The 71,329-nt window shown below is 36.2% G+C and overlaps 5 protein-coding genes across 12 annotated transcripts in view; 2 read left to right on the top strand and 3 right to left on the bottom strand.

Moving 5' to 3' along the window:
• Window positions 1-23,663: 23,663 nt before the first annotated feature.
• On the top strand, window positions 23,664-31,525 carry LOC114416834. Of its 8 annotated transcripts, none has more exons than XR_003667599.1 (14): window positions 23,664-23,823; window positions 24,043-24,218; window positions 24,300-24,394; window positions 24,603-24,821; window positions 25,212-25,286; window positions 25,803-25,881; window positions 26,664-26,815; window positions 27,578-27,757; window positions 28,394-28,524; window positions 28,770-28,839; window positions 29,008-29,077; window positions 29,375-29,764; window positions 30,977-31,033; window positions 31,239-31,525. XR_003667599.1 is itself a non-coding variant. In XM_028381861.1 (7 exons), exons 3-6 carry the CDS (start codon window positions 24,639-24,641, stop codon window positions 25,853-25,855), a joined length of 354 nt encoding a protein of 117 aa, XP_028237662.1. In that variant the 5' UTR covers window positions 23,664-23,823; window positions 24,043-24,218; window positions 24,292-24,638; the 3' UTR covers window positions 25,856-25,881; window positions 26,664-26,961. The 8 variants fall into 8 exon arrangements, 1 of the variants encoding a protein (XP_028237662.1); XR_003667598.1 differs by having other exon boundaries at window positions 24,292-24,335; XR_003667596.1 differs by having other exon boundaries at window positions 24,292-24,394.
• A 12,936-nt stretch (window positions 31,526-44,461) lies between these two features.
• LOC114416146 (LRR receptor-like serine/threonine-protein kinase ERECTA) lies at window positions 44,462-45,484 on the bottom strand. The gene has a single exon (XM_028381015.1). The coding sequence runs from the start codon at window positions 45,482-45,484 to the stop codon at window positions 44,462-44,464; it is 1,023 nt and encodes a 340-aa protein (XP_028236816.1).
• Window positions 44,763-51,116, bottom strand: LOC114416145 (lon protease homolog, mitochondrial-like). The gene is made up of 12 exons (XM_028381014.1): window positions 51,105-51,116; window positions 49,603-49,701; window positions 49,322-49,387; window positions 49,155-49,241; window positions 48,146-48,185; window positions 47,606-47,777; window positions 47,169-47,293; window positions 46,865-46,916; window positions 46,336-46,501; window positions 46,129-46,233; window positions 45,804-45,917; window positions 44,763-45,581 (listed from the first exon to the last, which is right to left on the bottom strand). The coding sequence occupies exons 1-12, from the start codon at window positions 51,114-51,116 to the stop codon at window positions 45,516-45,518; spliced, it is 1,104 nt and encodes a 367-aa protein (XP_028236815.1). The 3' UTR covers window positions 44,763-45,515.
• A 1,706-nt stretch (window positions 51,117-52,822) lies between these two features.
• Window positions 52,823-57,317, top strand: LOC114416833 (myosin-8). The gene is made up of 11 exons (XM_028381860.1): window positions 52,823-52,941; window positions 53,210-53,422; window positions 53,568-53,707; window positions 53,869-53,983; window positions 54,070-54,114; window positions 54,202-54,285; window positions 54,368-54,544; window positions 55,652-55,807; window positions 55,896-56,084; window positions 56,525-56,659; window positions 57,190-57,317. The coding sequence occupies exons 3-11, from the start codon at window positions 53,700-53,702 to the stop codon at window positions 57,247-57,249; spliced, it is 969 nt and encodes a 322-aa protein (XP_028237661.1). The 5' UTR covers window positions 52,823-52,941; window positions 53,210-53,422; window positions 53,568-53,699; the 3' UTR covers window positions 57,250-57,317.
• A 6,297-nt stretch (window positions 57,318-63,614) lies between these two features.
• Window positions 63,615-71,329, bottom strand: part of LOC114416143 — a 9,216-nt gene continuing 1,501 nt past the window's right edge. The window contains exons 3-13 of the mRNA XM_028381012.1: window positions 71,168-71,242; window positions 70,738-70,853; window positions 70,441-70,555; window positions 69,706-69,834; window positions 69,472-69,519; window positions 69,268-69,304; window positions 68,823-69,106; window positions 68,575-68,721; window positions 67,908-68,312; window positions 66,798-67,806; window positions 63,615-65,494 (exon numbers count right to left, since the gene is read on the bottom strand). Coding sequence (XP_028236813.1) covers window positions 67,696-67,806; window positions 67,908-68,312; window positions 68,575-68,721; window positions 68,823-69,106; window positions 69,268-69,304; window positions 69,472-69,519; window positions 69,706-69,834; window positions 70,441-70,555; window positions 70,738-70,853; window positions 71,168-71,242 — 1,467 coding nt within the window. The 3' untranslated portion in view covers window positions 63,615-65,494; window positions 66,798-67,695. The remainder of the gene's footprint in view (window positions 65,495-66,797; window positions 67,807-67,907; window positions 68,313-68,574; window positions 68,722-68,822; window positions 69,107-69,267; window positions 69,305-69,471; window positions 69,520-69,705; window positions 69,835-70,440; window positions 70,556-70,737; window positions 70,854-71,167; window positions 71,243-71,329) is intronic.

Raw genomic sequence — 71,329 nt, 5'->3', positions numbered from 1 at the left:
TCGATTTCGGGAACTTACCGGTTGAAGACCGAAGAACGACGAAGAACGAACGACGAACAACGAAGAACAGTTGAAAATCTTCGCGAAATCACCCACGGAAACGTCACGGAAGCATTACGGAAGCGCCTCGCTTGGATTTTCTTCACGGAAACAATTTTTCTTACTAACTTTAAGTGAATCTCAGATATCAGGAGGGTTGAGCATTTTTGTTCTTCCCTCATCCCCCTATTTATAGGAAAATGGGGGAAGAGCTAGCCACCCAGCTCGCCCAGGCGAGCTAGGTTGCTTCCTCCAGAAGCAACCGCCTTCTGGAGGAACATCCTGGAAGGCCCAAGTGGGCCTAGTTTCTATTTGCACCCCCATTTTTTCTAAATACACCCCCTTTCCTTTTTTTGCTGATTCTTTTTCCATAACGTTACGGAAACTTACGAATTTTGTAACGGTACTTGTTTTCTTTCCGTAATGTTACGGAACCTTACGGATTAAGTAATCATCCCTTTTTTGCCTTCCGGAATGTTACAGAACTTTACGAATTGCATAATCATCCCTTTTTTGCCTTCTGGAATGTTACAGAACTTTATGGATTTTGCATTTACATTTCCTTTTGACTTCCGACATGTCACGGAAATTCACGGGTTGTGCAACAATGGTTTCTTTTGACTTCCTACATGCCACGGAACTTCACGAATTGCCCAACAATGGGTGCCAAGTACCTCGAAGTGGTCAAACGACGGTCGCATCCCAACAATGGATGGTCCCCGGACGAAATTAGGGTATGACACCAAGAAAAAGAAAGAGAAAAAGAAATAGAAATAGAAAATGAGAAAAATGAAAATGAAAAAAATAAGGTTGCAGAGAAGAGTAGAAGTGGAAAGGCTGTGGAAGAGAGGTGTGGAAGTACCATATCATGTGGTGCCATCCAAGAAAGAAAAAGATCGTCATTTGGCAACATTTTTGGATATTTTCAGGAAACTGGAAATAACCATTGTAGAAGCGAGCTTCATGATGAATCAAGATTGATTCAAAGAGTTTTGATGATAACAAAGATGATGACAAAAAGCTCAAAAGTCAAGAACACTTCATGATAACAAAGATGATAATCTCAAGAATCAAAGAATGAGTTCAAGATTGAATCAAGAATCAAGTTTCAAGATTCAAGTTCCAAGAATCAAGATCAATATTCAAGACTGGAGATTTAAGAATCAAGAGAAGACTCAATCAAGATAAGTATTAAAAAGTTTTTTCAAAAACTGAGTAGCACATGAATTTTTCTCAAAAACCTTTTACCAAAGAGTTTTTACTCTCTGGTAATCGATTACCAGATTGTTGTAATCGATTACCAGTAGCAAAATGAATTTACAACGTTCCAATTGATTTCAAAATGTTGTAATTGATTACAATGATTTGGTAATCGATTACCAGTGTGTTTAAATGTTGGAATTCAAATTTAATTGGGAAGAGTCACATCCTTTCACAAAAAAGCTTTGTGTAATCGATTACACTGATTTGGTAATTGATTACCAGTGATGGGTTTTGAATAAAAATCAAAAGATGTAACTCTTCCAATGGTTTTCAAGTTTTTCTAAAGGTTATAACTCTTCTAATGATTTTCTTGACCAGACATGAAGAGTCTATAAAAGCAAGGCTTTGATTTGCATTTCAATGTAACTTTTTCAATTCATTCTTTAGACAACAAACTTTTGCCAATTGATTTCTGAGTCTCTTTGAACTTCTTCTTCTTCTTCCTTTGTCAAAAGCTTTCTAACATTTTCTGGTTTTCCAAACCTTGAAAACTGTGCTATTAATCTTTTTCATTCCCTTCTCCCTTTGCCAAAAAGAATTCGCCAAGGACTAACCACGTGAATTCTTTTTGTGTCTCTCTTCTCTTTTTTCCAAAAGAATGAAGGACTAACCACCTGAATTCTTTTGTGTCTCCCTTCTTCCTTGTCAAAGAATTCAAAACGACATAGTCTGAGAATTCTTTTGATTCTTCCCTTTCCCATATACAAAAGATTTCAAAGGACTAACCGCCTGAGAATTCTTTTGTATCCCCATTCACAAAGTTTCAAAGGTTTAACCGCATGAGAACTTTGTCTTAACACATTGGAAGGTACATCCTTTGTGGTACAAGTAGAGGGTACATCTACTTGGGTTGTTGACTGAGAACAAGAGAGGGTACATCTCTTGTGGATCAGTTCTAATGGAGGGTACATCCACTAGGTTGTTCAAAGAGAACAAGGGAAGGTACATCCCTTGTGGATCTTTGCTTGTAAAGGAATTTTACAAGGTTGAAAAGAAATCTCAAGGACCGCAAGTCACTTGGGGACTGGATGTAGGCACGGGTTGTTGCCGAACCAGTATAAAAACTCTTTTGTGTTTGTCTCCTTCTTCCCTACTCTTTTAATTTCCACTGTGTACTTTAATTCCCGCTTTTACTTTTGGTTAAGTTTCTTTTCTATTCTTCATTTACTTAACAACATAGTAAAAGCCTTAGAAGAGTAAATTTTTAATAAGTAAAGGTTTAGGAATAATTAATTCAACCCCCCTTCTTAATTATTCTGAGGCCACTTGATCCATCAACCATGCCCTTTGGCGAAGCTCTGCAGCAGATGCCACTCTACTCTAAATTTTTGAAAGATATGTTAACATGGAAGCACAGGTACATTCATCAGGAAAACATCATAGTGGAAGGAAATTGTAGTGTTGTAATCCAAAAGATCCTTCCACCTAAGCACAAAGATCCTGGGAGTGTAACCATTCCTTGTTCAATAGGAGAGGGAAAGGCTCTGATTGATCTGGGAGCCAACATTAATTTGATGCCACTTTCCATGTGCAGAAGACTGGGAGAGTTAGAGATTATGCCTACTCGAATGACTTTGCAATTAGCTGACCGCTCCATTACCAGGCCCTATGGAGTGATTGAAGACGTGTTGGTCAGGGTAAAGCATTTTATCTTCCCAGCAGACTTTGTGGTCATGGATATCTCTGAAGATATTGGCATCCTTGTAATCTTGGGAAGGCCATTCATGTTGACTGCAAGTTGCATAGTTGACATCCTTGTAATCTTGGGAAGGCCATTCATGTTGACTGCAAGATGCCACTTTCCATGTGCAGAAGACTTGGAGAGTTAGAGATTATGCCCACTCGAATGACTTTGCAATTAGCTGACCACTCCATTACCAGGCCCTATGGAGTGATTGAAGACGTGTTGGTCAGGGTAAAGCATTTTATCTTCCCAGCAGACTTTGTGGTCATGGATATCTCTGAAGATATTGACATCCTTGTAATCTTGGGAAGGCCATTCATGTTGACTGCAAGTTGCATAGTTGACATGGGGAAGAGAAAGCTAGAGTTAGGTTTTGAAGACTAGAAAATTGATTTCGACTTGTTTGTGGAAGACAAGCTTGCTCCAGAACACAATGTTTTCTTGCAGGTAATGGGAGAAGGTCAAGAGGTTTTGAAGGTGAGAACCAAAACATGAGATTGCCTAGAGAGGTAAAAGCGTTAAGCTAATGACGTTAAAGAAGCGCTTCCTGGGAGGCAACCCAGTTTTAATCTTTGTTGTGTTTGTTTTTCATGCATTTGATCATTTGGAACTTGCTATGTAATCTGTACATAGGAGTATATCAGCCAATCTTTGAATGCGTAACATAAGGGTTTCAATTTCTTGGAAAAAGGACTAAAAAATAACTTAGAAATTTTTTTTGAAAAACAGTCCTTTCGCTAAGCACAAGCCTCGCGCTAAGCGCATCTCTGTTCATGCGCTAAGCCACGAGTCTTGAGCACTTAGCGCCCAACCCTTGCATCTGAGGCTGATTTGGTCCGCTAAGCTGGCCAAGGTTGAGCTAAGCTAACTTCGATTCGATCTGAATTCAGCTAAGCTTAAGCCTGATCACTAAGTGTCAGCTTATCAGTGGCTAAGCGGGACCTATTATCGCCAAGCGCAATTCCTTACGACCATAACCGAGGTCGATAAAGCTAAGCGACAGTCATGGCAGCTAAGCAAGATTCATTGCGGCTATATGAGCGCTAAGCGAGAACCTCTCAGCTAAGCGCATGCTCCTCTGTACTTAAGATGCATCATTTTAGCTAAGCTGGCCAGAGCCAGGCTTAGCGAGAGTTGCAACTTTTCTAATCTGTAGACCTCGCTAAGCGAACTTACTCTCACGCTAAGCCGAGTTTCTGTTCTAAAAAAAAATTTGAATTTGAAACGTTGACTAAGCGCATGTTCGCTAAGCGAGCCTGGTTTAGAAACCAAATGTCTCTCTTGCTGGCTTAGCGCAACGGTCCGCTAAGAGAAAGTATCGAAACTGCTTAAGTGAGTGTAACAGCAGTTACACTCACATTTGCCAGATTACAGAAACCTCTCCTCTGCATTCTCTCTCTCCAAAAATTTTCACATTTTGCAGTTGTACTCTCTTTGTGCATTTTCGACTTTAAAGCATCAATCATACACCGTCCAAGTAAGTTCCTTGATCCTTTTTTCTCTTTTTCTTGTCTTAACTTTAGGGTAGAAGACTTTAACTGTAGCTTTAGATTTTTAGGTTTTTTTATGTTTTGTTAGAATTAGTTTAAGATTAGGGTTATGTAAGCTTGTATACTGAATTGAGTATGGCACACACATTGCATGTCTGATATGCCTTTTAGAGGCTTGAAAAGTGCGAGAAAATGAGCTGTGTTTTCTGGAAAAAGCGATGAACTCGCTAAGCGAGAATGTTGCGCTAAGCGAGTTCATCAATACTCATTGTATATAAGCTTTATTTGAAGAACTCGCTAAGCTCACTGATTGTGCTAAGCGAGTTCATCCTTTGAGGATGAACATTCATCCTCTTGCTGAACTACCTGTGGCTAAGCGAGGCTGAATTGCTAAGCCCAAGTAACTTAACCATTTTTTTTTTGTGATAGCCACACACTAAGCTGAGCATTCTTGAGCCAAGCGCAATTGGTTGCAGCATCCGCTGAGCTAAGCGAGCTTCACTCGCTAAGCTCCAATGACTTAGTGAAATTTTTGCTCAGTTTAGTGCCGCTAAGCGCAGCTTATTCTTGGCTAAGCTCAAATCCATGCGGCTAACCTTAGGCTTAGCAAGCTCCTTGCCAGCTAAGCCAATTTTGAAAACACTGGACCGTAGCAATTTCCGCTAAGCGGCACTCCTGTGTCGCTAAGCCCAGTGTCGTTTTTGTGAAGGCCCGCTAAGCGAATTATGTCTCACTAAGCGGCCAGTGCTGTTTTCAGTTTTATTTTCCAGTTTTTGAAGTTTGAATAATTGTGTCCTGATTAATTGTTTGATTCCTTTGTCTGCAGATGTCTTCCAGGAAAAGAAAGAGTGGCGGTTCAAGGCCCACCACTCAATATGATACAAGAAGATTCCACTCTTTTGAGGCTTGGACCAGATATACTGACAACGTGTAGGGAAGACACATATTAGCTGAGAGGAAAGTGGAAATCTATCACACAGAGCTGGATGAATTCAAGGGCGAGCTGGAGAGGCGTAACTTTCACAAGCACCTCACCAACTTAGCTGATAGTAGCATTGACCTCGCGTTGGTGAAGGATTTATACGCCAACCTTTACAGTCCTAAGGGGCCTTCACCTAAAAAAGTCAGAATTCGGGGCCACTTAATAAGGATTGATGCAGGAAACCTCAATGCCTTTCTAGAAACACCTATGGTGCTTGCTGAGGGTGAATCTTTCCCCGTCTACTCAAGATACTGCAGGATGCCTACTGACACTAGAGAAATTGAGGTTGCATTGTGCATACCCGACCGAGGGTTTATTCTAAATGCCGAAGGTCACCCGGGGAAGATCCTCAGAAAAGACCTAACCACCCTTGCTCAGGTCTGGAGTGTTCTATCCTACTCCAACCTGGCTCCAACCTCTCACATATCGGATCTGACTATGGATCAGGCTAGGTTAATCTTTGGTCTAGTTACTCAACTGGACATGAATGTCGGAGCCCTCATTTCAGGGCAGATTACTTCTATGGCCCAGTCTAACTCCTCAAGACTTGGATTTCCTGCTCTTAGCACAGCTTTATGCAGGACGAGAGGAGTTGCCTCCGACAGTCTTGTCTTTGAACGACTGAGCCCATTCATTAATTTGGCCTACATATGGAAGAATTGTTGGAACCCTGATGATCCAACAATTATTATTAGAGGGGCCAGAAGACCAAGGGCAAGGCCAGTTGAGACTCCTTCTACATCAGCAGCTCCTCATCCAGCTTCTACATTAGCAACTCCTTCTCCAGCTCGTATTGCAGCAGCTCTTTCTACCCCACCTCATGTAGAGTTTCAATGTTTCGAAGCCATGCTTTGAAGCATACATTAGGGGCAGATTATTTTGCTGCAAAGTCTCCAGCTGGTAGCACCTTCTGACTCCATCCCTACAGTAGAACAATTTAATGAATGGGTAGCCTGGCCATGGACTCAGCCTCCTCTTCACAGGGATGACGAGGATCCCGCCGCTCAGGTACCACATCAACCATCGGATGAGTCATCAGAGTCTTCCTCCCCTGAGCCCTTGATCAGGAAGAGGAGGGTAGTTGTAACTCAGGAAGCTACAGCCACTCCTGAAAAGTCCCTGAGGCCACTCTAGAGCCTCCGGCACCAATGGTAGATACCACTTCTCCACAGCAAGCAGCAGATCCTTCAACGCCTGAAGTTTAAACCACCCCAGTCCTATCTCCGAACACCTCTCCTGCAGCTACTCCTATATTGCATTTGACTAACGAGGAGGAGGTTAAGACATAGGACACTCAGGACCAATCACAGGATCTTTAAATTCCTATTGATTTTTGGTTTTGTGCTTTTTGATATATTAGTATAATTATGGTTTTAGTACATTATTTACTTCTTGTTAGTTTTATATATGAATAGTTAGTATGCTTATCCTGAAGCATTTTGAACAGTTTAACTTATTTTAGATGACATGGCAGTAAAACACTTTTATCTTTGTGAAAATGGGTGTATGACTTTGTTTTAAATTGAATGCATGCTTAAGATGAGATTTGTGTTTCCTTTCATGAAATTGTGCAAATGTGTATGTTAGACAAAGAAAGAACAAGAATGTGAACTTGCATTTAGAATTGTTAGTCAGTAGACAGATTGATTGTGAAAGAAAAGCTTGAACCAAAAACCGGTGAGAGTGTGACCTTAAACTGTGAGTGAATGACTAGCTGTGAGTAATAATCTTTGCATGAATCTCTAAATTTTAGAATGAAATGTATAAATGATAACATGATGAAGGCCATGATTGTACATACACAAGCCTTTTGACCAAAAAGCTTACATTGAATGATAATTGCATCCTTTGCTCCCTGTATAGGCCGAATGATTTTGTCATGAATTGAACCCTGAACTTAAATAATTATCTCCTGATACCTTGTTTAGATTCCAGGAGAGCATATGGTTCAATACACAACAAATAAGTTGTATGTTAAAAGAAAAGAAAAAAAATAAGTTATGTTGTTACAATAAGGTCAAAAGCAAATTAAGAAAAGGGAATAGTGAGAAGGCTATTTGTACAAAACAAGAAAAGATCATTGGGATTAGTCTAGGACTTATGCTCTCTTAGAATCTAAACCTTTGAATCCTAGAAAAACCAATGAATTTTTGTAGCCAAGCCTCACTAGAAGCTGAGAAAGTCCTTCTGGTTTTGTTTATACATTTCTGACTTGATGGCATGAAATGAAATGCAAAGATTGGACCTCCTGTTAGTTGTTATCAATGAATAGCTTAAACACTTGTGCTTGAGTGAAACAGTAGCCGTGAGACTGTGGTTTGAGCTACTTTCCTTGATATTTGTCTTATGATTAACTTCATCCAATTGTATAGTTCACATTTTGTTCTCCTCTTTGTCTGGCTGCATATTCTGTGAAAACAAGTGATAGGTACACATTGCTTCATCTTTCTCATCATGCAATCAATAAATTTTGATGCATACACCTTTATACATAAACACTGCATGTTTTACCACTTGAGGACAAGTGAGTTGTTCTCTTTTGCTTGAGGACAAGCAAAACTGTAAATTTGGGAGAGTTGTTAGTCGATGAATACGACTAACTTTTGTGTATAAAACATGTGTATTTTGTATCAAACGTTCCCAATTTATGGTTGTTTTGTAATATTATAAGTACTTTTGTTAAATATAGGTAATAGATAATTTATACTTTTGTTTTGTGTGTTTAATAAATCAATTTCTCTTAATTTCAGGTTAATTAGGCAAATTGGCAAAAGTGTTGTTTTCACCTTTTCGCTAAGCCAATATGCTGGCTTAGCGAGCATTCGCTAAGTGCGACACTCAGTGGCTAAGCGCGAGGAAAAATCCAAAAGAAGATGAGCTGTCAGGTTCACTGAGTGCACCGCTCCAGGTCATCAAGCGCACCGCTTCAGCTGATCCACTAAGCGAGAGAAGCGTGCTAAGCCAAAAATCACTAACGTGCGCTAAGCGCACGAGCACGAACAAGGCCACCTATTTAAGCCTGAAATCAGATTTGCAAAGGGAGTTTGGAGTTTTTCTTAAAGAAGCCTCTACATGCACTCGAATCTGGCCCTGGCTTGAAGCTTTTTCATGTTTAGGAAGTTCTAGAGAGAGAAAGGTCCAAGTTCCAAAGAGTTCTGAGAGATTTTGTTGTGTGAAGATCTGTAAAGATGCGAGTACGAAGCGGAAGCCGTTCTGTGAACTTGAGATGAGTTTATGAGTGAGTGTGAGATCTTAGAGGTGCAAGAGACATCCTCTCCACTTGTGTTTTTGCAGTCTTTCATCTTGTCCTTCTTTTTGTTGTAAAGGAGGTTTCCTGACTATGGAAAGCTAAATCCTCTGTTGGATCTTCCCTGTAGGTACCTGATGTAAGTATATTTTTATCTACGTAATGATGTTTTCTGTGTTCTCCGTGTTATCTGCTTTTTATTCCAGTGTGCTTTTAACTTGATCACATAGATGCATGCTTTGTTAGGGTCATTCAACAGTGGGAACTGGTCTGATTCTAAAGTCCTTGGTAGTACGGGACTAAGTTGTTGTGCTATCACGAGGGATCGGGGTACAAGAACTTAGTTGTGTATGTGTGTCTTAATGCGGTCTTGGTTGAGTTTAGTCTTACAAGAGGGATCTGTGGATGAGGCTTGATCAGGACTAGGCTAGGCTGTCATGAGGAATCGGGGTCTAGCAGTCCAGGAGACAACATAGGAACGCATGAGCATTGTTAAATAGAGAACATCCTTTTTAGCATCAGGAACCTATGAGGAAGACCAACGCTTTCTCTACTTGTTTTTACACAGTATTTCTCTTGCGTGATTTTCTTTCTTTTTGCCTAGATAGTTTAAATACTTGTCTGCAACCACAATTATATTTTCATACCAAACGCCTATTTATCGAAATAGCTTTCCAGATAACACAAGTTCCCCGAGAGTTCGATACTCGGTTCTTACCGTTTTATACTACTTGTGCGATCCGGTGCACTTGCCAACCGCGAACATAGATCGACATCAATTCTTGTTTCATGATGGCATACCTCAAATCTAGTTCCATCAGGATCATCAACCCAGTTTGCAGTCCACTTGTTGGATTCAAGTTTCTCCTTTTCTGGCCTTGACTATTCATAGGTACCAATGGGCCTAATCTTGCAGCCATTTTCAGGTTTGCACTTGTCATCTTGCGCATTATATATGTCCTTATATCCTCACATAGACTCAAAATTGGCTTATTTCTGAACTTTAAAATCTTTGTAAAAGACTCACAATCATTGTTGGTAATTTGTCAACTTTGCAATTTTCATCGAAGTAAGCTTTGGTCCATGATTCACAGGGCCACTTGTCTAAATATAACCATGCTTTTTCATTCTTCCTTTTTATAGCTTCCATACTAACCTTAAATTCTGCTTCAGTAGTAGATCATGCACACTTCCACCCTAGGCCTCTTAACTTTTTGTCTTTCCACTGCTTTGAGAAATTCCTCCATAAGTGCATAACACAATACCCGTGTTTCACACTTGGCATAACTTCATGCATTGCACGATACAAACCCTACACATAGCATATAAATAAACATTACATGTTAAATATCAAAACAGTTTAAGGCAAGAAAAATTAAACACAGACAGAACAAATTATATTGCCAGCATGACACACTAGTATGATTTGAATGAAATCATAGACCAAATTACTACATAGTAAAAAATAACCCTGAAGTTTATAACTTATTGACATTTATAACCTTCAATTATTGTACTTACTGACAAAAATGTCCACGATACAGTATATCATATTGCTATCACATATGCATGCATGAAATCAACTCTGTATATTGAATTGCACCTTTTGGATGTCTGACATGAAATTCCAGCCATATTGCTTGTAGTCTCCTATGTCTTCATGTAACAAAGTGACAAACCACTTCCAGTTATCTTTATCTTTAGCATTTACTATTTCATACGCAATCACAAAAAAAACATTGTTTGCATCTTGTCCCACTGTTGCAAGCAAATGACCGCCATAGTACCCTTTCAGGAAACAGCCATTAAGACCAATAAAAGGTCTGTAGCCAGCCTTGAACCCTTTCTTGCATGCATCTAAACATATATAAATTCGGTGTAATTATGGAGAAGATGTAGGTATAAGAATGCAATTCATTTTCACAGTTGATCCTTCATTACTTCTTGTTAACTCATTTGAATTGTCCCAAAGCTTAGCATATTGCAATTGGATGCTTCCCGCCACCAGTGATCAAGCCTCTTTGATAGCCTTAAACATCTTTCTTTCATCAATCTGCACACTATAATGTTCTCTGAAATGTTCATGTGGCTCCACATGATTTAGGTTTGGATGAAACCTAAGCTTATCAACCACCCTTTTTTCCATCCATTTCATTGTAGCTTGTTTATTTTTGAAGACCCTTCCATATATGTGCTCCTCCAAAAAAGTGTTGATTTGAAAGCTTCTTGTAACTTCAGACCATGAACAATAAATTTCCCATGAACATCCAACTTGTTTACAACGCGCTCTAGCTTGAATGTTGTCAACTTTTACCCATTTCAGATCTCTGCCATGGAAAATAGTTAAGTCTCTAACAACTTCAATAAACATTTTGATGCTATCAAACAACATCCCAACCTCTAAATGCACTTGTCCAAAACTACTTGTAGGACTGCATTGAGATACACGATTTTAGAATTGGAGTCACCTTCATCATCACTGTTGGAAAGGGATTGAAATTCTCCAGACTGGTAACTATCTGCCAATGTGCAGTTGATTGTCCATCATCTTCTAGAGACACATATACGTAGTCTGGGTCACATTCAAAATAATTAGAAAACTCAGCATGCCCATCATGTTCTTTAACTTCATCATCATCTGCATCATTGTTCACTTCAGTTTCAACTCCAACAACTTCAAGTTCTATTTCAACAACTTCAGTTTCTGCATCTTGTACACCAGTTCCAAGTACTTAATTTTCATCATCTGAACCACCTTTAGCAACATCGACATCCATATCTTCAATATCATTATGAGTACACTCTTCAGCAATAGCCTCAACCACGTTTTCTAGGCATTGCATGTACTTCAATCACTAGCCCAATGTCACTAACAGGACCCCTCTCTGGATCAGCATTTTCTAAGTATACATGAACTTCTTTTTCTGAATCAGCAAGCCCAATTTGGCACATAGACAACACATCACGATCATTCTAAAGCCTTTGTAAACCAATACCAGACACCAAATAGCATACTGAAACAAAGTTCACATAGTTGCGGCAAGCTTTGCACAATTCTTGGGGTGTCCACACATTAACCAAATTTGTTTCAACTTCTTCCCAGACACAGAATTCACTACCCATATACTCCAGTGCCCCATTTGCATTTTGTATAAATTTACCATTGTGGTGCAAAATAAGACTCATTTCATCATACATCCTACAGAGAAACATAACAAACATTAATTGTATTTTCACAAATTGAAAACACAAAAATTTTTAGAATAGAGAAGAAAAGGCAAGTTTCATAACAGAGAAGAGAAGAGAATAGAAGAAAAGAAGTTTGAGAATAAAGAAGAGAACACAAGATAAAAGGTTTGACGATAGAGGCCAGATGGACGATGACCACCACGAAAAACATAATGACAACAACGTCGTTACAGTCATCGTCGAAACCCCAAAACAACTGTTTGTTGACGACGAAGACACTAGCTGACGATGATTCCATTATGGCCAACCAATAAACGCCATACACGTAGAATTTTTTTAAGAAAAAACGTACAAAGATGACATAGCGTATGATAAAGTCCAAACTTGGGTGTGCGTCGTTGTGGTTACCGTCAATGGGAACGATTGTATGGGTGTGCGTCATTGTGTGTCGCTGAGGTTGGGAAATTTTTCAATGAAATGAGGCTGTGGAAGTGTAGAAGTGTGGGAGATGAAGCATTTCTCTTGTAGAAGTTTTTATAAGTGTGGGAGATGAAGAAAAATCGAGAACATACCTTTTGGGAACAAAGAGTCAATTTTGGGTTGTGTAAAAAATATCCTTTGGGGAATGAAGAAAATCAACAAACGCCACAAAACCTTTTTTCCCACAGTCAAGGAAAATCAAAAGTTACTACATTTGCAGACATGTAGGTAAGTTTTTACTAACAAAATTTTCCCTCTATGTCACGTAAGCAACTTTTTTAATGGTGATGGACGAAAGTTGACGGCAGAATATTTTTGTCACACTTTTAACACTTTCGAGGACTAAATTTTGCATTTAGGTCTTTCAGGGACACATTTGTTAGTGAATTACACTTTCAAGGATAAAAGTGGCTATTTACCCTAGTTAATTTTATATTTTTGGTTCCTACGGGCCCATTTAACCACGGGTTATGTGTGATGAACTTGAACAAAAATAAACAACTCATTTATTTTGTGAATTAGGGTGGTCAGGTGTCTCACTAAAAATATAGATCAACCTAGACAAACTTTAATCAATGTGGGCGAGTTTGTTTACCCACGTCTATTTGTTCTTACAACTCTTAATTATGTTGCATATGAAACCTAATTATTCTATCATTCTGTTATTTTATTTTATCCCACAGTATTTTAAAAGTTACAATTTAAAATTGTATTTCACCTCAAGTACTCAGCACCCTTATGTTACCTCATTTTAATGTGTATATAGTAATCTCCTTAGTCTCTTCCATAGTAGTAGTTTTTTCTTAAAAGCAAAATTAGCATACATCAATTGTCCATCATATGCCCAATATACCTAAGGCAATTTAGCAACAATTCAAGCCCAATTTCATCAATAATTACAACATCATCAACCAATGTTTCACAAGAATTCATCATTTCCACTTGTTCATAAAAAATAATCCAAACACTTCAGCTTTTAAATCACCAACATTTTGATAAATTTACAAAGATTCAACAAACAGACAATCACTATTGGCTATTCACGATCACCCGATGAGACTGCAAGTATAGGCTGGGCTTTCCCATTTCAATTTAATCATGGGTGTTCTTATTGGCACCACTGTAACGACACGCCTCGTTGCTACAATATCACTATTCTAAACCGCGAAGTTTCAATTTTAAGTAAAAGTTTTATTAATTTGATTATGAAAACGGTAGTAAATTTTTCCTCAATATACATTCAATTAAATAACACATAAACACAATATGCATCCAATTTTAACTAAAAGCTTCATAGGTGAACTTAGCCTAAGATTGGTTTCCAATGCTTTGTTCAGACTCTCCCAAAACCTAGAGGTGAATCTAATCAGTCACTCCTTCAACTATCACAAATTTACCATTTCTAAACCCTTCTTCTACCTTTGAACCTCCTTTATCTTCTGAAAATGGCCAACAACCCCTCTAGAGCTCAGAAGAAAGCCAAATCCTCGAAAATGAAGCAAGGAGAGTGTTCTCAAACAACTCTCAACAGGCTGGATACGTGGTTCACTAATGAAATCAATAAGACTGATTTCAAGATGATCTATCTCATGTAGAGCGTGAAAATACTCAAGTTTCTGGACTTGGAATGGTTCTCTCAGCAGGGATTTAACTTTCCCAGAGTTGGTAAAAGTTTTCTATACATGTGTCTGTGTTCGCATGGAAGACAAATTGTACTTTACTGTCAATAGTGTAGAGATGATCATTGATGCTACAGTTTGGAAAGTAGTAGCAGGGCTAGACATGGGTGGAGTCTGCAAGTTTGAGGAATCTACGGATGGCCCAACAAGGAATCTAAGAAATCTTCTAAGAGTTGGTGGTTTAAAAGCTGAAGATAGAATGTTAGTGCATCTCATTACCTACATTCTTGCACCAAGGTCACGCAATCATGAACAAGTTACCAACAATGACTTACAAATTGTACATGGACTGAAATCAGGTATTCAAATGAATTGGGTACTTATGATTGAAGATATTATGTTAAAAAGTCGTCGACTAGTGGATTATGAATTCCCATATGCTGTCTTAGCCTCTAGATTCATCGATTACTTCAATATTGATGTTTCTAATGAGATAATTGATTTCACAAAAGCCTTAAATGAGATAATCAAAAGGCATCTCAAGAATCTTGGGATGAGATATGTTGATCATGAATGGATTATGGCGGGAGAGCCACAAGCAACATCAAACATCAACCAAATGGAAGAAGAAGCACAACAAGAGCATGCACAATAGTGGAACCCATTTGAGTCTCTTATGATTTAGAAGTTGGATGTAATTCTTCATCTCCATCAAGAGCACCAAGCAGAAGTTCATAGCTCCTTAGAAAACATTACAACTATGCTTGAGAACATAGAAACTAGGTTATCCCTTAGTAACCTTCTGAACCCGGAAGAGAATGAAGTGTAGTTATGTTCGTGTGCTTGTTTTCATTGTTTGATGATTTGTTTGTTATGTTATGATTTTGTCTATCTCTGTCTATAGAAAATGATTAAGTTTTTTTTTATTTGCCTTTTGATTAAAAGGTTATGTAATGCTTTATGATTAATGAAATATGGTTTTATTTCTCTTCTTACTTGTATGTTATGTCTTGTGTATAATCAAACTTTTTGGTGTTGTTAATGCCAAAAGGGGCAGAATATACATTGTTGCATATTTGGATATTGATTACATTGCATAAGCATTGAGCATTGCATTAACACATATAAAAAGTATATATATGATATATGATGATGATGATGATGATAATGATGAATTAATCTCTTCTTAAGTGTTAAGAATTTTTCAGGATAAGTCTAAGGATCAAAGCTCCAATCTCAAGACTCAAACCCTCCAAATGCACTCTGTCATAATTTTGTTTGGCATCATCAAAGCCAAAAATGGGGAGATTATTAGAGATAGGGGGAACATCATGAGATGAGCAACATTGTGAACAACCTCTCAAGGAAAAGCTTGAAGAAGTTTTTGAAGATGTTTTGACTTTTACATGCCTAACTCCCTTGAGTGGCATATGTATTGGTTTTATATATTTTTCGTGTTGCATCATAGTATCATTCATCATTATGGTTAGTGTGAAGAAAAGTTTCTAAGTTAGAAAAGTTTACTCTATTTTTTGTGTATGCTTTTACATAGTATTTTTTGGTTATGCATGAATCAATTAAGGCATGTTAGGATAGGATTTTCTAGTTTAGGCTAAGAGTAGGGTTCTTTTATGCTTATATTCACAAAGGACCCTAGTGTTGGATGCCTTAGTCACTTTTTTCGTTTTGGGAATTGTAGATTGGTTGTGATTGCTGATTATTGATGCATGGTGAAAATCTAATTATGGTTTTGGATTAGATAATTGGATTAGCTTCTATAGTAATAGAGAGGGAACTAGTATAAAAAGATTGTGTCTTTCTTCTCTTGATTTGATATTTTTTATCTAATTCAAGTATTAATCAAGTTTTTTTTTTAAAGATTCAAGTTTTATAATTGTGAAAGAAAGGATGTTAATGAAGGGTCATGTTTAAGGAAGGATTAATTAAGTATTGATTACATTCGATTCATATACGTGCTTGTGATATGATCTAATGTAATCCTCCCTAGGAAGGGACCAGTCACCTAGGATTCTCATGAACCACAGGGTAGATTTCTAAACCCATGGGCCAAGGTTGGGTCCAGTTTTCTTTGTAAATATTAGAATAGGTTTTCCTTCTTTTGGGCCTTGTAGTTTGGCCATTTTAGTTTGTAGGGTACCCTAAAAATTAAGGGCACCCTACCCTATAAATTAAGGGTGTCCTAGTACTATAGGGTTTTAGCCTTGTATTTCAGGGCATTTTGAGTAGTCTTTGTAGTAAGGACTTTTTTTGTATTTTCATGTATTTTTTTTGGGGGGGGGGGTGAGCTTAGCTATTGGAGGGGTGTGTGTTTCCTTGGGGGTGAGCTTAGCCATTTTAAGGGTGTAACACTTGCTTCCTAAGGAAGCTTCTCAAGGAAGTTTCTCAAGGACACTTTCTTCCTTCATGTATTTTGGCATGAGGTGAGCTTAGCTATTGGAGGAGTGTAACACTAGCTTCTCAAGGAAGCTACCTAGGCTATAAATAGAAGCATGAGTAACACTTGAGGTAACTTTGATGAATGAGAGTCTTCTGAGACACACTTCAAAGTTCAACTTCTCTCCCTCTCTTTCCTTCATTCCCATGCCACTTTCTCTCTCGCTCCCTCTCATTCTCTTCCTCCATTGAAATTTCCTCTTTAAGCTTCTTATCCAAGACACTCTTGGTGGTGACGCTTCTTCTTCCATGGCTTATTCCCTAGTGGATGGTGTCTCATCTCACCTCTTTTCCTTTATCTTCCACTACAATTCCATGGCTGAAAATCACCATTGAAGGACCTCATTGAAGCTTAAAGATCCAACCTCTATAGAAGCTTCTCAAGCAAGCTTCCATCAAGTGGTAATAAGAGCACAAGAGCTTCAAGTAGGTGCTCCTTAAACCTCCATTAATTTTTAGCTTTACCTTCTCCTCCATTGTTGTTTCTTCATTTTTCTCCATGTATCTCCTTACATTTCTTGTTTTGAATGTTGCTAATGTGATTATTTAGAATTTCCACCGACAAAACTTGCTATAGAAGTTAGATTTGATTTTCTATGGTTCAAATTTCTTGTTCTTGAACCATGAATTGTGTTGAGTTTAGGTTCCCTTGAGTTTTGTTTTGCTCTTTTTGTGGCTGAAACCTAAACCATAAAATTCTTACAAAAACATTAAAGTAGAAGAAAACCTCCAAAATCTAGAGTGACATGTTCACTCATTGTATTTTTGTCATAGAATTCATGTCTAGTCATGAAACTCGTCACATAAGATTCCTTATGTTGTGCTGAATTTTATTTTCTTGTTTCTTTGTCTAACTCATTTGTTCATGAATGTATGAAAATTTTTTAGCCTATTATTTGAGTTGATTCAAATCTTGCATGTTAATTAGTCCTTAACATGTTCATGAATAATTCTTAGAGAGTCTTTGATTGTGAACCTTTTCTTGAACTTTTAGGTTTCCTTATGATTGTGTCTTATGTGATTTGAGTTTTGGTGATTGAATTGCTGGCTGAAATTTTGATCCTAAGTGAATGTTGAACACCTAAAACTTTGGTAAACAAGCCTAGTGAGTTTAACATGCATAGGAAATTTGATAGTAAGCCTAAGGCAATCAATATACCATGCTTAAAAAATTCAAAGTATGAAAATCGCTGGTGGTGGTAGCTTGAACATATGAACTTTTAAAAATTACTGGGAATTGGTCATTGCGAAGTTTGAGCTGAAATTTTTACTTAATTTTATAGAAATCTGGAAAAAAAATTAGAAGAAAAGAACCTTGTAATTGGACACTTGTACGATTACCTTCATTGCTTTCAAATTTTGTAGCAAAAAGGTCTTTCACTGGAAGTAAGTTGGGAGCCTCCAATAGGTCACCCTACTTCCATTTGTGTGTAATAATTCTAGGCAATTTTCCCTTAGGATAGTGAGTGTTTTGTTGGAAACCTTAAATGAGGTCATCCAAACACTCTTAGGATCCGCCTAGTTTACATTTCTTCTACTTTAATTTCTTTCTTACTTTCATATCTTATTTTCTTTACTAGTCACGCCTATTTGATCTTTTTATTGCATAATACTTTCTTCTTGCATATCACGCTTATCTTGAGTTCTTTTGAACCTTAGCTTTAACCTTTTTCAAACCCCTAACAAGAAAGAACCACAACTTAGGAACCAACATGAGTCATCATTCATCTAGTGTTAATGGTAAAGTACTACTAGAAAATAATGTATTTACGACGTGCCATCTATGACGGTTCTAGAGAACCAATTTAAAATATGGCACGGTGGCAATTTTGTAATTAGGGGAACAAAATTTTTTTTTTACATCGTACATTCTAAGCCCATTTGTCATCCTCCCCCATTGACGACAAGGACCTGTGAAGGTGCAAGTTACCATCTTCACCTGTTGCAATGACTCCTCTTCAGCCTTCTTCACCTCAACACTCTTGAACTCTTGGACTTATACTTGATGGAGTTACCATCTTTGGAAGGCCTCGGAGAAGAAGCAGATCTCTTCTTCGATTGCTCGCTCTCAGAAACAGAATCCTTCGACCACGAAGGAGACTTCGCATCCCTCAAACCCTTAGGGGAACGCACTACCCTCTCTTTATCATCCAAATCCTTCAAACCTCACCGCCATGATGACATGCTCCCATCCCTCCGTGATCGCTCCCTCTCCGACTGAAACCCCTTTAGAAATTGATCACTTTGCGACCCGCCGCCGCCGTAGAAACTCTTCGACCGATGAATCAAACTCTGATTACTCTCCTTGTACCGATCGAACCCATTCCTCCTATCTGATGCAATCCTACCCCAATCTAATTAAATTTTAGAGGGGGAGGTGAGCATTTGCTTACTACACCCCATTGCCATATCATATAGTCACACTTTGTGCATGTCCTTCATGCTTTCCATGCCTCACGACACCTAAGCACACTTAGTGGAGAATCTTGGAATTGATCTTGGATTAGTGGGCTGAACCATAACTAAAATTCACTAATCATAGTTAGTGAAATTTTGGCTCCAAAGTTTGGCTCCACAAATTCAATTTCAAATTCAAGTGAAATTTGAATTTCCCTCCAATTTTGTGTGACACTTAGGCAATAAATAGAGGTCATGTGTGTGCATTTTTTAAAACTTTTATCATTTGAATATTAACTTCAGATTTCAGAGCTCTTTTAGAGCACAAAATTTCGTGATCTTCTCTCCTTCTCCCTTCATTCATCTCCTTCTTCCTCCAAGCTCTTATCCATGGCCTCCTATGGTGGTGAGCTTCTTCTAGACTCATCTTCTCCTTGAAGTGGAGTCTCCTCTCTCTCTTCCTTCTCCATTCCGCTGCCATTTATCTTCCAAGAAGCAAAGGAATCCATCGATGAAGAAGATCCTAGGCCTACAAGCTCCAATGGAGCTTACACCATGTGGTATCAAGAACATCTTCATCAAGGTGATGTTCTTTCGCTTCCTCTATCTTTTTGTTCGGTGAATTCTCTTTAATTTCTTGTTCTTCATCTTATTCTCCTTGTATATCCTCCATTGTCTTGTGGTTTGGTGCTGTTTAGAGTAGATTAAAAAAAATAAACCGATTAAATCTTAGATCTACACTTGTTCTTGCATTTCTATGGTTCAAATTTTGTAGATCTACTCTTGAATCTTGTTTTTGTGTTGATTTTAGGTTCTATCATTTTTCATTCATAATATTCTTGTGCTGAACCTTAGATCTAAATGTTCTTCCAAAATATTGATTAGAAAAAAAAAACACAAAAATCTAAGTGTAAATCACTTAATCCATGTTGTCTTAGAGTCATGTTTAGTCATAGTAATTGCCACATTATGTTCTAAGTTTGTGTTGAATTTTTATTTTGTTTATTGAATTCTAGATACATTTGTTCATGTATTCTTGTCATTCTTAGCCTATATTTTGAATTTTGAGTCTAATTCATGCATGTTATTTAGTTCATAACATGTTCTAAATCAATTCCTAGAAGTAGTCTTGTTGTTGAACTCTTTTTTGTTTTCTAAGATTCCTACATGATGCCTATGATGAAGTTGAGTTGTGGTGCTGAGTTGTGGCTGGATTTGTGAATCAAATAAGTCTTAAGCTCTCTTGAATTTTGCTATTCAAGATAATTGAGCATAAGCCAACACAAATTGTAACTATCCAAGCCTTAAGCAACATAAACACTACTCTTGATTTCTAGGTTGAAATTGCTAGTGTTGGCAGCTTGAACATACAAACTTGTATAAATTACTGGGAATTGGTCACTACGTTTTTTGAGCTGAAAGTGTTACTGAATTTTCTAGACATCTGGACCAAAATTATAAAAAAATAACCAAGCGATTTGGATTAAAGGAAAAAATAAGAAAAATCGAACAAGTTGGCAGAAAAATCAATGTCCTGAAAAAAAAAAGTGAAAGGAAAGTGTGCTTGTTGTTTAGGCTCAAAATTTGTTCTATAATTGGTGCCTATATCTTGAAGAATTTGAGTAAAGAAGCAAGGGGCCAACCACCTTAAGAGCTATTGGACTAAGAAGCACTCCAAATTGAGTGAAACACTAAAGAGAGAATAGCCACCACAATTGAGGACTTTTTTTTTGTAATTTTGTAATTGGCAATTTGTTTTGCTTTCAAATTTTGTAACAAAAAGGCCTTTCATTGGAAGTAAGTTGGGAGCCTCCAATAGGTCACCCTACTTCCATTTGTGTGTAATAATTTTAGGCAATTTTCCCTTAGGATAGTGAGTGTTTTGTTGGGAACCTTAAATGAGGTCATGCAAACACTCTTAGGATCCGCCTAGTTTGCATTTCTTGCACTTTAATTTCTTGCTTACTTTCATAGCTTATTTCCTTTACCCTCCATTGTCAAACTGCCTAGATAGCTTACCTTTTACCAATTAGATTTTACCTTATCTTTCACACCTCTTTTAGTGTTTATTTTGGCTAGTTTCAACCATAGTTTCTTTTACCTTTTGTTTTCAAACCCCCAACAAGAAAGAACCATAACTTGGGAACCAACATGAGTCTTCATTCTTCATCTAGTGTTAATGGTGAGGGTTCTACTCCTAAGGACCCCTTGTATAAGATATTAGATGAGTTGAAATCCCTTAAGTTGTGGAAAGAAAAACAAGAGAGAAAAGAAAAAGGAAAAAAAAGAGTGGAAGAAATAAGTCAAGATGAAAGAGAGAAAATAAGAGAGGAAGAAAGAAGAAAAATAAGGAAAGAAATGAAAAGAGAAAAACATGCCTCCTATAGTAGTCATAACTCTTTCAAGAGCCTAAGTGAAGAACTTCGTGACTATTATGAAGGAAGGCATAGGTCACATCTTAGACCTCACTCCCATAGGTGAGAAAATGAAAGAAAGTCTCAAGAGGTTAACATTAAACTCTCATACTTCCATGGGAAGGGCAATGTAGAGGCTTACTTAGATTGGGAAATAAGGGTAGAGCAAAAACTTAAAAGAAAGCCTACTTTAAAATCTTATGGCTATCATTCTTATCCAAAGAAAGACCAAGGTCTAGGCATCTTAGGGGCAGCACCTTCTAAGCCCAATGATGATAAGGGGAAGACAATAGAAACACAACCCCTTAAGGCTAGTATGCAAGAAAAGACTAGCTCCATAAAGTGCTTTAAATGTCTTGGAAGAGGTCACATTACTTCTCAATGCTCCACCAAGAAAATCATGATTATGAGGAGCCAAGACATTTATAGTAGCCAAGATGAGGCTACTACTTCACCTTCCTCTAGTGAAAGTGAAGAAGCAAAAGGGGAAGAATCTAGTGAAGAAATCTACCCCAAGAAGAAGGAAAACCTTTAATGGTTAAGGAGGAGTGTAAGGAGGTAAGTGTCTCTTCCAAGAGGTTAGCTAAGAAGGAAAGACATTTTGAAATAAAGACAAATATTAAAGAAATTTCCCCTCTTAAACAACCTCCACATTTTCTCCTTTGTAAAAAGACACTTGTTAGCATTGCCACACCTCTTAGGCTTGAGATTATTCCTCAAGTAAAGGAGTTGTTGGATGAAGGTTTGGTTCACAAGAACTTAAATCCTTGTGCTTTGTTGGTACCCAAAATAGGTGTTATTAGGCACCAAATCCCTAAAATAGGTGTTATTAGGCACCAAATCCCTAAAATAGGTGGTATGATGAATGCTTTGGGTGGTGCAACACTGTTTTGTAAAATCACTCATGCACCCAACATCTTCATGATTTGTGTACATAGGGACTCATTAGGTAGGTTTGTTCTTATTTTTAGTTTCAATACAAACTTAGGTACTCATATAGGACACCTTAGGTTTGTCATACTTTTTGGTAGGAATAATCAACATGAAAATACAAAAAAAGGTATGTTCTATTGCTTTACTTTTCTTAATTTTTTAAATTGTGATCAAGGGGTTCCCATGAACCCTAAGAGAATAAAGGTCATTCCCGAGTGTCCCGCTCCACCAAGTGTAAGAAAAATTTGGGACTTCCATGACTTAACAAACTTTTACAAAAGGTTTGCCCCATATTTTTCTATACTTGTAGCATCACTCATTGAGTTGGTGAGGAACCATGTTCCTTCATGGGAAGATGCCTAGGAAATAATTTTTCAGACCTTACCTTACTTCAACATACTAAGCACCACTAATGCATATGTTTTTGTTCTTTTTATAGGTGTTGAGGAAAAAAGCCCAGAGTTTCAAGAACCTCGGGATTTGAGGTCAAATCCTTTTCAAGGGGGAGGGAATGATGCAATCCTACCCCGCAAGGGCATTGGATAGAAAACTCCAAGTAGATTGGGTCGGAGATGCAAGAGAAGGCCCTAGGGTTCTTATGAGTCTTAGGGTAGATTTCGGGCCCATGAGCTAAGTACGAGCCCACTTATCTTTGTAAATATTAGATTAAGGTTTCATTATTTTTGGGCCTTGTATTTAGGGCTCCATAAGGTAGGGTACCCTAGAAATATAGGATTTTTTCAGCCCTTGTATTTTAGGGCACCTAGACTAGTTTTTGTATTAGGGGTAGTTTTGTAATTTCACATGCACTAAGTGGATATTTGATGTGTGTGGTTGGAAATAAATTTAATTGAATTGGTAGAATCCCAATCCAATTAAATTTTAGAGGGGGAGGTGAGCATTTGCTTACTACACCCGATTGTCATATCATATAGTCAGACTTTGTGCATGTCCTTCATGCTTTCCATGCCTCATGACACTTAAGCACACTTAGTGGAGAATCTTGGAATTGATCTTGGATTAGTGGGCTGAACCATAACTAAAATTCACTAATCATAATTAGTGAAATTTTGGCTCCAAAGTTTGGCTCCACAAATTCAAATTCAAGTGAAATTTGAATTTCCCTCCAATTTTGTGTGACACTTAGGCTATAAATAGAGGTCATGTGTGTGCATTTTTTAAAACTTTGAGCATTTGAATATTAACTTCAGATTTCAGAGCTCTTTTAGAGCACAAAATTCCGTGCTCTTCTCTCCCTCTCCCTTCATTCATCTCTTTCTTCCTCCAAGCTCTTATCCATGGCCTCCTATGGTGGCGAGCTTCTTCTTGACTCATCTTCTCCTTGAAGTGGCGTCTCCTCTCTCTCTTCCTTCTCCATTCCGCTGCCATTTATTTTCCAAGAAGTAAAAGAATCCATTGATGAAGAAGATCCTAGGCCTACAAGCTCCAATGGAGCTTACATCACTATTGAAACCCTCAAAATCGTGCTCTGATCGAAAATTGGTTGATGTTGAGTTTATTCTCTTTATGGAGGGTAATGTAGTGATGGAGCAAAGTTTTGGTGCCCCTAAAGTAACCGAAGATGGAGTAAATACTGCAGAGAGCATTGAATTCAAGGATAAAGTTAAGAAGGTTAGTTTCAGACTTGTAGTGCATGTTGCTAATGCTACTAATGATGTTGCACAATACCAGATTGCAGGGTTCTGTGGTTGTTAAAAAATTAGTTTGTCTTTCATCTTAGGACATGATATAGATGATAGAAAACTATAAACTTGCTTTCAGGTCGCTGTTATTATCTAATAATTTAGGTGTTGTTACCGTGACAGAGGGAGCACTTTAATTGTTTTGCAGGAACCACATGTGCTATAGTCCTTACGCGAGCAATATTTACTGAAGGCTGCAAATCAGTTGTGGCTGGAATGAATTCACTGGACCTGAGGTGTGGTCTGAGTATGGCTGTAGGTGATGCGGTGGCAAACTTGAAAAGCAAAGCAAGGATGATTAGCACCTCTGAAGAAATAGCACAGGTTTGTCAACGAGCCTCTTCTTGTATATTGCAAAGGACTGAGTTTTATCTTCAATTTCTATTTTTGAATTTAGATTGATAGGTTGGGACATATCTGCTAATGGAGAGAGAGAAATTGGTGAGTTGATTGCAAAAGCTATGGAGAAAGTTGGCAAAGAGGGAGTAATCACAATTTCAGTTAGTTTTTATCTGATTATCCTATTGATCAGTGTTTACTGCCTGTTTTACTTGTGGAGGAAAGTGTAGTTCCAGATTCCATCTTGGTTATGGTCATCCAGGATGGAGTCATTTCTTTTTCTGCCATTTATTTTGCTAATCCTTATTGAAGTATAGGTGATGCACTTGAATATCTGAAAAAAGAATTAAAGTATCTGGTGATCTGCAGGAGTAAGATAACAGAGAGAAGCAGGGTGAAAAGAAGATGATAATGCTGATGAGTATGGCTATATTTCTGAATTTGAAAAAGGGGACAACTCAAGCTTTGGGATCTGCAATATTGGAGCAGGTTGATAGAAACATTGATGGTGGTGAGTTTGATAAAGAGTGCATTGCCGGAGAATATGCAGAGTTGCAGTTTGAGAAGGAAAAATCAGAAATGAATTCGGTATAAGTAATTCTTCATTAATAGTGAGAATGTTGATCTTGAAAATTGTCTAAAAGATCTGGTTTCTTTCAGGAGTTCATATGTGAGTGAAAGCACATATAATCTAAGCCAGACTTGAGTTTCTTATTAGAAAATTTAGTCAGCCCACTAGTCATAAATACATTAAAAGGTTAAATGAACACTATATTTTAGGCCTAACAAACATGTGATCAATTAGTAAATATAAATATTAATTTTTTTGTTAGTATTATTATATTTATTAAAAAAATATTTCATATATAGAATTTTGTTATGCATTTAGCAGCCTCGGTCACTTGAAGCTGAGAGTCATTTTATTTACATCTATTTTTATTCTAACTTTGCATCTTTTGGTGGTTTCTCATGATGCAGGTTTCATCTGATCCAAAGATAGAAGAAGAAATACTGGAAGCAGAAGAAAAACTGCAGTTTCCCGACAACGAGCCAGTATGTTTAAAAAAATAAATTATAGCATCATAGTCTATTTTATGTTTTGTAAATTTCTCACTCTTAACTTGTTTCTTCCCTTAAAAATATGGTTATTTTCTATTTTAAGCTTTATAAAAAAATATTTACGTCCAGTCTCTATATTTTAGACTATTTTTAAGAATAAAAATGTATTCAACATTACTTGTTATTATCTCAAAGTGACTATAAATTAATTGTAACTCTTGTTTGAATTTTGTCCAGCTTATCGTGAGAGACGTGAACAGAAGGCTAATGCTAGACATAGGTAATAATTTGTCAATAATATTTACTCAATAACAAAATTATTGGTAGTTGGGTTCTTAAAATAGCCTTTAAATTGTCAAGCCAAGAAGGGCAAATAATTTTTCATAGGGAGTTGGGACATTTACCTTATACTGTAGTATTTACTTTTCATTCATTATTCATTTGTTGGTCACATTGCAATAATGAAATGAGGGGAAAGAAATAACTTTGAATATTTCATGACTTTTTCAGATTGTGGTGGGTTGTGCAAGATGAGGTGCAGTGCACATTCGAGGCCCAACTAATTATTTAAACCAATCCTTGGATAAGGGTATACTATTTCATGTCTCTACTCTTTTAAAATTGTTTATTTTTTAGGTGTTTTAAATAAATAAGGGTATACTATTTTTTTTAGTTACTAAACGTTTTAGTAATTCCTTTTTTACTTCCTGAATTTTTTTTGACTAATTTTAGTCTCTTAATTTTTTGTGGTCCTTACTATTAGTCTCTATATAAACACTAAAAGTAAGAATGGAAAAAAACTGAGATAGTTAACTAGTAAAAAAAATTTAAAACTAAAAAAATTTAGGGACTAAAAGAAATAGTAATTTTATGAAATAATTGTAAATTTTTTTATAAAATTTTGTAGTTATTGTAATTTTTCAAAGTTAAAATAATTTTTTTGTTCACTCTTTTTAGTATGGCCTGCATGTTTAAATTATATATGTATTTGTAAATGATTGGTTTATGGTTAAAAAAATAAAAGGGAGGTGTGCATTATGTAAAAGGAAACAAGGCAATTAAGGAAAACGATTTTGGAGAAGCAGCTGATAACTTTAGTCGTGCTCACGAAATCAGGTTCCGTTAATTTTATCGTAGAATATGTTCTCCAATTTTCAGTTTTAACAGTTCAATTGTGCGTGATTTTTTTTTTTTTACTAAAAGATTTTGAATTGAGTTGGAGAATTTCTCGTTTGCGAGTATATGTTCTCTCTATTATGCTATCCATCGAATGCGTGCATGGTGAACTTGGAAATGGTAGCTAATTTGATATTTCTAACCTTCATTTTTCTGTATACACAATGTTCTGAAATATAATTTGAATCAAAACAGAGTGGCGCATTATGGTGAACTTGCTCCTGAGTGTGTGCACACATACTACAAATATGGGTGTGCTCTTTTGTACAAGGCTCAGGAGGAAGCTGATCCATTGGCAGATGTGTCCAAGAAGGAGGATGGATCTCAACATGGCTCCAACAAAGATGGTTCTGTGAAGAGTTCTTTGAACTATATATTTTACTTGATTTCTAGTATATTGTGCAGATCAGGAAAAGGAAGTGTTTTCTTTAATTAAATATTTCATTTCATTGATTAATTTTCTATTCTTCAATATATGTTTTTCTTTTAATTAGTTCTTAGTCCTATTATTGTTTTTCTTATTTCTAAACGGACTTCTTCAAAGGAAAATGGCCCAGCTAGTGCCTGTGATCAGGATGTTGCCATGATTAACTCTTAATATTATTTTTTCTTATAAAGCTGTGAATAAGTGCAATTACATTCCATATAAGCATCTACTTTTGAATAAATAGTTGTTTAGCTCTTAGTATTCTAACTTGATGCAATTAAATGGCTGGTGTTTGCTTTTGGGTATTATTCAGATAATATTTTCTGTCTAAAGGTTTTAAATTTGGAGCTGCTAGAGTTAGTCTGATATAGATATATTTGAAAAAACCATATAAAATAATCAACACCAATTGATCTTTTTGTATTGGGTTAGTTTGTTAATTGAAGATGAGTTAAGTTTTTAACATCACTACTAACAGCTTAAGCTTTTTTGAGACAATTTTCCTTGAAAAAAAAATGTCAAGGCAGCTGATATTTGAATTTTAGTTTGAGTGCTTAAGTTTTAAACATTTTTTTCTACTCAGTCAGCTTCTTATGCATCTTACTTCATATATTTTGGAAACTGATATCTTGAAACTTTTGTCACTATAGGCATGCTTATCAATTATGTTTGGTCATTGCAGGTTCTAAATTGCCATGAATATGCCATCTAGATCTTAGCACCATTGAGATATGCCACTGTCTATGGATGCTCAGAAGCAACAATAGTTCTAGGAGTGCCCAAGAAGACATGGACGACGAAGAATCCAAAAGCAATCCCATTTGTGTGTTTGCATATGAGAAGGGAGGGCTATCAAACTAAGGTTCTTTTTTTTCCTTCTTTTTTTTTATGCATTCTCTCTCTCTCTCTCTCTCTCTCTCTCTCTCTCTCTCTCTCTCTCTCTCTCTCTCTCTCTCTCTCTCTCTCTCTCTCTCTCTCTCTCTCTCTCTCTCTCTCTCTCTCTCTCTCTCTCTCTCTTTATTTTTTTAATCTCTGTCTTTTGATTGAATTCTTAAGATTGCTTTGAATCGGTTTTGTCTTCTTTGTTTTTCTTCAAAATCCTCGTGACATATCTAATCTAATCAAAGCTTTTGGGGATGTTTCAGACATTGCATGCATATGGGGTATGTTTTATGAATCCAACCATAGCTAGAAAATAAAAAGTTGACTCCTTTTTTTTTCCTTTTACCTTCAATTATCTTTTACACTTTTATGGGTATCTGTGTTTTTCCATATATTGATTGATAATCATGTGGTAGGATGATGACCCTTGAAAGTTATTCCTTTATCTCTTTTGATTTATACCTTTATCTAGAACATTGATGAAAAGGTTTTAAGATAGGTTATGGGTTATATGTTTTTTTGGTTGAATTTATCAACCTATTACCATAGGATTTTTAATTTTTTGAATTAAAGAGACTGGGATTGCAGTTACTGAAATCAATGGAATGTATTGCAGGTGTGCATAAAGGTTATTGGTGAGAAGAGTGCGAAGATGGTGACCGACGAAGGTGCAATATATGTTATTGCAAACAGAGGTTACAACTGGAGGGCTATTGTCCAGGAAACTGTGTCAGCTACTCTTAACAGGTGAGTTTCCAATAATGCAGCATGCATGGATGGATGGAGTAGTGCTATTTTTTCAAATTAGTAAGTAAATCGATTATAATATTGAAATGTTATCGCTTTGCTCCAAGACTTTTGCTATAGGACGAGTGTCAATGATGTTATTCATGAAGAAGGTTTCAGCCCATGAACAATCTTCCAATTTTGTTTATTGTTGTCAATTACCATTTATGTATTCAGAATCTAAGATACATAATTTTGTTGTGTAGTATGAAGGTGCTGCCAGGGAAGGTGGGAAAGGACCCAGTATATGGGATACTTTCGCTCATAAATACCCAGGTATATGTATATCTCTCCTCCAATAGTGCTTTTTAATATTTTTTACTTTTGAAGTTGTCCATGGCCTGAGATTGAATTTTCTTGCACTAATAATCTCTTACCTACCCCTACCCTCACTACTAGCCCCTTCCCTTCAATTGCTTGTGTTACATCCAGTTTGTTGTGTAGTATGAAGGTGCTGCAAGGGAAGGTGGAAAAGGACCAAGTATATGAGATACTTTCACTCATAAATACCCAGGTATATGTATATCTCTCCTCCAATAGTGCTTTTTAATATTTTTTACTTTTTAAGTTGTTCATGGCCTGAGATTGAATTTTTTTGCACTAATAATTTCTTACCTACCCCTACCCTCACTACTAGCCCCTTCCCTTCAATTGCTTGTGTTTTACATCTAAATGAGGTTGGTAAACAAAACTTAGTGTAATGTGTAGTATCAACGGTAATCCAGAGCTTATATGTTATTGAATAATCTTTTAAAAGCTTCTAAAGTTAGTCACATCATAATATCAATTGCTTTATTTAACGTTATTGTAGGAACCAAATCAACCAATGGTGTTCAAGCAAAAGAAAATGTCAGTTGAGCAGATTATATGCAGCAGGTACACCACCTCATTTTATCGCTTCTGAAGGCAATAAAAGTGTTACAAGGAGGAATGAAAGATGGAAGAAGCCATTACCAAAGCCAAATTAAAAGCAAACTTTGGCATTGGAATCATTATTAGGACCATGAGGGTGAAATTTTTGCAATTGCAACAAAGTTTATGCCAAATACTTATAGTATCAAAGTGGCAGAATCTTTGGCCTTAAGATGGTGTATTGAAGTCATGTAATAAGGCACCAACGCTGCATTACACATATTTTGATGGCATTATCAAAGATTGCATTCAATTGATGCAATCTTTTTCATCACCTAGTGTTCAGTGGGTAAGAATAAACTGCAACATTATTGCTAATAAGTTGGCTTCTCTAGCTTTCATGCTTCAGAAAAGATACTGAATAAAAGAGGTTTCACCTTAGATTGTTAGCTATTTGCAACATGATGTATGAACCTCTTTTTCTCAATTTGAATAAAGAGCAGTATTTTTCTTCTTCTTTAAAAAATATTGACTATTTATTGAATGACCAAAAAATAAACCTGAAGTTTCTTTGTTTTTCAATTATTTTTCTTATATATCTTTGCAAATTTAATTTCCTCTTCTTCTCATGGATTAGTTCATATCACAATATAACAAATTGATGTAGGATTAAGACATTATTTATCTAGATTAAGCTCTAAGGAGTTATTTGAAGTATGAAATCATGCTCAAATCCTCTAACAATTGCTTTATTGATAGGTTGTGCTTTTCGGAGCTTGAAAATTTGTATTCAAAATGAATTTTGGACTAATTCAAGTATATCCCCTTTCACACTTTGTTATTGTCATGCTTATGAAATTGAAGTCATGTCTCATGTACCTGATATGATGTTTTAACTGGTTGAAGAAAAACAATGCAGAATGAGCATTTTTCTGTTTTTGTTAATTGGTATGTTTACAAGGTACACGTTACTAATAGCAAGGTAGTTCATAGGTTCATACCAGATTATGCATTATCTGTAGCTTGGTGTGTAAGGGGTAGGACCGGAGTTTGACTTGAAATTTTAAATCACTGTTATTCCCTTTTTATTCCTCCGTCCTTCATTCCCTGGCCATTTGAAATTTTGTCTTTACAATTGGCTGTGATAGTGCTAAGAAAATACAAATGATTCTCTGCTTCCTTTTTGCTTGAGTACAAAGATTTGTCCGAGTTAAATGCTGAATACCTATGTAAAATCTAGGAAGAAGGTAGTTGATTATTGTTTTTTCCTTTCTTAACTTTTATCTTTAGTTGGATTAGAATCTAATCATTTAATGTGATATAAGGCAGACTACGTTAACGTGGTTTATTTATTTAGTTTGTGCATACTTGATATGGCTTATTATATTTTGAATTTCGGAGATTGCTTAGTGGGATGAATTCGTGTAACACGAATTACTGTGTATAACTTATCACCTTCAAATTTTTCTTTTCTTCTGAAAACAATTTCTTACCAACATGTTTCGTATCATTTAGTATTGCTTTGCTGTTAAAGATTAAAAGCAAATTTTATTATTTACAGTATTAACATCAATGGATGGGAAATGATGATAGCGCTTGGTTTCATGGCTGCAACAAGGTAAGGATGCCCTTTACCTTTTTATGGTTGTAACAATTGTTTTTGTCATCATCTACCAAATAAATAGTATATATATATATATATATATATATATATATATATATGTAATTAAGAAATCACAAAAAAAATCAATTAGTTGTCATTTAATTTTCTATTTGTTTTTTGTTTGCTGCTTAATATTAACTTTATAGTTCTAAATTTGCAGTGTTAGAGTGGCAAATGAACTTGGAAGAGGAAACTCACAAGCTGCAAAGTTCTCTATAGTTGTGACAATGCTTACATCATTTGAAATTGGATTTATCTTATTTGTTCTTTTTTTATTTTTAAGAGAAAAAAGTAGTTTATCTCTATACTTCAGACAAAGATGTGGGTGCTGCTGTGGGGGATTTGTTTTGTAGTTTTTGTTTGCTGCCCCTCTAGTAGATATTGATGCTATTCGTGAGCCTGTTTCTCGATCTCTATTTTATGGAAATAATGTCATTTCTGGTGCCATTATTCCTACTACTTCTGCGCCTATAGGTTTTCATTTTTGTGTGTATTTGACTTTAACTCTATTTTACTGTTAATCAACATTTGCAAACTCGCTTACCAAACAACTCGTGCATGTGCACGGGTTGCATACTAGTAAGTATAAAAAAGTAATTCACTAAAAGTATATCAATTCATTGAAGTACGGGCATGCTGCAAGAAAAGACTATAAGGATTCAAAATCCCCACTCCATTGTACTCCAATTTCTCACGCTCCTTCTATAAGGGTCCCTCTTGATTTTTTTCCCTAAAACATGCTTTAGTGGCGGGTCATTTCATAAAAAAATAACAAAAATAACTATATTTTATTATTTTTCCATTACCAATTCATTCTAACAAAATTAACTTGCTTAAAAAAGACAAAATTAACAATAAAAAGAGTAAATGGTATAGTAGTACATGTACATATCAATTTGCAATCTCTAGAGCAAATGTTAATCATTGATGAATTCATTGTTTCGTAACCACATGCATGAGGTAGTTGAGTACGCGTTTATTGCTTCAATGGTAGGGAGTATGGCTCAAAGCCTCAAGTGAAGTTACATATATATACTTTTTAATAATGAATTTAATTAGTAATATGTGTGGATTACTGGTGCATATTGATAAAAAAAAGTAAATGATATATAATATATTTTTTTATAGTGTATTTATCAACGTATGATAAGAAATTAAAAGTATAATTTTCGTATTATATTAAAAATATATATACGAAAATCAATATTTACTTTTAGTTATTTGTATCACTCTAAGAATCTTAAATATCATTCTCACTTAGACCAAAAAACAAATACAAGATTCCGAGATTTTAATGCTATCAAAACAAATAAATTGTAGAGATTAAAAACAAGACAGAACAAAGAAAACACGGACATGAAAAAGGTTCACATAATTAATCAATGTGATATAATTGAGAAGATGGTGAAAAATAGACTTAGGTGGTTTGGGCATGTAGAGAGAAGACCGGTAGACTCTGTAGTGAGGAGAGTAGACCAGATGGAGAGAAGACAAACTATTCGAGGCAAAGGAAGACCCAAAAAGACTATAAGAGAGGTTATCAAAAAAGATCTCGAACTTAATGATTTGGATAGAAGTATGGTATTTGATAGAACATTATGGCGGAAGTTGATCCATGTAGCCGACCCCACCTAGTGGGATAAGGCGTTGTTGTTGTTGATATAATTGATAAGTAATTTTATTTTTTAAGTATGTGATCATGAGTTTCATTTTTGATTCACGTACATGAAAAAATATTTATTGGAAGAGGTTAACTCTTTAAATAGATCTCAGTACCTCACAGGATTAATCCTTGATTTTCGATTGAAGGATACTTGGTTCACACCAAAAACAAAGAAAAGGGTTTCCATATATAACAAAAACGTAAGAATATATAATGATAGCTAAGGCTTTGGGCTAGCTTCACTTACAATTGCTATGGATTTTATAATTAGAAGAGGAAAAGTTAGGAATGCATTTTTTAACATATTTATCTTAATATATATTTTTATTCGTTAAAATTTATTAAAAATCATAAATAATTTTATAGATCTCACTTCTTATTTAATGAATTTGATCTATGATATTGTAGTTTCTAATAAATTTTAATCAATAATAAAATATATTAAGTGGAGATTTTTTTAAAGCTATTAAGAAGAGAATGTTAAAAAGTTATTGTAATCATTCCTCCTAAAAGAAAGGAAGAATTGCAGGAAAAAAATTATCCAACATAACACATAAATCACCTTCAATAATAAAAAAATTAATCAATAATATCTAAAAATAAACAATTCATTGAGCGACGATCATTGAAGATACTCTTACTTGAGTCATAAAAATGTCATTTAATACATACACATTTAGTATTGATAGGCTAATCAAGGTTTTTTTTTTTTTTACTGAAATAGGCTAATCAAGGTTTTTTTTTTTCTGAAATAGGCTAATCAAGTTATCTCTTTAATTTAACTGAGATAAAATATACTCCCCCGATGATTCAATTACAAGAAAAAGAAAAAGTTTGGTGAACTCAAATATAAATAATATTTAACTACATCTGTCCAACTTAATGCAATTTTAAAATTATTCTTCAATTAATTAATATTTTATTTTTAATCATTGTACTTACCAAAATTCGAAGCTAACACGTGTAAGAGTAAACATGATTAAGGTGGGCTCCTAGACTTTTGCATGTCGGACTGAGAGTGACATTTGTTAAGAAAACAAAAGGAGGAACTTGCAAAACAAATGATTTCGACGTTCAAATAAGTACCTGGGTTAGGAGAGTATGAGAAAATAAGCATATAAGTAGGTGTGAATATATTTGTCTCAAGTGAGTATGAATGAATATGAGTCATTATGTTGAGAGAGTACGAAGGAACCTGATGATACTTATAGAATGGTGAGGGAGCTGCGGACCCTTGTTGCTAAGGGTTGTTACGGTAACATAACTGACCTTATAGATAATTATTGTCATGTAAAATATAATAGTCGATGACTTAATGTTACATATAAAATGTAATTTAGAGATAATTGTTAGTAGATAATTGTACCTTAACGTGTAACTTTGTAGATAATTAAATACATGCCAAGAATAAAGAAATGTCATTATATTTTACTAGTAAGAGGTTAGAGATAACTTGTCTATTGGAGAGTCCAACTACTAAGCATTGAGCGTCCGTGTTCCTGGGACTAACGTGGAGAATTGACGTGTTTCTCAGAGTGCCACGTAACATGACACGTGTATTTTATGGACCTTGGACAATACAATTATTGATAATTTCTTCTAAAAAATATTGAAATCCAAGTTTAAAATAAAGATATTGAAAACAATAAATTGAAAGAGATAAAAGATTAAGAAAAATTGTTAAAACTACACCGTCAAAGAAAAGTAGCTAAAACATTCTCATTAATTGAAAAAGATAACTAAAAATGCTCTCGTTCGAGATATTTATTCTAATTTTTTGTAGAGGTGAATTATTATGTTAGCATATGTGTGTATTTAAGTTGAGGAGGAATTAAATTACTTTAAGAATAATTAATTTTAGAAGAATTATTTTTAATTCTTATTCTTTTTTTTTAATTTAACCCTCAAAGATAAGTTATTCATTAAAACTGTTAAATTAAAAGAAAATAAAGTGTAAAGATGAAAAATATTTATGGAGTAACTTGAATTATCCTCATCTAATCTAAGTTATTATATACAAATGTGAATGTATTTATGAAGATAATTTTTTTTTAAATGCATTTATATAAATCAAAATAGCAAAATATGTGCTAATATAAAATTGTATGAGTATATTAATATTTAAAATTATTATTATTATTATTATTATAATATAAAGAGAAATTAAATTACACCGATGTATCTTCGATAACTATTACACTATTTTTATGACTTGATATAGAATGTAATTTTTATTGATCCAACCGTTAAATTATATTTATATATTTTTAAGATCGTTTGTATCAAATTTTGTCAAAATTGAACAATAACAAGAAGTAATCAAATTATCCATATTTTTTGTATATTTTAAAATGTTTATATTACGTCGATTTTAAATTATATAAATGAAGAAACAAATGATTTTGGATTAATACAAAATTTTATATATGTAATTTATGTGAAACAATCTTTCAATCCAATGGTAAGTTTTAACAAAATATTATTGAGTTGAAAGTTATAGAATAGTACAATAATTATCAAAGTTACATTAATGTAATCTAATCTTTTCTCATGTGTATATATATATATATATATATATATATATATATAAGAGTTATAGAATTGGACAGAATTAAAAAATTACAAAGATTTCTATATGTTGTCATTGTTTAATGAAAAGGATGGTGGGATAATTATTAGTGAGATAATTATCCCACCATAATATACTAAAAATAAGGGCATTAACAATGTGTTTGTGAATGATATCTTCAATCTTGTATTTTTCTATGATTGCAATCCTACACTAGAAAGAGTTATGTAATTTGACCCTGATTAATTTTTATTGTAAATGGGTATTATAGGAATAATTTCAGTTTAGATCATGTGAAGTGTAATTACAATATTTTTTAATTCTATAAAAGGAGTTCTCGAACACATTGTGAAACACTCTTTTTTACACCGATAGTCCAAAAAGAGGTTAGAGAGGGAAACTCTAAGAAGTAATTTTTATAAGCTTTTCTTTCTTTTCAAATAAACTTGCAGTCTTCTTTGTCTTTCTTCCCTTCCAGGATCAAATTACACTGCAATTTGATCATGAGGGATTATGCCTGATTGGATTTTTGTGTAGCTACTATTTTTTTTAAAGCTGATATATAAGACATACACACACATACATATATATATATATATATATATATATATATATATATATATATATATATATTGTAAAAAGTGTAAACTTAATATCGATAAGGCTTAAATATATATTTTTTTAGTTCCTTTAAATTTTAAATAAATTTTGGTTTTGATCTTTTAAATTTAAAATTGGTTTTTTAAGTATCGGTAAGTTGAAAAAAAAATCGTTTTAGTCCCTCTATCTATCCAAAGAGTCATTGAAATAAATATTCTGAAAGCAAAACAAACATGTAATATATATGTGTTATATGATAAGATTAATAATGCAAAATCAAGTTATCATGTAAACGATTTGTAATTTGTTAACCATGTAACCCAAATCTTTTGGGGCAGAGGGATTAAACCAAGCTTTCCTCAAATTACTATACGACAGAACATTAGTTCAAACTAAAAATCTAACTATCGTCCTCATCTTGCCGAAAAGGCGAAAAGCTTTGACTCAACTAACATTGCAACATAAGTTTTGATCCCATTTTATCCCATTTGCACATTCTCTGTGAGCTTTGCATATGCAGTGCATGAAAGGAGTACCCGGGGTGCTTCTAATCAATATTGTCAGAAATAAACTATATCACAAATTTTCCTTTTAAAATGTAGAGAAAGACCTATATCACAACCTGCATGTGACTCGATCAGCCGCTTAAAGACTTCGTGGGTGTGACCATATTTTGATGGTTATATAACAAAGCAAACAAACTAATCATATAACAAAGCAAATAAATTTAATTATAATTCTTTTGTACACATAAGAGCACTCTGACAATAATTTCCTTTTCATTTATTATACTTTTTACGAATAATGTTTTTAAGAAAAAATAAATAAAGCTAATCATTGTGGTTGATTGATATACGAACAAAAATGTGAAAGATATGTGGGGAAAGTAGATCAAGGATATATGAGTGGTGGAACATTTGTAGGTAGGTTCACATTCTTCCTGCTGCATCATTATTTGCAAGAAATGATAGCACAGTTTTCTATGATTTTGATACGACTTTTGAGGTCGGCTACTTAAGATAATTAGGGTAAACGAAGCCGCCAAGTTCTTTTAATTCGGGTCATCTTAATAATTAGTATAAGAAAAAATAGTTATGCATTAAATTATTAAATATTTTACATATATAATTATTCAATAATAATTTATTATTAATAATAAATTTATTTATTTTTAAAATAATTATCTTAAATAATTTAAATGATAATTTATAATTAAATAACCGTATAATTTTTTTACTGTAAGTGCATTATTAACATTAAACTCTTCTATTTACAAGTTCTTAAGCTTGGCATCCCAATCTTTGCATATATTTGATGCCTTTGACTACTATCCATGGTAGAGAACATATCCGATACTGAAAAACATAACTAAATATGGTCATGTGATGATTGATCTCGAGATACACTCTATATACTAATTAATTATTTTATACGTTTGATGGTTATTTAGATTAATTTTGACCTTAAATTGTTTGTAGTGGAGGTTGGGCGCATAGACAAGCAAGTCATATTTAATGTGTCCAAACTCGAACGTAATAAAAATAAATATTTTACTATAACTGATAATATTGAATTATTTATAATAAGCAATAAAAAGAAGTATATATCTTTCTTAAGTATTTGAAATATATATCATGTAAAAAAGGAATTCGAAATATATATATATATATAAAAGTTTTCCTTATTTATTTAAACTAGGTTTTAAATTTTATTAGTATTATACATCAGTGCTTGTTAATCATGTTTACAGTTTGTTTAATAAATGAAAATCTTTCATCGATGCTCCTTTAGTAAATATTAATTCTTAAGAATAATGTTTTAAAAATACATTGAAAATAATTTTAAGCATTAAAAAACACTAATTGTATAACTTATCTATTATTTTATGTTAGGGATCTGTTGATATATTATTTTCTCTTCTTTTTTCTTTTGTGGCATCCAATGGTTTTATCTTGTAGATAGAAAAGAGGCACAAGAAAACAAAGGTGTTGATTTAAAATAATAAAAAAATGATTGATTGAAAGAGATTTATAAACAGTTGATCGGAATATTGGATGCTAGAACGAATTAAGTATTACAACGGGAAGAGACTTGACTTGGATGGTAAGTCACAAACGAGTGACTAGAGTGGCAGGTGTGATCTCAATATATATAGTTGAGGCTTGAGGGTTTTTATGAAACATTAACGGTTTAAACCAACAAAAAGAAATTATTTGTAGGGGGGAGAATTAGTAACTCGAGAATTAATTAAGTTTCAACAAAGGTGATGAAGAAAAAACTTGGTAAAATCAAGAACAAAAAGATAAAGTTAAAGGAAAAGTATGCATTTACCGCTAAAAAATTATCTTTCTACGACGCACATTCTAAGACGGTTTCTCATGAAGAATTAATTTTGTTTTTACGACACACATTCTAAAACGATTTTACAAAACTGTTTTAGAATGCATGACAGTGACATTTATGTGATTATGGGAAACTTAAACGACGACAGTTTTAGCTAAAGAATCATCGTCGTTTTTGTTATAGAAATGTGAACCCCTAATTATTCTGGCGTGTCTTGCTCGCTCAAACACCCTATGTTCACCTCGTGTCCCACTTTGTCATCCCGTTCGTGTGCTCGATCACCTCTGTTGGTTGCTCCGTTCATATGCACGTCATCTAGGTAAGTGCATTTTACGAAATCCGTGGTGGGTCGACATTGCGTACAGCCTTCGTGGTGCATCGGCGTCGTGTGCAACCATCACAAGTATGTACTTAGTGTAGTCACAAAAGTATGTACCGAAGGACCTGAATATGTAGCATTTCAGTTCATAAGAAAGCTTTAGTCTCATTTCTTTGAGGTTCGAAGCAGTGAATGCTCATTCTCTTGAATTTAGACCAACTTCGTATGATAAAAATGGTTAGTTTTGTTGTCAAATAATGCCTAAATACTCTAATGTCATGCTCAAAGTATGGCTAATGGAAAAAGACATGAGTATTGATCTTTTACTTAGAATGAGGCTTACAAACCAACCTCTTCCAGAAAATAATTTGCATCACCTGTCCAAATCAACAAGAGAAGCCCTAATTAGTCTGTATTTCCTTCTCTTTCCAAATGGGGACTCCTCCAGCCCAACATGAAAATGAACCATTGCAGTGTTCCTAGGCCCACTTTCAACTTGATCATCATGTAGATCTCCTGTTCAGGATTTTTGTTTCTTTAATTGCTTCTTCTGAATCGAAAAACCCTACTTCTTGTCTTATGACAACTTCCAAGTACTTGTAGCGAATTCTCAGCACATGCCTCTCACTTGTGTTGCTCCAGCAATACCCTTATGCAATTAAGCATCAATTATTGATCAATAGGCTAGTATCTGAGGTATGTGTTGATTTTTTTAAAAGCTCTTATTTATCTATATATGGTTTGGCTTCTTTTTCAGGATCAAATCTGTGAGAAAATTGTAAGCCAAAACTGACAAGTTATATGATTGATATGATGTAGATGAGTATTATATTTTGAAAGTTAATGTAATTCCAAATTTCTATGTATGAAACTCTACTTTTTATGGTTTCATTCATAATACAATAATGACCAAACATGCCTGCCAAATTTATAAACATGCAAAAATTGAGGGTGCCTCTAACCTAGCTAGGTGCACCATGGTTGTCAAACTCTAGAGTCAACTCATAGACTCTTACGAGTTAAAGAGTTTACTTGGTCCTTGCGAGTCAACTCGGAAGCAAACTCATTATTGTGCAGACTAAGAGCAGACTCGGTGGACTCACTATAGACTTGTGTAAACTCCCGAGTCTGGCCCGAGTCACATGAGTTCAGTTGGAAATTTTTTTCTGTGATATGACGTCGTTTTGTGCCCACTGCTCCACTCTAGTTTAGGGATTTTGCTTCTTTCGTTTTGTGTTTGTCCCTATTCTTCATTCCCGATGAGTTGGAGCTATTCAGACGATGCAAGACCAGACGATGCGGTGCGGTGGTTGCCTGGTTCAGTTTGAAGCCGCGAGTCCCACCCACAAACACGACGAGCTCAAGAGAAGTTTGGCAGCTTGCTGGTTGTGTCAACGACGAGCTCGAGAGAAGCTTGGAAGCCGCGAGTACCACGAGCCATGACCCACGAGGTCCACGACAAGCTTGAGAGAAGCCGCGAGTCCAGGTGAGAATTTTAGAAATTTCATGGTGTTAGCTTAGTGCTCTAATTCTTCTTTCAGTTGTTGTGATGCATTTGCTTTGGTGGCTTTGCCTAAAGCTTGGGTAAGAAATTTGAAACAACACAAACTAAAGGACATGTTAATGTTGGTCTAGTCAAAGATCACCCTGCTATGAAAAGGTGTAGTGGGCTAGTGGCACAAGTTTACAAACTTCTTTCAGTAAATCTAAATTCCTAATGTCTCTGATAAATGATGTTAGTCATTAATCTAGATAAGAAACTACAAGAAGAGCATTTAACTTTTGGAAATCATGAAGCATGAACAAAAGAGGTAACAAGTAAGCTTCCTGTTAGAATTTCCTCTTCCACAGTACAATTGAAACTGATATTTTCGGAAGGATCAACACTAAAATACTCTTACAAACACAACCCATTGATGTAACCCAAATAGATGATTTAAGTAATTTGAGAAGGATAAGTATGGTTTGGTAAAATATTGTTTGAAAATAGTTAGTACTAATAACTGTCAAGAGAATTAAGACTGAATGGAAATTAAGTTGACAAAGATCAGAAGAAATAATCAGTTAAGGAACATGAGGACCTATGAGTTTACAATCAGATACAAGTTCCAACAACCTAAAAAGCATATGGTTAAAAAAACAATGTTGAGACAAAAACAAACCCACACAACATCAAATTAAAAATAAGTAACCTGCATTATTGTCATTTGTTTGCAAAATGGTGCATTTTGAATATATTTACTTATTATCCATAGGTATTTTTTTTTTACGAAGTAGACTCTTACGAGTTTATGATTCGAGTCTACAGAGCTCTCACGAGTCTGCCTAGACTCTCAATTTTGATAACCTTGAGGTGCACTGTTGAGTAATGCCTACTATAGTTAGATAGATGCCATAGCTAAATGTTGGTTTCTTTGTTATTAAAACGTTTCACACCTTTGTTATAAAAAAGTAAATCAAAAATTGGTTTTGAAATTGGATTACCCATGAAGGCAACCATTGCTGATAATCCCAAGTAGACAAAATATAAGTTGCACTGTAAATAATAAATAAAATGAAAAATTAGATAAATTATTAGTAGTAGTTTGTTAGAGCATACATCTACCATGAGAATACTGATGGAGATTATTTGAAATATGTTATCTGATCATACAATAAATTTTCCTAGAAACTTAAATCTCTTCATCAGAAAAGTTACTAGTTAAGTGTGACGGTTGCAGACCATGCATATATACGTGTGTTAGTCTTAGGATAAGGTGAATGTGAATTATGGAATTGCATGAGAACCACATTTTTGTCCCAAGCTTGCAGTCTACTTCCCACGTTTAATGAGGGTTGTGAGTCACTGCATGTTGTGGGTTTCAGTGGTAGAAACTTGGTTTAAATATATACAAATTTAACTTGTTTTCCTTATTGACAAGTCATGCAATCAGCTAGCTTGTCTTCAAGCAACGACACACCTTTCACCAAATTATGTTTCTCCATATAAAAATTCCAACATGATGGAAATGCCCTAGCCTTTTGTGCCATAATTCTGCATTGCTTACAGTGCTTAGAATGCTCTTTGTTCTTCCACCATTAGAATTAGAGCAAAGCTTTTTGCCGTCATTTGCACTTTGAATATATCTCTACCATTTGCATCTTTAATTAGGCACCATTACCATGTTTTCAAATATGACTGCGAAACCTTTTTCAATCAACTTTCCAACACTAAGTAGGTTTTGGTCAATGTCAAGCACTCAACATGAGGCCTCAACCAAGACTTTCTTTGTGGGTGATTCCTCTTTTTGTAGTATGAACATGATGGATAAATCCAATCCCTATTTTTGTTATTGTTGTCAGTCTTGTCACTCTTCTACTCATTGTTGCTCTTCATCCTGAATCTTTTATCAAAGCTTGGAGAGCACCCTTTTTAGACTGTTCTTTTCTCACCATTCTCCTTTTTTCTTGTGCCTTTTAATGCATTTAATAGTTATATTAAGGTAATATTAGATAGATCTTTAGTATTTTCTAAAGAATGGATTGTGGCTTGAAATCTCTCAAGAACAATAATAAGTATTTTCTTAACCATTTTAGAATCAGAAAATTCAAAGCCATGAAATCTTACTTATTTGCAATGTTGAGAAGTTTATTGGCATACTCTTGAATCTTGATTGTTTGACTTCTTCATTTTTTGTATCTCAAATCCTGTAACCAGATTCAACACTTCTAGGCTCTTTATCTTTTCTTTTCCTTCACATTCATCTTTAAGGAAGTGCCAAATTCCTAATGCTGATTTCTAGTGAATTTTCTTGTGAGATAGCATAAAATAAAGCTTTCAACTGAATTTACAACGTTTCAATTGATTTCAAAATGGTGTAATCGATTACAAGATATTGGTAATCGATTACCAATGTGTTTGAACGTTGAAATTCAAATTCAATTGTGAAGAGTCACATCCTTTCACAAAAATGCTTTGTGTACCAGTAACTGCTTTCGAAAAATTCATTTCCAAAAGTCACAATTCTTCAAGTGACTTGTTTCTGAAGATTCTTTCAAAAGTCACAACTTTTCTAAGTGACTAGTTTTAAAAAGAAATTGCCAAGAGTCACAAACTTTGACTTGAGTCATCAAAAGATTATAAATATGTGACCATAGCATGAATTAAAAAAGATCTATCATCTCTTTCAATCATTCTATGTTTCAATCTATCTTTCAACATCTTTTTTCTTTTCTTTCAGAACTTTCTGGTTTCATTTCTCTTCATCTTTCTAAAAGTTTTTTTTCAAAACTTTCTCTTCCAAGAAAAGTTCTTTGTTCAAAAACTTGTGCTATTCATCTTTTCATTCTCTTCTCCCTTTGCTAAAAATAATTCGCTAAGGACTAACCGCCTAAATTCTTTTTGTGTCTCTCTTCTCCCTTTTCCAAAAGAACGAAGGACTAACCGCCTGAATTCTTTTGTGTCTCCCTTCTCCCTTGTCAAAGAATTCAAAATGACACAGTCTAAGAATTCTTTTGATTTTCCCCTTTCCCATAAACAAAAGTTTTCAAAGGACTAACCGCCTGAGAATTCTTTTGTTTCCCCCTTCACAAAGTTTCAAAGGACTAACCACCTGAGAACTTTGTCTTAACACATTGGAGGATACATCTTTTGAGGTACAAGTAGAGGGTACATCTACTTGGGTTGTTGTGACTGAGAACAAGAGAGGGTGCATCTCTTGTGGATCAGTTCTAGTGGAAGGTACATCCACTAGGTTGTTCAAAGAGAACAAGGGAGGGTACATCCCTTGTGGATCTTTGCTTGTAAAAGAATTTACAAGGTTGAAAAGAAATCTTAAGGACCGCAGGTCGCTTAGGGACTGGATATAGGCACGGGTTGTTGCCGAACCAGTATAAAACTCTTGTGTGTTTGTCTTCTTCTTCCCTACTCTTTTAATTTCCGCTGTGCACTTTATTTATCGCTTTTACTTTTGGTTAAGTTTCTTTTCTATTCTTTACTTTCTTAACAACATAGTAAAAGCCTAAGAAGGGTAGATTTTTAATTAGTAAAGGTTCACTAATAATTAATTCAATCCCCCTTCTTAATTATTCTGAGGCCACTTGATCCAACATGTTTGACTTCTTCATTTTTTGTATCTCAAATCCTGTAACCAGATTCAACACTTCTAGGCTCTTTATCTTTTCTTTTCCTTCACATTCATCCTTAAGGAAGTGCCAAATTCCTAATGCTGATTTCTAGTGAATTTTCTTGTGAGATAGCATAAAATAAAGAAGCTTTTTCCTTTGAATTTCTAGCTTTTCTTTCCTTCCCGTTTTTAAGTTGAGCCAGTGTTGGATTATCTAGCAAAGAAAGAACATCATAGTTCTCCTCTACAGCTTCCCAGAGAGATCATTTGCCTCTAGGTATGTGTCTCTATTATAGGCTCTGGCTGCCCAAATAGGATAGTTGTCACCATCAAGAATAGGTGGGGCTAGTGCTATGTAGGATGAGTCTTTTTTTTTCAATTTACAGGACCCTTCAAAAGAGAGCTTTGATGCCAATTTGTTAGTACAACATGAACTAAATAGAGAAAATAAATAAATTTTGAATCAAAAGAACTATGTTAATTCATTGCATTGCTCCCTTTTTATAAAGTTGGAACATGTCAGAAAAAAGGGAAATAAATTTCTAATCACAAGTCATATCCAACATATTTCTAATAACCAATAAAGTATTTCCTAAGACATCTAACAAATTACTAATATCAAGCAATAACAAAATACAATTTTCCCTAAACATTTGGTCCAACATTTGTTCAACAATCTTTCTGTAGCAACCATCAACTCAAAGAAGCATCACATTGAGTAAAAGCCTTCTTTTAGAAAAGAAAGTCCTTGAGCCACCCCAATGGCTATACTATATCTGCTACCCTAATCTAGCATGCTTCCATGAAGAAAATCATAGAGGGAGCCATTCGAGATATATTCATATAGTATATATGCAGTATCAATGGACAGAACATAGGCCAAAGGAGTCATGACATTTGAATTGTTCAATTTTGCAAAGACTTCTAGCTCTTTTCCAAATTTATCATGACTTCCCAATGGCAATATCTTGTTAGAACAGTTTAGATTCTTGATAAAATAGATTGATCCAAAGGGCATGGCAATTAACTTGAAACTAGTTTCAGTAACATTTGATGTATGCAACAACTTCCATGCTTTACCAAAGTTAATTCTTGATTTGTGAATTGCATTAGGAGTTAATAAATTACTTACGATGAATTGAGGTTGCCAACAACTTTTTCTTGAGACAACCAGTTGAATTACAATGCCAACAAGAAAACTAGCTGGTACAATTGCAATGAGAATTGTCACATGAACAGATATTCCCTTCTTAGAGACAATGTTGGGCCTATTGGCTATTGTATGGTCAGGTGAGGTATTATTTATTAGACCAGTTCCAGAAGATACAACTTTAAGATGTTGACTGAATTTTGGAATTTCACCAGACAGCAGTGCATTGTTGGCATGTAACAATTGTGTCAAAGTTGACGTTCCAGTTAGTTGGTTGGGAATTGGACCAGGAAATTTGTTATTTGAGAGATCCAAGACTTGCAGGCTATCCAAATTACCAAAATTGTTGGGAGTATTACCACTAAAGTGGTTGCTACTAAGATTCAATGACACCTGCAAACTCCCCGGCATGCTTGGTATCACACCACTTAGTTTGTTTTCCCTGAGTTGGAGTTCAAAGAGAAATTTCAAGTTGTCAATGGATGTTGGTATGGAACCACTTAGATTATTGGTTTGCAAGTTCAGGAAAGTAATATTGCTCAACTTTGTAATCTCAAATGGAATTGATCCACCCTGAGAATTCCAGCTCAAATTCAGTATTGACAACTTATGAAGTTGGCCAATTTCGATTGGGATTGCTCCATTAAGCTTGTTCATTTGAAGCCTCAAGACTTGAAGATTGGTAATATTACCAAGCAGTGATGGCAACACACCAGTCAAGTGATTCTGAGCTAAATTCAACATTGTCATTTTCCTGCAAGATTCCAATTCAACCGGTATTGATCTGGTCAAGTCATTGTTATCCAACTCCAAGTATGTCAAATTAGGAATTGCTGCAAAAGAACCTGAAGGAATATTTCCACTAAGATGATTACCCCTAAACCTTAACCTGAACAACTTTGGAGAAAAAAACCATGCAAAAATGCTGACTATATCACAACCTCACTATTAAGGCTACAGATTATCAAATAAATACCTTTGATAGATCAATGGTAACATCAAGATAGTGATCCAGAAAATTAGCATTCTGCTCTGGATCCAGAAGCTCTAACAAAGCACTTGCTGGATCACCAGCATGTCCTCTGCCCAACTAACGATTGAATAAACAGATATTAGTACTAAAATCAGCATTTTTCTTTGAATATTTACAAGATTAGAAACCATGGTAAATTTAATGAAACTGAAATGCAAGCATTATATTTATTAGGGCCAGGACAACCCATACCAAGAGAGAACAGAACAGGAAATCAGAAAAAAAAATTACTCGGCAAAAAAAATTGAACCATTTAGAGATGTATTACTTTGTCAATCTCATCAGTCAAAACAAGAGGGTTGGCTGTGCCCACATTCTTAAGGCATTGTACCATCCTCCCTGGCATAGCACCAATATAGGTTCGACGATGACCCTGTAAGATAAAATATTAATGATTCAAAAGATTACCAAATATGTTACCATTAAACTGGTTTATATATTTCAACTGTGACAAGGAAACAGAGACTTTAGCTACCTTGATTTCAGCCACATCAGCTAATCCTCCTACAGAGAATCGGAAGAACTTACGGTTCAAGGCACGTGCAATTGAACGACCAATACTTGTTTTGCCCACTCCAGGTGGACCAGAAAGACAGATAATTTTCCCTGCATATATCAGAAAGATCAGGAACCATGTCACACTTTTTGAACATGCAAAGATTTAAGCACCAAAAGATTAAACTTTAAACAAATGGATTAGCATACTACAGTCAACATCTTAAATCCATTTTAACAAGAATCAACACCAAATACATAAACTTGACACTCTTCTTAAATCCATTTTAACAGGAATCAACACCAAATACATTGTTTCTACACTTGACACCCTTCTTCATCCTTTTCCTACATTTTGGTCCCTTAATGAAAAAATGTTTACAAAATAGTCCCCGTTGTTTGTGACGTTATAACAAGGTTAGATTTAATCTCTACACTTGATGTCTTTAGTCCTCAAGCGGAAAAAATTTACACTTTATTTTAGTCCCAACATTAAAATAAAATAAAACTCAACACTTTGGTCTTTACTCTTTACACCTGACACATTTCTTTGTTTCATCTCTACATGAAACCACACCATTATAACTTCAGCAAATGGCGGAGACTGATTCTAAATATTTTATTGTGTAAGGACCAAAACGTAGAGTATTTTATGTAAAACAAAAAGGTGCAAGGACCAAATTTTTAATTCAACCTAGTATTTTGTAGACAGTGGACAGTGAATAGCCGGATCAATATAGCAATATAGTATTTTGCATATACTAAAAACCCAGACAAATCTTCAGGATACATTACATAGATGATCATGATTACCCTGTGAAGTCCCTCTTAATTTCCCAACAGCTATGAATTCCAGTATCCTTTCCTTCACATCAGTTAATCCATAATGGTCTTCATCAAGAATCTTTTGCGCCCGAGTAACATCAAAGTTCTCATCACTGGATTGGGGAATTAACTGATTAAAATTCAAGAGATTTGAAGTAGTTTGTAGTTAACATAAAAAGCACAGTAATTCAGAAAATAAAAACCCTTGGTTCCACCAAAAGCCTCTGAAAACTATACTTAAGCATTTATTTGTCACCTAAGGGCCTTTCCAAACCATGTTAAGCAGTTGTCCTAAATTTAAGCTGTCAAACACATCGGTCCCACATAAATGGTAATGGGTGGTATGGGAGGTAAGCATTGAAATCTTAAATAACTTTAAATTACTCTAGCAATAACAGTAAGAATGGAATTCCATGTATGGAAACCTGTATTCACCCCAAGGCAGTGCAGTCAACCAGTCTAAGTAGTTACGGGTAACACTGAATTCACTGGAACTAGCCTCCAACAGCTGTAGCTTTGCAAGTTCTTCATCTATAACTTGTAAAATATGAGGTGGGCATTTTTCTCTCTTTGGCTCAATCCTTTCCCTGAATTTACCTGCAATAAAAAAATAAATAAATGTTATGATAAAAAACAAATTACACTAAAATATACCTCTATAAACAAATTTTATGGACTAAAAACTAGAAGCTATGTAACTCAACTTTGATTAGATGACAAGAAACCTCAACCAGAAGTCCAGAATACAAAGAAAAGCACAATACAAAGAATATTTCTATAGTACTATACCAAAAAAAAAAGGTTAGGTGAACCTTCTTTAGTAATTTAGTAATCAGACTTCAATCACATACTTGTAAGTCCTACAAGCTAAAAGACCTAGCCATGTATGCACACAACAGCAATCCTTTGGTCATGACACGAGTTATATCTTGTACTAAAAGCAGACATTATAGATCAGAACCAACCAGTAAGAGCTGTTTTGTCATCAGTCTCCAGTCCCAGTTCCTGCAAATAGGAAAATTAAACGAAAATAAAATTAGGACCAATTTGAATAAAAGAGCATTCAGCAAAATATGTCATTGGCTTGGCGCATTCAGATAGACAACTTAATTAAGCACTTCCGAATTACTAAATAAGAGCTTATTCATAAGATTGATTGTGAAACTTACTGGAACATGCTAAAAAGAGCTTCTAAAAAGGTCATAAGCCTAAAGAAAAACCTTCCATACATATAATTGCACTCATGATAGGATAAAGGAAAATGCCACCAGCAAGATCAGATGCCTAGGTCGACACCTAAACTTCCAATACCACAGGATAAACCATAAAGTCTAATTAAAAGACATAGCCATAAGAAATATGTCCTCTGATGGGATATCATACAAGACTTCCAAAAGAATGAAGTCAATGACACAATAAATAAACTAAACCACCCTTTTTCTCGGCATATAGTGATATCATTGCTTTGCTTGCTATTAGAAAATATTAACAAATTGGCTACAAGACAGACTGCCAAATTCAGAGATTAGTGGAACAGCCAAATATTATAAGGTTGCCTTGGTGGTTGGAAAAGGGGTTTAAGGGTTGAAGGGAGAAGGGGGGAGGGGGAGAGGTTGTGGGTTCTAATCCCCCCACTAACATTCTAACAAAAAACTAACAACTAAGTTGGCTGATTAAAAAAAAGAACATCTAGCATTTGGATGTTATGAATATATTCATGAGCTCCAGTGCAACACGTGGAATTAGGAGTAATCAACAGCAGAAAGAGATCATGCATTGAAACCATGTATAGAAAGAAATAATTCAAACAGTACCTCATGGGCAGGTTAACATAAAAAATTGTATAATTCAAGCTACATAAAAGGCATAATGAACCAACTTTCTGATGAGTAAATTTTAGTTGATATGAGAGAAATACAAACTTGTCTAGGATTTGCAACACATGAATGTAAACAAATTACGTCAGATTTGTACCTTCTTTATGGCCTTAAGCTGCTCATTTAACAAGTAACGACGCTGCTCACCACTTATCTTTTCTTCAATTGCTTTAGCAATTGATTCCTGACAAGAATCAACACAAGCCTTAATATATAATGAAAAGTTCAGTGCAACACATACAAGAAAGCCAAAGACATTATTACCTGAATCTTGCTTATTTCCATCTCTTTCTTTACCAACTCCAGTGTAAGTTTTAATCGCTTATACACCTGTACAGCAACACAATAAATTCACCTCCAAATGTGAAATTTTCAGTCTTCCTTATGTTCACATGTTTATATGTTAATTCAATAGTTATAGAGAACATTAAATTTCCAAAAAGGTTTGACCCAAGAAATTCAAACTTATTACAGCACAAAATGGAAAATATAGTCTCACAACATCAAGTCTTTCTCAGGGTCAGTGTCAAAGGTAAGGTGCTCACATCTAGCTCTTCAAGAACTTGTTGGCATTGCAATTTATTTGCCCCGGATATTGCAGCACCAAAATCTGCAAGCCTTGGATAAGTAAAATCACCTATATGCTGCACAATTTAAGAAAAAGGAAATCAATATAATAATATCAAAGAAGTAAAGTATTGAACTGTGATAACTGCAAAATATAAGCCAATTTGATAGCCAATTTGAATTAATGAGTAGGTGTAATTTTTTTATTTTATTATTATTTTTAATGAAAAAATTAACATCTTTGCAATTTTTAATTAGCAAAAGTCAAAAGAAGGAGAATGAAGTATTTTAGAGGGAATTTGACGAAAAATTGTGAAGAAAAAGAGAGATAAGAAGATAGCTCGCTCAGCGCGCACTGCAGGCCCAACACACAACACTCGCTTAGCGGGCAGGTCTCGCTCAGTGTGTGCACTCGCTCAGCGCGCAGGTCCAGCTCAGCGCGAGAAGGCCCACGAAGAGAAGCCCAGTGCGCGCTTAGCGCGCAGAGGCGCGCTCACCTACGAAGTTAGCGTGAAAAGTAAGCTACCTTAGGCCTATAAAAGGAGTAGGAAGCTGAAGAATAACACACACCGAGTCTCAGAGCCCTCCAGTACATAAATCCAAAGCCTAAGCCTCTCCCTTAGGGGAAACCCTCTTTCTTATTCATTTCCCTTGTTTTAGTTTGCTACTTGTCATCTATCACTTTCTTCTATTAGCCTCTGAAGTGTAAGGTCTCTCATGACTATGAGAGGCTAAACCCCCTCAGTTGGGGCTTAACAGCCAACGCTCCCTTATAATGTAATTGATCCTCTTATGTATTAATGCAATCTCAATTTCCATTGTTCTTTCCTGCTTATCATCGTTATTGTGTGGTTTGGTCATCCATGCATCTGTTTTAGGGGTTATTCATTGGGAAGTGGTAATGTCTAAAAGAATTGGAAAATGACATCTCAACACTGCATTTCTAGGGATAAAGTGACTCTATTGTGCCCCTGCATGCATCTTCATACTTAATGTTGTTTATTATTCTATCTTTGCAAAGGGATTTGGGAGAGAGAATACATAAATTAGGCTCTTCAGCGTGAGGGATCCGGGTTGAGCATACTAGTAGATGCGGGTGAAAATTGGGAGAGCATTGATTCAATAGAGAAAATCATTAATATTGTATCAAGGGTAATTAGGCATGCTAGGACCCAACATTATCTTATTCTGAATTCATCTTTTATATTTAAAAGCTATTGTTTAATTTTCTAATTATCTTTCTCTTTTGCCCCTTTACTCTCAATTTTCACATTTATCATTTATTTTCTCTTCTACTTCTTCTATTGCTTACAAATTGGGTATTTACCAACGCAAGTACAAACAAAATCCCTATGGACTCGACACTCAGACTTCCATTTTAATCTTTACTACTTGTGATAAAACTGGTGCACTTGACAATATATTAACAAACTATAATCCAATATTACATGTAACAACCATATTATAAGAACTTCGGTACTTCAAGCTGCATAGTCCTTTTTTTCTATATTTTAAAGCAATAAAAAAAAATACAGAATAACTAGCAATTGTTTTGAGATAGGCATTTTCATTTATGTGTACGTGGGAAGAATAATAATACACGATCCGTTAGTTTATTTGAAAAAATAACAACAATTAATAACTTGTAGGTATTTAAATAGAATAATAGTTTCCCTATCCTCCGATTTTATTACACAGAAAAATTGTTTCAGAAACATAAGTAAAATCGCTATTCATCTGGAACAAGATCAAGTTGATCCTAATAATTGTTATATAGTAATGAAAAATACAATAACTGAGAAAAGTAATTATCACTAAATTAAATAATTGAGTATTTTACTCTAAGTCCAACCAACAAAAACAACAAAGTCTTATCCCACTAGGTGAAGTCGGCTACATGGATCACACATTTGACATGGTTAATAACCAAAGTTTCAAGAATATTACTTAGCCTAAGATCTCCCTTGACGATTTACTCCAACTCTGCTTATGTTATTCATAGCCAGTTCCAAGCCCAGGTTACGGAGGAGGGTAGTGTTATGCCCTCGGCAGCCAACATAAAACTTGTTGTTATACCAAACATGGATTACTCCAAGTCCAACCAACCAATACAAAAACAAGCAGCTCAAATATTATATAGATAGAAGACTTACATAGACAATTTATGTCTTTTAATGAGCATGCCAAATTGAAGAAAAAGTATTAACCATTCAGCACCCTAGAAATTTCCTTAACAGGGCTAAGGGCTAATAATTTATTATTATAAAACCTCAGCCACGATGCAAAGATGACTAACATGTCCTTATCACCAATATGCTGTATATTCTACCTTTGTTCAAATTACCTATGGATTCACAGTACCAAATGATACTTGGCGAAGGCTAAGAAGCACCACTGCTATAGATAAAACTTCTCTTGTACCAAAAATGCAAGCGCGCAAAATGATTGAATTTAAAATACAGAGTAAAATGTTTTCTTGCATTAACATATATAATATTCAATAATATATTTATATCTTAGACATAATTTCCTAGGAATAGTTTCCCTTTTTCCTTGGTTTCCATACTTTCTTACCTTTTATGATTTTTTGCCTTGATAACCTAGAATTATGATCTAGTATTGGTAATATTAGTATAAGTAAAGGTTAGTGCTTCATGTTTTGTATCACATTGTAATATATCACATCATATGAAAATAATATAAATTTCTGTGGTGATAATGAGCTCATACCAAATTTTCCTTACAGACTTACACCGGCAATATATTGATTGCTGTGAATCCTTGTATCTTTAGTCAATTCTACATATTCTCAGCTCTAATAAATATTAGCAAACCAGACTGCATAACCCGGCAGTCCCAGTTGTAAATTTTTTTTGGTTTACTTGTGTATAACATTGTTTTAAGAAAGGGTGGATTAGGAGTACACTTTTGGTTTACTTTAGTATGACATTGTCTTATCTTATGAAAACTTACATTAGGAGTACAACTATCTGGGATCATTAAACCTTCTAAATTACTAGCCTGAAAATCATAATTGTAAAGAGTCATTTATTTGTGCATTTTGGTCAGAATCAAGGAACTATGTAGGTATGCTATTATTTTGGTCAGAAAGAGAATTCTTTTAAAGTTCTTAATGTATTACATGTTATTATTGCTAGCTATTCAGTTATTTTTATCATGTTATTCACTAATTGAGAATTTGTTTTTATTAATTTCAGGCTGCAAGAGAAACTGGAGCTCTCCAAGCTGCCAAAAATAAGCTTGAAAAGCAAGTTGAAGACCTTACATTGAGGTTGCAGCTGGAAAAACGGCTGAGGGTAAATGACTATTATTTTGACAGTGCTAGCTGCTATCTACAATATTTTTACTGTGGCCAACTGGAAAATTTCCTGCATTGTGTCAAGCACACCAATTAATTTGAATTAAATATTGTAGTACAATCTGTTAGCTCTGTAACAACACTTATTTTAAATATTGTAGTGCAATCTGTTAGCTCTGATGAAAAGATACCTTTTCTACTCACATACACACACTATTTAGTATCTTTCCTTGCAAAGCTTCTTAAATCTCTATTAACAAATGTAGATCAACATTGAAGAATCAAAAACACAAGAAAATGAAAAACTGCAATCTGCTTTGCAAGCGATGCAACTTCAGTTTAAAGAAACCAAGTTGTTAGTTCAAAAGGAGCGTGAGGCTGCAAAAAGAGAAGCTGAGAGAGCGCCTGTCATACAGGAGGTTCCTGTTGTTGACCATGCTTTGTTGGAGAAGCTCACTAGTGAAAATGAGAAACTCAAGGTGAGCTGATTTTGGGCATAAATATCTCATCTGCACTGAAATAAAGTCTTTATATTTGGTATACTTCGAGTACTCTCACATTTTTGGGAAGATAGGTGGCCATTTCTTACTATTAATTTTGAGCTTCCTGGAGTGTCCATTGCAGACCTTGGTGAGTTCATTGGAAAAGAAAATTGATGAAACAGAAAAAAGATATGAAGAGGCAAACAAAATTAGTGAAGAAAGGTTGAAGCAGGCTTTGGATGCTGAATAAAAAATAATCCAGTTGAAGACTACTATGCAAAGGTTTTGTTTGTGATCAAAGCTTCTTTGGTATCTTATACTTGTTTAATTCATATCATTTGAACTATTACTGTTTCCAGTCTTTGAACAGCAATCATCTATAGTGTCTAATTATAGGATTCTGAACCAGCATGACCATTTTTTATTTTGATTGATATTAATAGGCTTGAAGAGAAATTCTCAGATATGGAAACTGAAAACCAGGTTCTTCGGCAACAGTCTCTGCTAAACTCATCTTCAAAAACAATGTCAGAGCACCTTTCTACCCACATATCTGAGGTAAATTATACTTGCTAAAGTATGTAGGTCTTCATGCTCTGTATGTAAGTCTAAATCTTTTGGAATTTTGATATTTTTATCTGCAGAAGTTGGAAAATGGTCACCATGTGCTGGAAGATCAGAACAATGCTGTAAGTACATTGCTTTGTACACTTTATGTACCTTTCCATAATAAGCCATCTTTTGTGTTTAGTGAAATTTAAAAGTTGTGTTTGCAGGAAGCACAGAGTGTCACACCTGTGAAGAAGTTTGGTACAGAATCTGATGGCAAATTAAGGAGATCCTTCATTGAACGTCAACATGTATGTGCTTAAAAATTGTCATTTAATATATCTTTTATTCATGCAAATATGTTCACAATTTTTAACTCTTTTTCCACTGCAGGAGAATGTTGATGCACATGCACTTGTCAACTGTGTTATGAAAAATATTGGTTTCCATCATGGAAAGCCTGTTGCTGCATTTACCATTTACAAATGTCTTCTCCACTGGAAATCATTTGAGGCTGAAAGAACAAGTGTATTTGATCGTCTTATCCAGATGATTGGTTCTGCAATTGAGGTGACTTCTTTACTTTAAAATTATTGGATTGAACCTTCACCTAATAGCTTAAGCTTTTGTTTTTAGGAAAATTGATCCTTCATATAATATTAGAGCCTCTATCAATCCTTGCGATGCTCCATGCCATAATATTGTAATTTGGTATTTTCTAAAAATATTGGATATGTAGTCTAATGTAATGTTCATTATCCGTTGATAGCATCTGTATTAAAGTTGAGTGTGTGTGGTATGTTTGGTTTAGTTCAATTCTTGTTGCATGTGTTGAGATCCCACATTGACTATAGATATGGCTAAAGTGGAACTTGTAAAGGTTTGGGAAATCCTCACCTCATGAGCCAGCTTTTGGAGTTTGAGTTAAGCTTATCTCAAAATCAAGATGGTATCAAAGCCTATCATAAATTCGATATTGAGCCACCCTCAATTTTCCAAAAATCTACATGACCCCACGACTTTCGTAGTGCGATCTACTTGGCTTGGTGACTTTCCTAGTGCAATAATAATGAAAAAAAAACAGTATTACAATCTCCACTCTCTAGGCATCCAATCCTAGGTGTAAGGGGTGTGTTGGGATCCCACATCAACTATAGGTATAGCATGAGTATAACTTATAAAGGCTTGGGCAATCCTCACCTCTTTAGCTAACTTTTGGGGTTTAGTTAGGCCTAGCCCAAATTCAAGAGCATGAATATATTTTCTATTTGATATATGTTAAAAGCAATATGAATGCAATTGCAGATTAGAACCCTGGGTCAGTTCATGGTTTAATTGTTATAGTTATCCTTCCATTTTTCTTCAAGAGCTTACACCCATTTGCATAAACATTTGTTAAACAATGAATTATTTTGTAGCTTCTGTGATCTTAAATGATGTGATTTTAATTTCATGTGATATTCTATAGTTATGGTTCTTTTTCTGGTAATGTAAAGAAAAGTATTGGAGCACTTATAAAATTTTGTTTTTCTTCTTCCTTACTTTCCAGAATCAAGATGACAATGATCTTATAAAATTTCATGTGATATTCTATAGTTATGGTTCTTTTTCTGGTAATGTAAAGAAAAGTATTGGAGCACTTATAAAATTTTGTTTTTCTTCTTCCTTACTTTCCAGAATCAAGATGACAATGATCTTATGGCCTATTGGCTGTCAAATTTGTCTGCACTATTGTTTTTGCTCCAGCAAAGTCTAAAATCTGGTGGTGCAGCTGATGCAACTCCTGTAAAGAAACCGCCAAATCCGACATCCCTCTTTGGAAGAATGACTATGGTATTGAATATTCCTTACATTCTTTGTAATCTGATGTCTCTTTCACACTTAAAAAGTTGCCCTAATTTATTTGATGGCTTAATTTCAGGGTTTCCATTCATCCCCTTCTTCTGCCAACCTTCCTACCCCATCATTGGATATTGTACGCAAGGTAGAAGCTAAATATCCTGCTTTGCTTTTCAAGCAACAGCTCACAGCCTATGTGGAGAAAATATACGGTATCCTTCGAGACAACTTAAAGAAAGAATTGGCATCAATGCTTTCGTTACGTATACAGGTTTGTTGAAATGCAGTTGGCAATTGTTTAATTTTAGTGACTTTATCATTATGGAATTTGATAAATCCCATATGGTTCTCATAGCTATTCCCTAATCTCTATATACTATCTCCTTTCTAGATATATTTTCCAGAAATTTCTAAAAGAATTCTGTGGCTCTATTCTCCTTTTAGTCATATATTTTTGGTTCTGTTCCTCATGCAAATCTTAATGCTTATATACAGGCACGTTGCTGTTTTTTTAATTGTTTTTTTAGCCACGTTGCTGTTCAATGTGCTTTCATTTTGGTTTTCCGTTGTTACTGACTCTCTTTCTTTTTTGGTTGAGTATTATTAGGGCTTTTGTTTTTTTGCTGGTTGATTTTGGGTTTTATGTTTGGATATTTTAGCTTGGTTTGTTCTAAATTTGGCCACATTTTGCTCTGGTTTTTGGAATTGCAGGAAATGGGTGTCATCTCTTGGAAGATCCCAGCATGTGGGAACATGTGTGTTTGCTGTCCAGCTTTGAGGTCAAGATCACGCCAGCCAGTCAAACGATACAGAAAACTGCTTGCTGATATATTCCCTAAGTCCCCTGTACGTGTTTTGTCGCTCTTTTTCCTTGATAATTGAAATAGTAATCTCATTGAACTCTTTTTTTCTCCAGTATGACCTCTTAGGAAACAAAATTTTTGTGGAATCTAGTATTTATAGTGCCATTATATCCCCACTGGAAGGAGAAAAATATTTTTTCTCTTTTGCGAAGTGAACAATTTGAAACTTCTTGTGTCTTCTGTGCGTTGCTGTGGGTTTATTATTTGGTGAAAGCTTATATACAGTTCCTTAGGTTCTTTTGGTGCTCTTCTTCATCAATTAGAATCGAAGTTTCACCTCAATAATCTCTTAATAAAGGTTTGCATTAAAGATCAACATAAATTACGGAGTTGAAACTCCAATTTTGACTGAAGAATAGCACCAAAAGCACTTAAGGAACTGTATCTAAGTTTGGAAAGCAAGGGTATTATGGTGGGTGACAAACATTAGCTATTTTATTTTTCAATGATCATCTGAAACAAAGGTGCTGTGATTTTATGTGCCTGAGATTTCCCCCCTTTTACTTGTCACAGATAAAACCTCGGTATTCCTTCAGGAGAAAGGAAATACGCCCTGGAGAGTTTCAGGTATAATTTGTTTTCATTTTAATGATCTGTGACTAGTATTTTTATTTCCATTTTCTTGCAATCATTAAAGTGTGAGGAATCATACTTGTTTTTTTTTTTCCTGTTGTTTTCTTTAAACTTTGAACTTGGGCTGGTTGAGGTTCCATCCCATGTGTATATGTACTGTCTGTGCCTCCAGAACTTCTTCATTTGTCTCATCTCTTTTAATTGAGTGTCCTTCTTGCATTGTTTTCAGTTATGGATCAAATTCGATAAAATTTGCATGTGCCATTATACTTCTGCTAGTTTTTTTTTTTTTTTGGTCAGCAAAGATAATATATATATATATATGAAAGAAAACCAAGTACCAGAGGTACTGTGATTACAATAAAAACCAGTGGGATGGTTCCCAAGACAGACTACACAGCAGTCTCAGAGGGAACCAAAACTGGAAACAGATTAATATACTAACACTAAGCTATGATTTCTGCCCTCAACTAAGTACAAAAGCATCTCTAAGATTAGATGACCATTGGTTGTAATGAACTGCAAAGTCTTTCTCAAAATTTCTAAGCCATGTCCAAAGTAAAAATAGTGCATCCTCCAGCAGTTTGTTGCCATCGTAGGTGCCGTTTGAAAATATAATCTTGTTCCTCAGCTGCCACACAGTCCAGGTTAAAGCCACCCACCATAATCTCCATCTATTACCCCGAATACCTTCCGCCATGTTGTTCACATGTTGGGAGAAATGTTGCCTCCTACGCAAATTTACCTTGGTTGGCAATCTGTCCCGAAGTAATCTCCAAACAAAGACTGCAACTTTAGATGGGATCCTTAACTTCCACACTTCTTCAAAGTCTGCCACATCAGCCCCTTCTGTTATACTTCCCCTCAATGCATAGTAAGCGCTTTTTGCGGAGTATTGGCCACTTGGATCTAGCTGCCAAATCCAATCATCCCTGCTGTTAGGTTGGATCCGGATGCATCCCACCTCATTTAGAAAGCTGTCAGCCATATGTACCTCACTGTCGAACAAGTGTCTCCTCCATTTGAAGTCCCATTCCCATCCTATGTCTGTATGTACTCCCATATGCTGGATGAGATGATTCTGTTGGCATGAATTCAGATATAGCCTCGGGTATTTGGCTAGTAATGTTGTCTCACCATCTATCCACCTATCCTCCCAAAACTTGATTCGATCACCACATCCCACCTTCCACAATATTCCGTTATGAAGGACCGTCTCTTGTTGCGGATGATGAGTAGCCAATTTCAGATCCCTCCACCAAATAGAATCGTTTGAATCACGTGATGCTTCATCAAAGTTCCTCCAGCCGCCATACTTGGACTCCAACACTCTAGCCCAAAGGTCTGAATGATTTTGAAACAAGCTCCACTTCCATTTGCCAAGCAATGCAAGGTTGAAGCTATTGACGTCCTTAATTCCTAAACCCCCTTTTTCTTTTGGAAGACATACAGTCTCCCATTTGACCCAAACAATCTTGTTTTGATCATCTCCTCCTCCCCATAGAAACCTGCGCTGGATGCCCTCCAATCTTTCCACCACCCTTCTTGGAATCCTGAAAAATGAAAGAAAATATATAGGAATAGAGGTTAAAACAGATTGTATAAGTGTAACTCTCCCCCCAAACGATATGTGTCTCTGTTTCCACTTTGCAAGCTTCCTCTCACACTTTTTAAGGATAGGATCCCACAACTGACATCTTCTCGGGTTATCCCCAATGGGGATCCCAAGGTAAACAAACGGAATGGGCAGCAGGCTACAGTTCAAGAAATCAGTTGCATTTCGCTTCCATGAGTCCGACATACCAAAGGATCCAAAACTGCTTTTAGCAAAGTTAATTTTGAGACCCGAGGCAAGTTCAAAGGTCCTCAAAATTGCTTTAATTGCCTTGATGTTTTCCATTGACGCCTCCCCAAAAAATATAGTATCATCTGCATATTGTAACAAACTAACGCTGACTTGTTTGCTCCCCACTAGATACCCTCTAAAAATACTTTTCTCCACAGCTTGTCTCATCAATCCATTTAGTCCCTCAGCAACAATATTAAAGAGAAGAGGCGCTAGTGGGTCACCTTGTCTAAGGCCTCTTTGTGGGGTAAATTCAGCCGATGGACTCCCATTCACTAAAATCGAGACAGACGCAGATGATATGCACCCCTCAATCCATTGAATCCATTTTGGGTGAAACCCCAACCTTCTCAACATGTATTTCAAAAATTCCCAAGAGACTGAGTCATATGCCTTCTCATAATCAACTTTGAACACTGTGTAACAGATGCCTGCCTCCTATAAAAGCGGATTGTCGTTCATCTATTATGAATGGCATCACCTTCTTCAATCTATTTGCCAACAGCTTGCTCACAATCTTATAGACACAGCCTATTAGTGAAATGGGCCTGTAATCATTCAGAACTTGTGGGTCAGCCTTCTTAGGGATTAATGCAATGAAAGATGCATTACATCCCTTAGGAAAACGACCATTAGCATAGAACTCATCCAGGAAGCGGAGGACATCAGGCTTCATGGTATGCCAAAATTGCTTAATGAACTTAAAATTGAGACCATCAGGACCTGGGCTTTTATCGCTCCCACAGTCCCACACGGCCTTTCTAACTTCCTCCTCTCGAAAACTCCCTATCAACATATCAATCTGTTGTTGATTAAGGGTTTGAAAGCTAACTCCATCTAGAGTGGGTCTGTGGAGGTCAGGCTCTTGGAATCTGTGTAGGAAAAACGATCTTACCTCCTCCTTCACTTTTTGAGGTTCATCAATCCATACTCCATCAATCATAACTCCTTTCAATAAATTATTCCTACGAGTCGCATTCATCAGCAGATGGAAAAACCTTGAGTTACAATCACCTTCCTTAATCCACCTGGATCTAGCTTTCTGTCTCAAAAGGGACTCGTGTGACTGAGCGGCAATCCACAATGCTTCTTGAAGCTGCTTTCTAGACGAGGCCTCCAAGGGGGATAATTGTCTGTCAATAGAATTTTCTTCCAACCTACTAAGCTCCTCCTGAATCTGCTTGACCTTCTTAAATGTGTCCCCGAAATGCTCCTTATTCCACTCCTTTAGTCTTCTTCTGAGGCGTTTTATCTTTTCTTTAAGCACATAGCCACCCCACCCTCCAAGCTGCATATACGTCCAACATTCCTGAACAAATCTTTTGAAGGAGCTGTCCTGAAGCCAACAATCCAAGACCCTAAAAGGTTTAGGTCCCCAATCAATGAACCTTGACCTCAACAAGATAGGGCAATGGTCGGAGAAATTCCTATCCAAGGCGGATTGGGTGGTATCAGGCCATTTAGCAAGCCATTCGTGGGAAACTAAAAATCTGTCAAGCTTGCTTTTAGCGGACCCATTCGGTCTAAACCAAGTGAATTTTCTTCCCACCCATGGCGCATCCTCTACCTCCAATTCATCAATCCAGTCGTTAAACTCCTTAATGCTAGTATCACCGTCCCCTCTGTGGCAAGTCCCCAACCTCTCTGCTGGATCTCTTACATTGTTGAAGTCACCCAAAATACACCATAGTCCCCCACTGTGTGGAATTCTCAACTGCTTGATAGATTCCCATAGTAGTCTTTTATGCTGAATCTGGCATGGTGAATAAATGCAGACTATGTGAACTTGGTGGTCCTCCTTAAGCCATTGACCTCTCAGATACATAAAACCTCCTCCAATGACTTTGTCTTGTAGTTTGAAAGTTTCTTCGCTCCACATACACAATATGCCTCCTGCTGTGTTGTTTGCAGGCTGCGCTTCCCACCTCACATTGCAATCCCCCCACAGTGCTTGACATAAGCTCTTATCGATATTCTCCTTCTTTGTCTCTTGGATACACATCATATCAATGTGTTCTTTCTTGATCATTCTTCGAATTGCAGCCCACTTGACCCCCCTCCCTAGGCCCCTAACATTGTAGGAGATAATGTTCATGGGGTATGACTTCTATCTCCCAATCTCTCCGCCTCCTTCCTATCTCTTTCCTCCATTTCCTTAATTTTAGTAATTACCAATCCCTGCTCTATGTCTGTGGTTGCCCCCAACTCTTGAGCTATGTTCCAAATGTCTGCTGCCTCCTCTAGTTGACTCTTTCCACTCTTATCATTCCCCACTTGCTGTGACATTTGAGAGCAATCTTGTTGAGATATATACCCACTGCAGTCAGCTCCCCTAGTATCCTGATTCCTCACGAGTTGTTGTTGCCTGGTCAGTATTTTTATTTGTGAGTCTGTTTCGTTGGTAGACTCATTTAGGGAGCCCAAATGCTGTTTCTTTTGACACCTCCTCATTCGAGAATATACCCTCCAGGTGCTGCTGGGTTCGTTAGTATATGATTGTGGGCTGTTACTGCTAACTCCATTGTGATTATGGGGGGTATGAATAGAGAGGCCCATACCCCTACTATCCTTTCCCACGTTTGTGTGCACCTCACGTGACTTCCCCAGATTCAAAATCTGTACCTCTGCCACATCATCATCTATTATAACTGTTGACTTTTCTCCCTCCTCTGGACTTTCACGACACGTGCCTTCTTTTTGATAAAATGTGGACTCTTTATACTGCCTCTCACCCTTCGCTGCATTTGCTAAATTTCCTTTTTCGTATATGCCCTGCTCCTCCGTGGTCTGACCATCTTTCCTAATGTCCTGCGCCCCTCCCTCTTTGCACCAATCTTGTACTAAGCTTGCAGCCTCTGGGCCCTGCTCCTGACGTTCCACCTTGTCGTTGCCCGAGTTTGGTCTTGCGGCCGTTGGTCCCATTATGGGCATATGGGTCTTTACCCGCGGGTTAATACTGTTACCCGGTGGGCCGCTCCATATTGACGGACCGATGGATAAGACCGCAGGCCCGTTAGCGAGATCGGAGCAAGGCCGTCGGCGTCCACCGGTGTTTGGGTTCTGCATGTTTGTGGCGTCGTCATCCTTCCCGGCGGTGGAATCGAAGGAGGTTCGCCGTTGCTCAGTCGTATTTAACGGCCCCGATATCGCGGCGTCATCGACGCTCCTAGCAGTGGAATCAGAAGAGACCCTCCGTCGCTCTAGCGGCTCCGTAGTTGCTACTTCGACCTCTTGGTGGGATGGCGCGTGTCTGCTAGTCGACACCGGTGTTCCGATGCTACTGTCATCAGAATCAACCTCCTCCAACGATCAGGTAACGCTCGATCGACGGCATTGGCACAGCTCAGCGCTTTGACTGCATTCCTCCACAACCTGAACCTGGTGTGCCTCCTCTCCTACATACACGCGCACGGTGTGTTGGATGGCTGGTCTCCATGGAGTACGTATAACTACGCGTGCTCTGTCTACCCTCCGAGCTGCTTCAATGTCATCGTCAATGTCTACCAGATCCCCAAATACAGCAACGATCTTCTGAATGTGCGTCTTTTCCAGAGCTGGCAGAGGAATTCCCCAACATTGGACCCAAGTTAGTCTGTGGCCCGGACGAAGCCCTGGAGACCACTTCTCCAGTGAATAGAACATTGTCTCTTCTCCCTCTGTAGCCTCCTTCCTCATTCTTTCTGCCTTATCGTCCGTGAGCCTAAGAAGCAACACCATATCGTCCCCCATGTACTTCGGAGTTATATTGGCTCCGAAGTCCCACAAGGGATCATCTTCGATTCTGTCAAACCGCTCGAGATTGCGAAGGCGCCCTACCCAAGCTTCACTGAACCATTTTTTCTCACTCAAAGAAATATCGAGATGAAGGGAAGAAATGGAATGTGCGTGGCCTTTGTCGATGTGTGTTCCCCTTACTTGCCCATCCCGTCTGTTATTTCTGGCCACCACCACCGCATACGAGGTCGAAGCTGGTACTACATGGGTCTGTCTCCACGTATTTGCTGCATATTTGAGCTTCTCCGCAGGCCTCTGTGATTCCATCCTCAACGTGTCTCTCCCAAACCTGGGGATGTTGACATACAGCTTCAGGCCCCCAATGACCATGTTGTCCATTTCCTTTGCTAGCTTGTGCGCGTCCTTCACTCCTTTGAACCTAACGAATCCAAATCTCCTTCCATTCTTGTTTCTCTGCTTAGAGATAAAAATCTCCCTCACATCACCCCACCTCTTGAAATGGTACCATAACTCCTTCTCTGTAGTGTCCTCTGTGAATCGTGTGAAGTAGAATGTCGATACATCATTCTTGTCCCGCCAATTTTCTCTAGTGTAGCCTTGCTGCTGTCCATTCCTATTTCCGGCAGATGTCCGTCGTGGGTCCTCGGAAAAGCTCACAGTACCACTCACCCTCGCCTCACCGCCACTCCAGACCCTTTCCCACCCTCTGTTTCTCTCTCTACCTTTCTCTCTCATCTCACCTTTTTTCTTCAGTATTAGAGATGATATACTTCTGCTAGTGACATGAGCTGAACAATTTAGCTCGTGTTTATTCTACTAGAAAGACATAAGCTGTAAAAGAGTTCTAACAGATCATACAAGTGAGATATTTTGAGAGAGAAAAGTTTAGAATGAAGAAGTGAAAAATGAGTATTAGCCTCTGTTTATAGATCTGAGTGATTAGTTATGACCAACTAATTCACCAACTAACTTACTAACACTCATAACAGAAAACTAACTCCTAACTAACTTCTAACTAACTGGCTTGATTGAGAGTGTAGTTGAACACTGCAACTCTTTGTACAATACTCTAATACCCCCCTTCAAGGTGGATGAGACTTTGAAGGAGTCTCAAGCACATTGAGTTTGGTCCTTAGAAATAAAAATCTGGTTGGAGAGAGGGGCTTGGTGAGAGCATCTGCCCACTGATCAAGAGCCAGAATATGATGAACAACCAGCTGCTTGGACAAGACTTTTTCTCTAACAAAGAAGATGTCAATGTCCATGTGCTTGGTCCGAGCATGAAGAACAGGATTATTGGCTATAGCAACTGCTCTCTGATTATGACAGAAGATAATGGGAGTGATGAAAGGAACTTGTGGCTCAGTTAAAAGGGTCTGAATCCAAGATAATTCAGCAGTAGTTTGAGCCAAACTTTGATATTCTGCCTCTGTACTGGACCTTGCAACAACTTGCTTCTTTCGGGACCACCAAGAAATGAGATTAGGACCAAAGTAGATGGCTGAACCAGACGTGGATCTTCTTTCTTCACTATCAGAAGCCCAATCAGCATCACAGAGAGCACGAAGAGGATAAGGTTTCCCCAGAGCAGCAGGTCTAAGGTGTAATCCATGCAACATTGTACCTTTCAAGTATCTTAGGATTCTTTTTACTGCAGTCCAAGGAGGGTCTAAAGGATTGGCCATAAACTGACAAACTCTTTTAACTGAGTAGCTGATCTCAGGTCTAGTAATAGTTAAGTACTGTAGGGCACCCTCTACAGATCTATATAGAGTAGGATCAGAAAAGAGGTCTGAACCTGTTTTAGTAAGTTTGCAGCTGGAAGCTATAGGGGAGGAAATAGGTTGAGCTTCTGACATAGAAGTTTTCTGCAACAAACCTCTGATGCATTTCCTTTGAGTGAGAAGTAATGATCTGTCACGAAGAGTCTTAACCTCAATTCCCAAAAAATAGTCTAGCAGACCAAGTTGTTTGAGAGAAAACTTTGAATTAAGTTGTGAAGTCAGATGGTGAACCAAGTTAGTGGAACTGCCAGTTATTATAATATCATCCACATAAACCAAAAGATACAGTGCGAGAGGAAGTCTTGTAAACAAATAGAGATGGATCACATTTACTAGCAACAAATCCAAACTGAATCAAAGCAGACTGCAGGCTCTCAAACCACTGTCTTGGGGCTTGCTTGAGCCCATACAAGGCTTTATTTAGTTTGCAGACCAGAGAAGGATTGGATTGTTGGAAACCAGGAGGTTGAGTCATATAGACAGTCTCATTAAGCAAGCCATTAAGAAAGGCATTGTTGGCATCTATTAGAGTGTACATATGTACAACTGTTAAAACAGTTTAGTAAGAGCTGTTAGCTTTTGCTAACAGCACCTCCGTCTTAGCTATTAACAGCTGCACTCTCTTAGTTCAGAGTCCTATAAATATATCTCTTTGTAACTAACTCTGACTAACTTTTGTGATACTCAATAATATGAGATTCTCTCTTTCTGTTACACAAAATTTCTCTCAATTTATCTTAGAACATCTAGCTGAGCCAGCATCCATTAATTTGTGATTGCTATAGTTAAAGTAAGCCTAATAGTGACAGGTTTCACAACTGGAGAAAAGGTTTCTGAAAAACCAAAACCTTGTACTTGATTATAACCTTTGGCAACCAGTCTTGCTTTAAATATGTTTTTTTTTTTTTGCTCAGCAAAATTAAATATATTATAGATGAGTACCAGAGGTACTAAAATATACAGATTTAGAGCCATATTACAAGTAGTTTTGGACAGACAATGATACAGTAGCTGAAATATCCCAAAAACTACTCAAATAAGACTTGGGGCTATACTCTAAACCTATGATGCTGTCCTAAGAAAAGCATCTTTGAGATTTGAAGACCATTGATTGAAATGTAGAGAGAAATCTTTTTCAAAACATCTGAGCCATGTCCATAACATAAACACTGCATCATCCATTAATTTATGAGCGTCAAAATTAGCATTGGAGAAAATGATGCTGTTCCTATGCTTCCAAATCGAGTAAGTGAGAGCAAACCACCACCACTGCCATCTTTTTCCCTGCAACCCTACGGAAGCTCCAAAGATATGCTGACTAAAATGCTGATCCGGCTGATAAGGGAAAACACCCATCATATTTACCCAAGACTGTGATTCCCACCATAGAGGACTAACTTTACTGCAGTGGAAAAATAAGTGACTTGCAGTCTCTTCCCCAGATCTGCATAAGGGGCACAAGTACTCTTGTAACTCAACCCGCTTCTTTCTCAAATTGGCTTTAGTTGGCAGTTTGTCTTGAATCAACCTCCATGCGAAGATAGCCACTTTCAATGGGACCCTAAGCTTCCATAATTCCTTGAACTTTCCATCCTGCTCTTCTCCCACTGTGACATGATGTAATGCCTTATATGCACTCTTAGTCGAATAACAGCCACTAGGCTCTGCTGCCCATTTCCATTGGTCACTTAATTCCGGCCTGATTGTGAACCCTTCCAGCTGTTGGAGAAAAGCTACCGCCATATCTATCTCGCTATCAAACAAAGGTCTCCTCCACTTAAGACTCCATTCCCACCCACCTTCTTTCGCAGCACCTATTTGATGGATGAAATGATGTTTTTGAGCTGATATGGTATACAATCTAGGATATTTATCAGCCAAGCAGTTGTCTCCGCCTATCCACCTATCCTCCCAAAACTTAAACTTGTCCCCACATCCGACCCTCCACAATATCAACCTATTCAGCTGTTGACCTTGATTCATGCTTTGATTTACTATCTTTAGATCCCTCCACCATGATGATTCAGTACTAGCCCTCGAAGCTCCGTCAAGACTCCTCCATCCTCCATACTTCGATTCAAGGACTCTAGCCCAAGTCTCCTCCTGATTCTGAAACATCTCCCATTTCCATTTTCCTAATAATGATGTGTTGAACGAGATGATATCCTTGACTCCCAACCCACCTTGCTTTAAATATGTTAATAGAGCCATCTGCATTTTCCTTGACCCTAAAAACCCATTACAACCAATAGCATTCCTGTTTGATGGAAGAGGTACTAGATCTCAAGTGTGATTCTTTATTAAAGCTTCATATTCCAATTGCATGGTTGAATGCCAATTCTCCAAAGAAGAGTGGATTTGCAAACCTTGACCATTGCCTATGAATATCTGATTAGGACCTTCAAAAGGCTCTAGTTGCTGAATGTTTTGAGATTCACCAGTAACATAGAATGAAGCACCAGAATCTAGAATCCAATTGGTAGAATTGGATTGAGGTTGAGTGTTTGTGAATAGCACTATGATTGGACTGAGGATTGTTACTGACAGATTTGTAATTGGTATTAGTCCAAACATTAGCAGGTCTAGTATCACCAGAGTTTTGGCCAGAACTGTTACTATTTTGTGAATAACTGGTGTAGTTATTTGAAGTTTGAGTGGAAGTGATCTGAGAATAACTTGGACCGAGAGGATCATGAAGAACAAAGGACAAGTTTGGTTGATAATACTGATCATAGTGGTAATTGCAAACAGAAGCAGTGTGACCAAATTTGAAACACACCTGACTCTGGAAGTTGGCAAAATGACCACTGCTGTGGCCACGACCAGCACCACCACCACGGCAGTGAGAACTACCACTACCACGGTCAGATCCACCACAAAAAGCGGGAAAACTCTTTGGATTTGTCTTGTTTGGCAGAGAAAAACCATCGGAGCTGACCGCAGAAGACATTTGATGTGCTTGTGAATAATTGATGAAAGGTGAATCAGACTGAAACTGTTTGGTGAATTTGTTGAGACGCGCTTTGTGAGCAAGAAGAGCTTCAACTTGCTCTATCGGAAGCGGTTCAAACATGCTCCAGTTCAACATAGAATATTACTTCCTATTTCACAACTTCCTATTTCAGCTTGAATCCAAAAGGCAGAAAGCAGCTGGGCCATTTGATCTTCAGTTAGTTTCATAACATATGGTTCCTGAGAGCACATTCAATACCAAAACTAAGTAAATAACATTTTAGTAAGAATAACTACAATTAGCAAAACATATATTGACTGAAATCAAATCAATTACTTACTGTGTCAGTCAAACTTGGTGATCCTGTAGCCTTATCAATGATAGAAGTGAGTTTGTAAAAGTTAGGAGAATTCTTTAAGCCACAGCCCTGCTTCCAGTCTTCTGCCACAATATCCCTTTCTTGATCATGAACAATATTCACATGATTTTCTGCCTTGGTGTTTCTGTTTCTGCGGAGCTTTTCAAGTAAAGCTGTAATTGAAGCAGATGCAGACACAGATGGAGCATGAGAATGCCTTTTGTTGTGTTGACCTAGATATCTGGACCGCAGAGAGGAAATCTCATTCGTATGGAAGGAACTTCGAAAAAGAAGAATGGAAAATATAAGGTGTGCTCCGACACGAGCCTCCACATCTGAATGCAACATTACTTTTAGGAGTTGCACAAGAAGAGCTTCAGGAAATCCCTACACGAAAGCATAAATAAAATGATCAAATGGATGTATTCAGTATTCCAATATTCCCAAAAGAAGCAAATGGAAAAACAGTTCATCTGTTCAAATTTCAAAGTTATGTTCAAGACAATGCCTCTCCTCATCCTCCCAAACATGTAAAACTTTTAGTATAGATGACAATATAATCATATTTTGTAAACTATGTTACTAGATAATCCAGCTTGCAGAGAAACATTTTGCTTTAAACAATATTGGATCAACAAGCTCCTCTCACCTGCTCTGAATGTAAGTGACTTAATGCTAAAGTGACTGCACGAGCAAGGATGATCAGAGATCCAATGGTTGCTCTACCAACAACACCGGATGGAATATTTTCTAGGTTTATCGCCATCAAGTCAAAAAGTGGCTGGGCATCAATTACCTAGCCAACCAAAAAAAGGGAAAAAGTAGTTTAGTAGTTGATCAAATGCAATGACCCAATTGATAGAATTTTGGGAGCAAGGGTTGCATTCATGAGCCTACCCCATTGGCAATTTCTAGTAAGCAATCGTCAATGGAATTTTGAAGTGAGATATTTAAGTTCAATTCTTGCTCTCCAACAAATTCACTAGAGGCTTGAAGGCTTTTCCTAAGATGTCTGCAAAGGACACCAACAAAACCAATCTCTGCCAAGCCACTCTCAGATCTAATTTGCATAGCCAAAGATGTGGCAACCTGAATAACACAGGTCTTAAGTTGAGGATCATTCATGACATTTTTGTGGTCCAGATGATGTATCACAGAAGCTAGAATTAAGCGCTGATTCCCTGTACAAAAATAAGGCCAGAAGAAAGAAAAACATGATTATGGAACACGAATTGTAGCGACAGGCTTGTTGGGTTTAATTCCTACTTACCCATTAGTACGAACATCAAACTTTCATGACAAATAGGTTATCACTTATTAGTCATGAAAATGAAAGCATCACAAAACCTTGGATGATTTGAATTCCCAGATATTTCCATCTAAAAAATTATTTCATTATATTTTCACCTCAGTATTATCAGAGATATGCCTAGTCCAACAATAATGATTCAAAGTTGGGGAACCATTTACAATTGCATATGTAAGGAAGCTTCAATAAAAGGCTACAATGATTTCAATGGGGAGCATCTTTAATTTTATAACATACCTCATCAAAATCTACAAAAATATGTGAAAATTCGGCCATAAACCAAACCTGCCAAGAGAAAAAGAAGTCAAATAAACAATGCCCTGACTCCTAAAAGACTCTGAAACAACAGTAAAACTCACTGCAACCATGAAATTTTACGTGAAAATAAACATTGGAAAGCAATCAGAACACGATGAACTTAAATGCAAAACATCATAAGCACAATGGATATCAAAATGAGGCACCAATTACCATTGCTGAAAGGCATTGCAAGCTTGATGCCCTCAAGCAGCGCTTTTCACATGCTTCACCATGTTCCCGTGATAGCATGCACACTTTCGGCACCAACTTTTCAATGTTATGAGTATAAGTAGCATCCATCTGTTTTTTTTTCATGATGTCAATAGAATGAATATGCATGGCAAATTGACATCAGCTAATTTATAGGTTCAAAGAAAGTAGGAGGAGGAAAACCAATCAATAAATCATTTTTGAAAGGCTGAATTTCACCCAAGGAAGGACCTATAGTTATTATTAAAAACAGACCAGACCTAACTCACTTGCAAAAGCTAGCTCAATTGACATCTTAATACACCCCCTAACCCAAGATTGGACATCTAGAGCACCCAACATTAAGACTGAATAGATTTAGATACCATATTAGACATGGGGGTTGAGCTTAACTCACTCCCAAAAATTAGCTAAAGGGAACAGGACTGACTAAGTCTTATTAGGAGTATTCCAACCATATTACTAACCAACGTGTGACATCTTAACAATTATCAAACAACTCTCTTTTGAAAATTACTAGAATACTAGTATATAAACTCAATTTTGGTTGTATACAGAGACATTGTCTGCAGTTTTTTTCTGTTCCCAAGTACAAAAATCCAAGAGAATATTGATCTAACTCAATTACAATCATGCATAAGCCACAAATGCAAGCAGCCAATAGGTATCTTAGGGTTTTTGGATTGTATAATTCACCTGACAGTAGATGAACTTTGATAAGCACTGGCAACCAAGTGTCTGAATGGTCTCATCCTTAGAATAGCTCAAGAGCTCCAAAATTACATTAAGCACATCAACAGCAAAATACGCTCTGGAATATGCAAGAGGCAGATAAAAAACTTAGAAGATGAATCACATAAAAACTAGCCAGTGGAGATCAATACATTATCATAAAGAAATAATGGAAAGAATCCAAAACATATCAATTGTTTGATTCCAGTGCACCACCAACAGAACATGGAAACATATGCTAATTAATCATGAGAAACTTACATCTGCACCTTACAAATGGAAAGCAACTTGTTGAAGGATTCTGCTATGATATTGACCAGTTTGATGTGCTCATATCTGAGTTCTTTGTAGCACCTTTCTTCAAGATATTTTGCTATCTAGCAGAAAGAGCGGAAATAGTGAACTTCATCAATGGATACAACTAATTCAAGCATATCTGATTTCCTCTTCTTTGTTTAAAGAAGAAATTACCAATAAAAAAAAACTTCGTACCCCATTGCCCAGAGGCTCTTCGCTATGCGAAGGTATGAGGGAGGGATATTGTACGCAGCCTTACCCTTGCATATGCAAAGAGGCTGTTTCCGGATTTGAACCCATGACCAATAAGTCACCAAGGCACAACTTTACCGCTGCACCAGGGCTCGCCCTCAAGAAATTACCAATACACATGCAAAATAAAATAATAAAATACCTTTGGAATCCGGAAAGGGTTTTTTGCAGCATATTCACATAATTTGGTAATCTTCCTTTCACTTGGAGACTCATCCTGAGAAGAATAAATTAAAACATGAAAACTGGGCCTAGGGTTCTACTTCATGTACAAATGAGGGTAAAGTGAAAAGATATTGCCATA

This window comes from Glycine soja, chromosome 6, assembly GCF_004193775.1.
Source record: "Glycine soja cultivar W05 chromosome 6, ASM419377v2, whole genome shotgun sequence".
NCBI classification, from domain to species: domain Eukaryota; kingdom Viridiplantae; phylum Streptophyta; class Magnoliopsida; order Fabales; family Fabaceae; genus Glycine; species Glycine soja.
Note: the sequence above shows the minus strand (reverse complement) of the source record. Positions and strands in the feature narration are given on the sequence as shown.

Coding starts and splice junctions, on each gene's coding strand:
- LOC114416146 (XM_028381015.1), bottom strand. CDS start 45,484: ATGAACAAGCTTAATGGAGCAATCCCAATCGAAATTGGCCAACTTCAT.
- LOC114416145 (XM_028381014.1), bottom strand. Junction 49,388..49,602: donor AAGTTCTTGAAGAGCTAGAT/GTGAGCACCTTA, acceptor GTTGCTGTACAG/GTGTATAAGCGATTAAAACT. Junction 45,582..45,803: donor TTACCATTGATCTATCAAAG/GTATTTATTTGA, acceptor GGAATCTTGCAG/GAAAATGACAATGTTGAATT.
- LOC114416834 (XM_028381861.1), top strand. CDS start 24,639: ATGATAATGCTGATGAGTATGGCTATATTTCTGAATTTGAAAAAGGGG. Junction 25,287..25,529: donor AGTTTCCCGACAACGAGCCA/GTATGTTTAAAA, acceptor AATTTTGTCCAG/CTTATCGTGAGAGACGTGAA. Junction 25,573..25,802: donor AAGGCTAATGCTAGACATAG/GTAATAATTTGT, acceptor TGACTTTTTCAG/ATTGTGGTGGGTTGTGCAAG.
- LOC114416833 (XM_028381860.1), top strand. Junction 55,808..55,895: donor TCTTTGGAAGAATGACTATG/GTATTGAATATT, acceptor GCTTAATTTCAG/GGTTTCCATTCATCCCCTTC. Junction 56,660..57,189: donor ATATATTCCCTAAGTCCCCT/GTACGTGTTTTG, acceptor TACTTGTCACAG/ATAAAACCTCGGTATTCCTT.